Source organism: Odocoileus virginianus, chromosome 33 (assembly GCF_023699985.2).
Source record: "Odocoileus virginianus isolate 20LAN1187 ecotype Illinois chromosome 33, Ovbor_1.2, whole genome shotgun sequence".
NCBI lineage: Eukaryota > Metazoa > Chordata > Mammalia > Artiodactyla > Cervidae > Odocoileus > Odocoileus virginianus.
In genome coordinates, this window is record NC_069706.1 from 32,194,189 (window position 1) to 32,261,099 (window position 66,911).

Here is a 66,911-nt window from a genome sequence, read left to right on the forward strand (position 1 = left end):
GGATGACTTTGCCATTGCACATGGAGTCCCCACTTCTGGAATATCCTCCTCCGATGTAACTTCTTCACTGAGGTTACTGAGTCCTTTGAGCAGTCCTGACGGAGTCCCACTCCTTCTTCTTATCTCCATCCAAGCGTTACTTCTGCAGGGCCAGTCACGTTCTTCAGTTTGATGCGCTCCCTCTCCTTTGCATATTTACTGGGCGTGTGATCACACATCCGTTCATGTCTTCCCCACCAGACTGTCAGGTGTGTGAGTGGATCGGAGCTCTCTCCTGCATCTCCAGTGCCTGGAACAAAAGGCTCCAAAATGAAATGAAAGCTCCAAAATGCAGGCAGAGGAGGCTCGTGTGCTTTCTGCTGGCTGCTGTTTCTCAAGGGGAGTGTAGGGGAGTGTAGGCTGCTGGATTTCAAAACACACAGACTCCTCCACCCTCAAAAGAGGAGGCGTCCTCACTCCACCTACTTTAAGAATCTGTGTGTGTGATGAGGCTGTTATTGGGAGTACAGTGACTGTGCACGTGAGGTAGGAAAAATGTTGACAAGGGTTAGCAGGGCCTGTCTGGGGTTCTGGAGCAAGGAGCCAGTGGGTGAAAGCAGGAGACAGAGGAGCTGGGGGGCCAGCAGGAAGCTTAGAGGGGAGGAATTACAGGTCAGGCCTGGAGGTGGCAGAAAGTGTCCCCAGAGGTGTTCTGGACAGCAGGACTGATGATCACATGCAGTCTCTGTCCTCTACATGGGTCCCCAGGAGCCTCCCCGCCATCTGCTCCAAAGAAAAGAAATATTCAACAAGCCAGGCATGTGTCAGTTGCTCAGTCCTGTCCGACTCTGCAATCCCATAGACTATAGCCTGCCAGGCTCCTCTGTCCTGGGGATTTCCCAGGCAAGAATACTGGAGTTGCCATTTATGGCAGTAATGGGTTGCCATTTCCTTCTCCAGGGGATCTTCCCGACCCTGGAATCGAATCCGGGTGTCCTCCATTGCAGGCGGGTTCTTTATCACTGAGCCATCAGGGAAGCTCTCACTAACACACATCCACTGTGGTGTGGTTCATTAGTCTGTTGTTCAGTTCACTGGCTGTCTTCAGAAAGGTGTTATATGCTCAGTCGTGTCCAGCTCTTTGTGACCCCACGGACTCTAACCCACCAGGTTCCTCTGTCCATGGAGTTCTCCAGGCCAGAAAACTGGAGTGGGTTGCCATGCCCTTCTTCAGGGGATGTTCCCAACCCAAGGATCGAACCCGGTTCTCCTGCATTGCAGGCAGATCTTTTTTGACCGTCTGAGCCACTGGGGAAACACCCTCCCCTGTCTCTAGAACGGTGCCTGTGTCTATAAAGGTGTGAGGCTCCAGGAATACCTGTTGATGGTTGAATGAAGGCACGCAGGAGCAAATGTTCTCAAAGTGTTCCCTGAGTGTGTGTGTGGTGGGGCGGAGGCACAGGGGATTACTACTGCTCCTGTGTGGATTAAACAAGACAAAGTCTTGGCAGTTTAATACCCTGGGGCTCAAAATCTAGGAAGAGAGAAGCTGGGCTGAGGATGAGGAGTTGTGGGAACAGGCTGGACGGGTGTCGCAGGGTGAGTGGGGGCACCCACGGGGACAGACCCAAGGGAAACCTTATGGGGTCTTCCAGGAGCCTCAACGACCCCAGCCTGACTGACCGACACCCCTACCCTACCGGGCAGTTGGGGGCGGGCAGGAATTTGCCCTGGTGACCTCCCCAGGCGCACTTCTGTCACCATGGTGATCAATCGCAAAACAAGCAGCCTGATTGTCCCTGCTCAGCGGGGCAGGTGAAACCCCGGCCACGTGACCGATACTGGGCCAGGTGCGGTTAAGGGACACCCGCCGCCTCCCTGTCTTAACCCCTTCAACACCTCAGTGTCCCGGCCGCTGCAGGCCCCACCCCCTCGGCTCTCCCTCCCCAGCCAGATGGGTGGTGACGAAATACCCAGAGCACTGCTCTGGGAGTCACATGGCCCAGGAAGGACTTCGGGCTGGGCCGCACGGGGTGGGGGGGCGGTGCGTGACTGCAGCTGGGTCACTTCACCTCCCGAGTCTCCATTCTCTCAGCAGTAAAATGAGGATGCTAACACCACCCCCCTTCCCAGGGAGGTTGGACCACCGGGAACAGAGATGCGGAAGTGGAGACCCATTGCAGACAAACAGCATCTTCGTTCTGTACCCCGCTTCTTCCCTTACATCAACCTCAGTGTATCAGGGGCTTGCCACTTCCACAAGAGGGAGACCCTCACCACCCACCAGCGAGTCCACTGGCCCATTCCTGACATGCTGGGAGGGAGGGGTGGGCAGCCCTCAGGTGGACCCCTCCCCAACACCCCATCAGCAGAGTCCTTCCGAGGTAGCAAGAACCCTTCTCCTGGCCCCACAGCTTTTTCTGAAGTGTTCAAGTAAAACCTCAAGCCAACTGGTTTTTCTGCTTGCCAGCCAGCCAGGCCCTAACCAGCCACGTGACAGAGCTGGGGCCCAGGACTCAGAAACATCTCAAGACTGCTTCTGCCCCTAGACCCAGGGCTCCGGCCGAAGGCAGAAAGTCAAGGGCTGCGGGCCAGGCTCAGGTTACCCAGTTAGACAGCAGGCTGGAGTGGGGTGGGGACCCACTTGAAACCACCTTTGAAATGTTACACTTCTGAATCACCAACATGACGTCAACCCGCTTCCCATTTACCCACCAATTCTAGAAAAACATCCTGCCTATTCTCTTCCAAGGACCCCTCCCAGATCTTAGGCCAACCCCCTCTCCAGGGCTCAGGTGTTCTCCTCACTCCCCTAATGACTATGCCGGCAACAAATGATTACACCTCCTGGTGTGTTTAGAGTCCCCAGGGACCTCACAGCCCGCCCCAGATTAGACAAAACACCTGCCTGTCACCAGCTGGCTCAGATGGGGGCCACTTTATTAGGAAAGGCATTGATGAGGCCGTGTAATTAGGAGGCCCGTAACTGTACTGACTCCATCAGGCTTGTCCTAAGGAGGTAGGGGAGAAGCCACAGTAACCCTGGATGGCCCAGGTTCCATGTCCTGGAAGGGGCGCTGACCCAGTTACCAGCCGAACTGACACCTAAGCCTCAGCTAGTGCCTGACTCTCTCCATGATCATTCAGTAAAATTACTATTGCTCTTTGCACCAAATGAACAAAACATGACCCAGGGCTTCCAGGAACCCCCCAGCCTATGGTAGACATGTAGAAGGCCAGACTCTTGACAAATGCTTTGAGAACATGGGGTGGAAGAGATTAGCTTCAACTGGGGAAATCTGGAGAGGTTTGAGGAAGAGGTGGCAGTTATCCTGGACCTTAAAAGATGTGGAGGATGGCCAACTGGCTATTTGGACAGTGGCACAGTACAGAAAGCTGGAGAAGAAGGGGATGACAGAGAACGAGATGGTTGGATGGCATCACCGGCCCAAAGGACATGAATTTGAGCAAGTTCCGGGAGACGGTGAAGGATAGGGAAGCCTGGTGTGCTGCAGTCCACAGGGTCGCAAAGAGTCAGACACAACTGAGCGACTGAAAAACAACACAGCATCCCAGTGGGAAGTAGTAGGGGTAATGACCTGAAGGGAGGTGTGTAGTGTAGTCTTTGCGGGTGCCTGGTTGGTCCGCACCACATGCCTTATAAGATCTTAGTTCCCCAACAGAAATTGAATCAAGACCCTCAGCAGTGAGAATGCAGAGTCCTAACAACTGGACCACCAGGGAATTCCTCTTGATGTTTCTTTGTTTTTAAGCAGATAAGCTATTTTATTTATTTGGTTGTCTTTGGTCTTAGTTGTGGCATGCAGGATCTTTTATATATAATTAATATATAATTTCATTTGCTTGTTTTTGCCTGTGCTGGGTCTTCGTTGCTGCACAAGCTATTCTTTAGTTGCAGCGAGTGGGGGCTACACTCTGTTGCAGTGCAAGGGCTTCTCATTGTGGTGGCTTCTCTCGTTGCAGCTCCTGGGCTCTAGGACACAGGCTCAATAGTTATGGCGCAGGGGCCCAGTTACTCCGTAAAATGTGGGATCTTCCCAGACCAGGGATAAGACTGGCATCTCTCGCAATGCAGACAGAGATTCTCCACTACTGAGCCCCCAGGGAAGCCCATGCAGGATCTTTGTTGCAGCATGTGGGATCTAGTTCCCTGACCAGGTGTCAAACCCAGGCCCCTGCATTGGGAGCAGGGAGTCTTAGCCATTGGACCACCAGGGAAGTCCCTCTCCTGATGGTTTCTGATCAAAAGAATGCCTTAGAAAGAGCAGCTACTCTTGTAACTGCTGAAGGCGCGACTGCTGTGGAAGCCAGCTGAGACCTGAGTCGCCACTGCCACCATTAGTCCAGACAAGGAAGGGAACACGGCAGTCCGTCAGGGTTCCAAAAAGGGGGTGACATCCCTGCACGACGTGCTGAGCGGGTGGGACGATTATTAATATTTAATATTTCTCTGCTGATAAATGGGAGGTGTGGTGAGCACAGTTGAACCCAATACAGCTCAGTGCAGTAAGCAAATGCCCTCTCTAGTACAAATAACCGGCCTCCCACCTTGACTCGAAGACCAGAGATTCCGGTTCTACCGCTTGTAAAAGTTATTTGCCTCGGTTTCCCCATCTATAAAGGGCGGTGAGGCGGGCAGGTTGGAGATGACCTCTAGAGTCTCTCCGAGATCCTTCTAGAGTCGACTTCAAGATCAGTGAAAAGTGTTCTGCTCCTTCCGGCCTGCCTGGGCCCGCGGCAGTGGAGCACGGCGCCTCCAAGCTGGGGTCTCGGCGAAGGGAGCCACTCCGGCCGTCGCCCGCGGCACAGGAAATACCTCATCTACCCAAGGCGGCGCTAGAGGGCAGAGCAGCAGGCCGCAGCGGGGCCAGGCAGGGGCCAGTGTTCAAGCCCAAACCCCGTGACTACATCCCAAGAGGCCGAGACCAGACTCCGAAACGAAAGCTCGGATTCCCGGCAGAGGTTCTGTGCTCGGGAGCAGCCGGGCGGGAGCTTAGCGGGGCGGGGTCAGGGTATTGAGTGGCTCCGCCCGGGGCGTGGCCAAGGGCGGGGATATTGTGGGCGTGGCTCCCGCCAGGTTTACGTACGGGCGCAAGGGGCGGAGCCTAGAAAAGAGACAGGTTTCCGGGATTACGTAGGGAGACGTGAGCGAAGGCGGGGCGCTCCGCGCTAGGGGGCGGGTGAGAAGGCGGAGCTCTGGCCGGAATTGGGGCGGGGCCCTGAGCGAGGCGGAGCCAATGGGACAGCACGAGGTGCGCTCCAGGTAAAGATGGGCGGCTGGACGCGGGCTTGGACGCTCCGCTATAGGGGGCTCGGCCCCTCCAGTTCCATCTTCTCCAGACTGCCTATCGCATGCGGCAGCAGTCAAGGCGGCACAGAGCTGAGGTCAGTCAAGGGCGTCCGCTGGGAGGCCGCCCCTCGTTCCTCCCACCCGCGCCCGTTTGTCCCGGTTGGCTCCGCTTCCTCCGCTTGGGCCCTCCCTCTCCCAGGCCCCTCGTTCAACCGCTTCCCCTGCCGGCTCAGACTCTTCCCCCACCCTCGTTCCTCCCGCCAGACCGGTGCCGCTTTCCTACAAGCTTCTGGACGGCGAGGCAGCTAGCCCGCCCCTTGTCTTTCTGCATGGGCTCTTCGGCAGCAAAACCAACTTCAACTCCGTCGCCAAGGTCCTGGCTCAGCAGACAGGCCGGAGGGTGAGCTTCTGGAGTCGGCAGGGCCCTGAGGGAAATGGGGCCTGGGTGGGCGGGGCCCTAAAGGAGGCCAAGGTGTGGCCAGCTTCTCTGTCCCCAACGCTTGGAAGCGGCGGGTCTCTCTGATCAGAAATCAAAGAAGAGATTGACATTCTGAGGATGGAGGCCCCAGGGCAGACCCAGGCCCACGATGAACCCCATTCATTCCCTGGTGCTTTCACCCACCCAGTCCTTCACTCATATTGTAGATCTCCGTCTCTGTGCTCCACCCTGACTCAGGCTCTGCTCTCAGATACCTAGGCACCAACATCCTGCCTGCTAAGGGGGCCAGACCCGGCTTGTTCACCAGGGATGACAGGGCCTTTGCACCTCCTGCAGCCGCCCGCCCTGATGTGCTCCAGCTGTTGTCAATTCTTGGTGTCTGCTTTCTCTGTAGCTGCCAGCCAGCTAGGCCAAATGTCCGGAGACGTGGTCACACTCCTTGGGCCTTCTGGCCCAGTGGCTCCGGTTCTTCATCTGGGCCTCCAAGGTCTGAGAACGGGGGTCTTCTCACCATCCGGGCCCTTTTCCCCCTTCTGGATCTCCCCCATCCTGGGCTCTCCACCTCCTTCAGCCTGCAGATCTGCCAGGCTTTCAGCTCTGCCCTGATTGTGGATGCAAGTGCTGCTCCCCCCTCTCCCGCTTCCCCAGGTGCTGACAGTGGATGCTCGGAACCATGGTGAGAGCCCCCACAGCCCAGACATGAGCTACGAGGCCATGAGCCAGGATCTGCAAGACCTCCTGCCCCAGCTGGGCCTGGTGCCCTGCGTCCTCATTGGCCACAGCATGGGAGGCAGGACCGCCATGCTGCTGGCACTTCAGAGGGTAAGCCTTCTCTCTCCAGGGCTTCCTCCTATCCGCTGTCGACCCTGAGCACCCAGCAGGCAGCCTGGAACTCCAGTGAGCCTTGGATGACCTAGTTCCAGATCTAGGAACCTGCCCTAAGGTCCCCAGTCTGCTTCTCTCCCGCAGCCAGAGCTGGTGGAGCGCCTGATTGTCGTGGACATCAGCCCAGTGGAGACCTCGTCCAGCTCAAGCTTTCCAAACTACATCACAGCCATGAGGGCCGTGGACGTGGCAAATGAGGCGTCCCTTTCCAGCGCCCGAAAACTGGCCGATGAGAGGCTCCGCTCTGTTATCCAGGTAATGCACGCAAGCCCCTGCGTGGTGTTGTGGGCAGACAAAGAGGGGCAGCCCCAGGCCTCACACAGAGCCCCCCACCCCACAACTGTGGGACCCCCACAGAGCACGAACTTGCGGCAGTACCTGCTCACCAACCTGGTGGAGGTGGATGGGCGCTTCGTGTGGAGGGTGAACTTGGATGCCTTGGATAAGCACTTGGACAAGATCTTGGACTTCCCCGCACGACAGGAAACCTACTCTGGGCCAACCCTCTTCCTCCGGGGTGGAAACTCTCAATTCCTGCTGTAAGCCAGGCTGGGTGGTAGGGACGGGCATACCCGACTGACCCAGCCCCTCAGCCTGCCTTGGGGAGGGCTGGGGTATGGGTAAGGGGTGCCTGAAAACTGGAAACACCACTGGGCACATAGACTCATGTGGCTCTCTTTCTCCCCCCGCTTGGCCTCTTTGTCCCTCCTTCTCTCTCCACTTTCCTCCTGTCACCCTTTCTCGGCTGCCTTCTCTCTGGTGTTCAGTCCTAGCCACTACCCTGAGATTAGGCGGCTGTTCCCTCGGGCCCAGATGCAGACCGTGCCGAACGCTAGCCACTGGGTCCACAGCGACCACCCGCAGGACTTCATGGCTGCAGTCCGAGGCTTCCTGGCCTAAGGGTTGCTGGCCAGAGGGGACATGAAACCCCAAGTGTCAAGGCTCCATGTCCTGCTCCTTGTTTCTGTACAGAAGCATTCAGGTGGGCACTCCAAGGGCGCAAGGATGCAGAAGGGGTCAGACCTCAAACTTTAATGAATAAAGACACTCCTCCCAAGGTCTTGGGCTGAGCTCTCTCACCGCCAGCGTCCCCACTGACTCAGGGGGAATCGGATCCAGGGGGTCCTGGCAGTTTCAGGGTCCGTGGGAGCTCCCGGAGCGCTCTGGGACTCTCTCTGCAGCTGACTCTCGACCTGCTGCCTCACCAGCCGTTGCATGTCCTCCTGGGGGCCAGGAGAGTAGGGTCAGGGGCCAGGCCTGTGCTTGTCTGGTCCTGCCTCCCGGGCCCGGCCGGCACACCCACCCTACCTCCCACGCCTCCACCTCCTGCCTCAGTCTCAGCTTCTCCAGAACTTCCAGCAACTGGGCCTCCACAGCACGCAGGTTGGCTCTGCACGTTTCCAGCTCAGCCTCCACGGCCCGCTTCCTAAGTGGGGCAGAGAGCAGCCTGAGGCTCAGGCCCTGCAGATGTGGTTCTGGGCCTTGGGGGTGGACCAGTGTGGCCACAGCCCCCTGCCTTGAGACAGTATTCATACAGGTATCTATGCAGCTTTCCTCCCAGGAATGCCAGACTTCCCTGCTTCCCCTTCTGGCAGGACAGAGCCTCAATGGGGAGCCATCCACCGCCCTCCCAACCCCCACAAGCAGCTGCCTCTTACTTGGCGATAGCATCATCTCGCTCCCGGAGGACCTGGTCCAGCGAGGGCTCTGTCTGGGTGTCCCCCAGTGCTTCAGCTGCTTAGATTCTGGGCTCTGCAGTCGGGTGACAGAGGAGGGAGCAGGGGTTTCTGGGTCTTGCCTGGATGAGGTGCCCCACGTGGCCCTTCCGCCCTGACCTTGATCCTGATGCTGATATCAGGAGGGGAAGGGTCTGAGACACTGCCCTGCCCGCCAGTGCAGGTGTGGCCCCCTTCCCACCCAAGGGGGAGCAGAGGGGTGGGGTGTTTGGACCCCCAGGGAGGAAAGGCATTCTTACCCGATCCCTGGAAAAGGGACCAAGTGAATTCAGGACAACTTACCCCTCGAGGGCCCCAGACTGAGAGGGTGGCCTGGCGACTGGGACTCTTGTCAGCGGGGTGGGGCAGGCGGAGGACATGGCCCTTTGCCCTTCCTTCCTGTCCAGGCACTCCCTGTCAGGCCCCACCCCCGGCCGGCTGGCCGTGCCCTTGCCTCCCCTCCTGGAACCCTCTGCCCAGACCCAGTTCTCTCAGCCCCTTCCTTGCCCAGTCATTCGGGCCCTTCACCTCCAGGGGGCGCTGCACTCACGTCAGGAGATGGGGAAGGAGGGTGAGAGCCGGTGCTCAGTGGCTAAGCCCCGGCAGACTGTGACCCTCTGGACTGCAGCACACAGGCTTCTCTGCCCGTGGGATTCTCCAGGCAAGAATAATGGAGTGGGTTGCCATTTCCTCCTCCAGGGGATCTTCCTGACCCGGGGATCAAACCCATGTCTCATGCAGCTCCTGCATTGACAGGCAGATTCTTCACCACTGAGCCACCTGGGGAAGCCAGATGAGAAAGGAGTTACAGCCCAGTTGGCTCCAGTGCTGAGACTGGTGCCCCACCCCCCTGTCCTGAAGAGCTGGCATCTTGGAACCTTGAATGGCATCATCCATATAACCATAACCTTAGCAGAAAACAAGGGAAACAGGTTTAACCGTTCCTGGCAAATTTCTCCTAACATCGTACGAAAAACAGTTCCCATTTGGGGATTCCCAGGCAGTCTAGTGGTTAGGACTCCATGCTCTCACTCCAAGGGCTTAGGTTCAATCTCTGGTCAGAGAACTAAAATCCCACAAGTTGCACAGCCAAATAAAAAAATTCTCCTAACACTTTGAACATCCATCCTCCCTAGCATTATCCTCCAGTATTCCCACATTATTGCTCATTATCCCTCCAATAGTCCCCACATTCTGATCCTGGAGCGTGGATGGGGGTGGGGCGGTCTCGGAATCTCGGTATCCCACAGCTCCCTGGATGCAACCAGTGAGTGCCCAGGTGACATCAGAGATATAAAAAGGGCTTCCCCTTTGAGAGACCTCTAGCAGAGTTCCGTCTTGGGCATTAGACCATTAGACCCTCAGTCCTGCTCTAAACAGTATATCCTTCCAAGATCCCCTCCAGGAAGCTCCCTGCAGACATGACTCCTCCTGGTCCATGGGTCCTGCTCAGCTAGATGCAGCTCCAACAGCCAGACATCCAGTTTCTTTGAACCCCAGTGAAGAGGTAGAACTGAGCTGTACCCCTAAACACCCCTTTTGTGGAAATTTCCATTCAGCATGTTTCCAGAGGAGGCTACTCTGTCATGATCCAGACAACCCCTGCTCTCGGACCTCTGGGTATAATCAGAGAAGGGTGTCGGAGCACAGAGGGCCCTCATCCAGTCACGGGGGTTCCACAGGAGCTTGTCTAAAAATGAGTCCCGAAGGCCAGCAGGAATCAGCCAGAAGGGTTAACATTCATGCCGGGCTAACATTCATGACATTTATTTTAACTTTTTACTTTGAAATAATTTCAAACTGTAATGTCCAAAAAAAAAAAAAAAAAAAATCCTTTTAGGGTGAAAAAAAGTAATGTAATGTACAGCATTGCTCCCAGTTGTCACATCTCTCTGGCCTCCCTCAGTCTAGAACAACTTTGCAGCCTTTCTTTGAATTTTGACCTTGGCATGTTTGAAGATTACAGGGAAGTTATTTTGTAGACTCTCCTGTCCTTCGATATGGGTTTGCTCATTCCTCCCTCATGATTAAACAACTGTTACATATTTTGGGCAGAAATATCACACACAAAGATGCTGTGGGTTTTTTGTTTGTTTCTCTGCGTGGTGGAGCCTGTGGGATCTTAGTGCCCCGAACCGGGATTGAACCAAAGCCATGGCAGTCAAAGCACCAAAGTGCCAAGTCCTAACCACTGGACCACCAGGGAGTTCCCGATGCTATGTTATCACATCCAGTGGCATTTGGAACCATGACTGGTGGTGCTGGTAATGTTGATCACTTGATCATAGTAAGTACTGAGAAAATGAGGTATTTTATGACCATAGGTTTCAGCATCCATTGATGTGTCTTGTCTGAGTTCAAATGGTGATCTTCCAATTTTATCATTTCTTCTGCATTTATCAGTTGGCCTTCTATTATTAATATAAAGAACTTTTTCTTTACCCCTATTTATTAATTTTACTTATGTCAGGTGGACTTATGATATTCTGTTTTATTCAGTAGGTTATAACACATTCCTATCATTTATTTTGATGCTCAGATTGTCCCAGGACTGGTCAGTGGGTGGCCCTTACTGACCTCTTCATTTTCATGTGTCGCATCCTTCTTTGGAACCTTCCGTACTTTCTGGCTCAAGAAGATATTCCAGGTTCACCTTGTTTTTCCCTGTCCCCAGCCCTAGAATTATCGCTTTTGGCGAGAATACCTATTTCTTTTTGGTGGTGAAGTGTGTGTGTGTGTTTTTTTTTTTTACCCCTTCTTAATGTTTAATTAAAATATTTGCTCATAAAAAAAAAAGAGTATTTAGAAACCAAGATGTGGGTATTAGTTGTGCTCAATGCAGTTAAGGTAGTGTCTCCTGCCAGGCCCACTCAGTAGACACACATTTTATATACACACATAAACATACACATTTATACCTTTGCCTATTCCTTCATCTGTGTGAGAGTTAATTTTGTATGTCAACTTAGGCCTGAGTCACTGGATGCCCAGTTATCTGGTTAAACATTGTTTCCGGGTGTGTCTGTGAGGGCGTTTCCAGAAGAGATTAGCATTTGACTTGGTGGCCTGAATAAAATGGGTGGCCCTCCCCACGGTGGACAGGAATCATCCTATCCATTGAGGGCCTGAATAGAACAAAAAGCCAGAGGAAAGGCTGAATTCTCTCTTCCAGCCCGTTGAGCTGAGATCTTGGTCTTCTCCTGCCCTTGGACTGGTACTCACACCAGCAGGGCACTCCCTCTTCTCAGGCCTTTTTTCTCAGTCTGGAACTCCAGCACCCTGCTTTCCAAGTCTCCAGCTTGCAGACAGCAGACTGTGAGACTTCTCAGCCTCCATAATGGCGTGAGTCAATTCCTCATAATAAATCTCTTTCTCTATATTTATCCTATTGGTTTTGGTTCTCTGAAAACCCAAACGAATACAGCTTCCATCTATTGAAAGATAGTTGTCATTCAGACATTCCATTCCAGTCCAGTGGCACTGGGTTCATCCTAGCTTTCCCCCTTTCCAGACTTTTACTCCCTTTCCCACAGTTGTCTTCAGTATATTCTTGTAATTTGTTCAATGTATGTAGCTAATCCGGAGAAGGCAATGGCACCCCACTCCAGTACTCTTGCCTGGAAAATCCCATGGACGGAGGAGCCTGGTAGGCTGCAGTCCATGGGGTAGCGAAGAGTCGGACACAACTGAGCGACTTCACTTTCACTTTTCACTTTTATGCATTGGAGAAGGAAATGGCAACCCACTCCAGTGTTCTTGCCTAGAGAATCCCAGGGATGGGGTCGCACAGAGTCAGACACGACTGAAGTGATTTAGCATAGCATAGCATATGTAGCTAATCCTGTGTGTAGCTAATCCCCTGAGACAACAGGCTGCCCCTGACTTAAATGCCCTCCTTACAAGGGGTCGGGTCCAACAGGGCTGCCTTCCCACCCCACCCCAGTGCTAACTACATACATGGCCCTGGCTGCCACTGGGCTGAGACATCTCTAAGAGATTTTTTTCTGGGGTGGGGGGTGCTGCACTGTATGTGGGATCTTAGTTCCCTAAACAGGAATAAAACCCACACCCCTTGCATTGGAAGACAAGACCTAACCACTGGACCACCAGGGAAGTCCCTCTAAGAGTCTTATATTAATTCATTCCACAGGTATTTACTGAGCACCTAGTATTGCTTCAGGCATGTTTCCAGGTGATGGAAAGCAGGAAGACAGACAAAGTTCCCTGGCCTCCTGAGCTCACATTCTAGGGAAGGGAGACAGACAATAAACAAAAAGTACACCAGATGGTAAGAAATTCTGTGAAGAAAGAGGAGGAGAATAAGAAAAGACTAGGAGACAGCTAGTTTATGTAATTCTGTGCTACCCTAGGGAGACCGCAAATATTAACCTACCACTTAGATGAAAAACAGCCATTCTCATGACTTGGAATAATAATTTTTCCAGTAACAGCATCATTTATGGATTCAAAAGGTCTGTATTTCCAAACACAAGTGAAGATGACACATTCGAGAAAACTATGGGGGACATCAAACGAGGGGCTAGGTATGGCTCATGGCAAGTACAATGAGAAGCACAAATGCAAGTGAAGGGTTTGAATCAAGTTTCACAAACCATGAGCATGGAAAAGAATTGCCTTTAAAATAAAATTAGTCTTAAAAAATATGTGCTTTAAAATCTTTCCATTTGAAAAAAACACTTTCAATATGAAATATTTTCACTAAATATCATAACCAGAGAGTTGCGTGTTTCATCTGCATCCCTAAGTGTTTTAATTAGAATAGTGGGCCAAATTCCTTTTTAAAAAATATCTCGTTGGGAAAAGGAGGGCAATGTATTCAAGCATATTGTCAATTCCATCACCACCCTACCTCCAATATCACGTGCTAAGCAGTGAGACTCTCCCCAGCTGCCTCCTCCAGGCGTCTCCCTCCTCCACCGCACCCCCAGCATGGCTGAGCCCAAGCCACAAGGCTGAGCTGGAAGATGGTTACAGGTTGACGGTGGGCTGGGAGTCTGGAGCCTGGAAGGAGAAGGAGAGCTGCCTGCTGGGCAGGGCCGGGCTTGGTGGTCAAAACAGCTTGGGTTTGCAAGGGCTAGGCGGCTTAGAAACCATGTCACCTAACCCTCAATCCGTGCTGTGCGTTTACTTCTCATCTGAGCCTCATCATCTTATCTGTAAATTGAAATTAAGGCGGGCGTCCCTGATAGGGTCACAGTAAGGGTGAGGCTTACACAATGGCCAGCACTTTGTACAACAATGGGCCGGGGCCAGACTGCGCAGGAGAGGAGAAAGAGGGAGAAATCCTGCCTGAAAGCAGCAGAAAAGCCACAATGGGAGAACACTGACCACACACACACACACACACACTTCCCCCAGCCATGGAGCCTGGGTCAACTGCCCCTTCCTTCTCTGCAGCCCCCACAAGTCAGCCCAAGGACAGTTCTGTTCCCAAATCCTATATAAGCTGCCTTCCGTTCCTCCTCCTGACCCCAACAGCCCCTGGACTTCCCCATCATTGTCTTGTCATGGTCAGGGTGTTTCTCCCACCAGTCTGGAGGACAGGTGATGATTGTCATCATCCCAACCTGGGCACTCAGGTGCTCCAAGGCAAGGGCATGGCTGAGGCAACACCGGCTTTTCCCAGCAGGTGGCAGCAGTTGCCAATATCAGGGATCAGGTGGGCAAGCACCTCCACCTGCACCCTCCCAGCCTGTAAGACGGAAACCCCAAACAGTGCCTGGGCTTAGGGGGCTTCCAGATGCCCAACCTGCCCCTCAGTGCTCCTTTACAGGAACACAGCTCATCCACACGTGCCAATGTTTATCGCTTACTCCACAAACACCCTTTCTGTGCCATCCCTGGGGAATCAACAAGAGCATGACCCAGTTCCTTCCCTTGTGCTGCCGAGTTGCTCAGTCGTGTCCCACTCTTTGTGATCCCATGGACTGTAGCCCACCAGGCTCCTCTGTCCATGGGATTCTCCAGGCAAGAAGAATCCTGGAGTGGGTTGCCATACCCTCCTCCAGGGGATCTTTCCAACCCAGGGATCAAACCCGAGTCTCATGTCTCCTGCATTGCTAAGCAGGTTCTTTACCACTAGCTCCCCCTGAGAAACCCCTCTTTCCCTTTAGGTGTCCCCATCCAATGAGGGGACAGATACCTAACACACACTATATCCACACAGGACAATAAGTGCTGTAGTCAGGATAAATACTAAAATCCCACAAGCTTCATGGTGCAGACAAAAAAAAAAAAAAATTTATCCAGGGGAATTCCCTGGAGGTCCAGTGGTTAGGACTGAACCCTTTTACTACCATGGCCTAGTTTCAATTCTTAGTCAGGGATCTAAAGACCCACAAGCCACAACATGCAGCCAACAAGTAAAGTTAAAGAAACAAAAAGAAAATGTTTCCAGGATATGACCATTTCTCATCACCACCACTGCCATCACCTTTGTCCCAGCCACACGCACAATCGCAGTCACTTCCTAAATACATCCCTGCTTCCTCCTACGTCCTCTTCCGTCCATTCTCCACCCAGCAATCAGAGCAATCCTGCTGAAGTCCAAGATGGATCAGGTCCTCTGCTCAAAACCCTCTGGGGGCTCCCATCCCTCTCAGAGGCAAAGTCAAGGGACACAGTCCCTTCCAAGGCCCCTCCATCTACTCTGACTCCACCTCCTTGGAACTCTTCCTCACCTATCACGCTCCAGGCATCCTCACCTCCTTGCTGTCTCTCTCATATGCCAGGCATACTCCCTGCTCCTGGTCATTGCACCTGATGCTTCCTCTGCCAGAATGCTCTTCCCCCAGAGACCCATGTGGCTCACTCCCTCAAAGCCAGCACCCTAACCCTTCTGTCCTACTTTATCTTCTCCATAGCATATTATCACCATTATATATGTTGTTTGTTTATCATCTCTTTCCTCTCCCAGAACCCCATGAGCACAAGGACTTTTGTCTGTCACATGTCCAACATCTAGAATAACCAGCACATAGTGGATGCTCAGTGAAAGTGTCAGTCGCTCAGGGCTTCCCAGGTGGCGCTAGTGGTAAAGAATCTGTCAATGCAGGAGATGTTAAGAGATACAGGTTCAATCCTTGGGTAGAGAAGATCCCCTGGAGGAGGGCATGGCAACCCACTCCAGTATCCTTGCCTGGAGAATCCCATGGACAGAGGAGCCCGGCAGGCTTCAGTCCATAGGGCTGGAAAGAGTTGGACACGACTGAAGCAACTTAGCACAGCACAGTATATGCTCAATGAATACTTTTTGCTTAAGGGAGTGAAAGTTGGACCTTTGATTGCCTTCCAATCTTGTCTGCATGGTGAAGTTTAACATTCAAGGCCTCTCTCACCGGCCTTATCTCCCACCCATGCGTACCCCTGTGCCTGAGCATCACAGCAGGTTCCTGAGGTTCTCTGGTTGCTCCCCACTCCCACCCCCAGTGTCTGGGCACACTCCTTCTGTCCAGAGTGCCTGCACCACTGCCTGCTGCACGCCCCTCCTTCAACATCCAGCTCGAACATCACTGTCTCTGGGAAGCCACCCTGAATCCCTCACACATTGAAGTTGCGTCCCTCCCACCACCTAAGAGCACCTTAAGTGCAGAATAGTGGCCCCAGAACATGCATTCCCAGCTAATGTTTGATGAATGAATGAATGAGCTTAAGACCTGTATCTATCAGAAAGGTTGTTTAAGGTGAAGGGCACACATTCATTCTTTATTAATTTTTCACACTACCATGCATCTCAGTAAGGGATGCTTGGCATGATACCAGGACTCTCTGAGGGCAGGAGCTGTGTCTCCCTATCCTCTCCCCCACAGGGCCAGACAACAGGCTCTGGGGCTGCGCCCATGACTCACCCCATTGAGTCACCCTGCACATAGGAAAGTACTCTGGACCAGGAATCAACACCCTGCCTGCCACCTGCTTCTGTAACCCTGGACAAGCCCCCCTAGCAGATGAGTCCCGGTCTCGCATCTGTCAAATGGGATACCACCAGACCAGCGCTTGCTCTGTGGGTCACTCAAGATTGAGTTCTGGACAAGTGGAAGGGGTGTGGCTGTCTCTCAGGCCAGGCTACATCTGAGCTAGCCTTGGGCTGGACTTTCCAGGGAAAGAGGGATGGCTGGAATGGTGCCTCCAGCCCGTCTGCCAGCCAGCTAACCTGAGCCCACAGTCTGGGAGAAATGCCAGGCTCTGACACACTTCGCAGCAGGGGGCTGGCTCAACTCCAGAGCAACACCTCTGGCAGCCCCTGGGGAGGGGAAGGGGGAATGCTTGGCTCCAGGTCAAGAGCGTCTGGGCCAGGGCAGGGAGGGGGCAGCTGGGGGTGTGCGAGCGGCCGCTGCTTAACAAGAGGCTGGCAGGAACCTGGAAAGGAGCATCTGCTACTGACTAACCCCCAACCACCATCCCTCTCCAGCGCTGCGAAGATCTTCCCATTAGTCCAGGGGAGCTGGGCCCCTGCTTAGCTATCCTCAGCATCTAGGTAGGAAATAAGCTCTCGGGCTCGGGGCTGGGGATGCAGGGTTGGGAATACAGGGGAAGGAGAATGAGATGGGGCAAAAACCTAGATCTCCTCCCCCCCAAATGGATGAGTTCTTGCAATCTTGCTGAGAGTAGAAACAACGAGGTGGTCGCTCAGCATCAGACTGTGAACCGAGAAATCCTGGGGAAAGAGAGAGCCTGAGCCTGAGTCTGGATGAGATACTAGGGGGAAGGCTGGAGGGGTGGGAGGCACAAAGGCTGGAACTCTGGAGGTTTGGGGAGGGGGGTGATGCTGCAGACCCCAAGGCAATAAAATTAAGGAGGGAGGTGGGGTCTGGCCTCTAGCATAGATTTGAGGCGCTCTGCAGGTAAGATCCAGAAACATTGTCTCCGTCCAGAAGGAGGGATGCTGAGCGGTTGAGTCGAGGGAGGATTGGGATGGGACGGAGCAGGGGCTCTGGGGAGCGACCTCCGGGAGGGATCGAACGGACATCGGGAACGCAAGGGAACGAGGTCCCGGGGGCTGTGACCCTTCAGCCCCTTCGGAGGACCTTAAGAGGGATGCGGAGGGAGCCCCGGTGTCAAGAGCCCCAGAGCGGGGCTCTAGGCAGGAACCCGCCGGGGCGGGGCAGACGCGGGGCGGGGCCGGGCTGGGGGCTGGGCCGGGGTCCCGGGGGCCGGGGCGGGGCCGGGCTGGCGCTGCGCAGCCGCCGGGCGGCCGCCGCGCATGCGGGGCTCACCGGGCTGCAGCCGGCGCCGCTGCCACTCCCGGGAGCATGAAGGACCGAACCCAGGAGCTCCGCACGGTGAGTCCAGCCCCTGCGCGGCGCCGCTGGCCGCCGGCGCCCAGCGCCCGGGCCGCTCCCCGAGCGGCTCTGGCGGCCCCTGGGGCGGTCGCCCCTGCGCCCCCAGCCAGGGCGGGAGCGAGCGGTGCCGACCCGGGGACCCCGACCGCACTCCGGGTCCCGCCCCTCGGACCCCCTGGGGTCACGAGCTCGTGTGAGCTCGGCTCCGGTGGCCCGCGGGCTGGCGGCTGGAACCCGGGGTCCTAGATAAACTTTTCGGCGCCCCCCTTGTTTTCGGAGGGATATTCTGGAATATCGGTGGCGGGACCGAAGCTTGGCCTCTCCGTCGCCCGGCGTAGCAGGTCCCGACCCTTGTCTCCCCCCGTGCCTCCTCACTGACTCTCCTGCTCTCTGGTTTAGACCGACGGCGGGACCTGTGGGATAGGAAGGGGCCGGGGGCGGTCCCCCGTCCAGAGCCCGGCTGCAGGGCGCGCTGCGGAACCCGGCCGGTCGGGTGGGGCCGGGCTCCTCGGGCGGGCGCGGTCTCGCGGGACGGCCGCCGCCCCCATCACCTTCCGTCACCTGTAGCTCCCATCACCTGTGGCTCCCCAGCCGGTGGTGATCGGCAGCTGCTCCTCTCCCCGATCCGGGAGGGGTCAGACCCGCTCTCGTTCCCTCTTGGCTTCCGGGCGGCCGGGGCCGGCGTTTCCAGACCCTTCCTGGGTTCCCAGATGGGATTCCGGCCTGAACCTATTTTTTTCCACCTGTGTTTCGGAGGCCACTGGGGTGTGGCTTCTGGGGCGGGGTTCCGGTGGGGGGAGCAGAAGGATGCGCAGAGGTTTCGAGTCAGAGCCCGCCCTCTGCCCGCCCAGACAGAGACCCCTGCCGCCTGCTGCTTATTATCAAAGCCCCCCGCCTCCCCTGGCCTCTGCTGTTAACCGGGGTGTTCGAACCTCTGCCCTTAAAGATGTCAATCCTGGGAGGGGCTACGGGGCCCAGACCGTGCAGAGTAGGAAATGAAGCCTGCCTGTGGGGAACCGGGACGTCAGGGCTCTAGACCAGGTTGAGGCTCCTCTGAGGCCCTGGCTGACCACCCTGCTGATCCCTTGTGGGGGGTGGAGGTGAGCAGAGTCTCCCCAGAACCCTTCCCCTGCTACCCAGCTTAGAGCCGGAGACCTGGTCCGCTTATATGGAAAGTTCCAAGCATCCTCTGGGCTTGTGACTCCGTGGATGGTCCTCTCTGCCCGCAGCTTCCCTGCATTTGTGCCTGGCTCTCCCCCATGGTACCAGTCTTGTCTCCTGGGCAGCCTGGGGCTGGCATCTGTGCTCTCCTGACTCCATCGCCCCTTGCTCTGGCTGCCAGCCCCCACTCTCCCTTTAGACCTGTATTATTTCTGGCTGAGTGCCCAGCTCCCCCCGTCCAGGGTAAACCCCTGGAGGTTTCAAAAGAAGAAGATGGTCCCTCATGTCGAATATGGTGTCTATAAACACTCCCCCGCCAGCCTTGCGGTTGCCCTCAAGTTTCCTGTGTTGGTAGAATCAGAAGGAGCGTTGTTATCTTGGGGATGGAGGGCGTGTAGTGCATTTGCTGGTGTTTGGGTGCCTGGTGGGTCAGACCAGAGCATCTGTGGGAACCAGTGCTCAGGGGGAACGGAGCCCTTGACGTCTGACGTCTTCTGACTCATCACCTTCATCCCCTCCGCTGAAGGGAAAACAAAGGCACAAGAGAGAGAGAGATGTGGCTGGCATGGCAGATCAAGTGGGATGGGGGAAAGGGGCTTTACCTAGGCCTGAAAACAGTCAGACTTAGACATGGCTGACACCTAAGGCCTAAGAGACATTGGACTGTAGGCGCTTGAAGCCAGGTCTTTGCTCTGGTGTGTGTCTGTGAATCCCTCCCCCACCCCAGCACACACACACACACAGATACAAACGCACGCGCGCCAGCCCGGTCCTTAGGTGATGAGGCCTGGCTTCTCTGAGAGTAATCCGAGGCTTCCTCTCCAGACGTTCCCCCACTCCAGGCATTCAGTGCCCACGCAGGCTGCCCTGCTCGTGTGGGTGGCCCCGTCCCTTAGGAGCTGCTAGCATCCCTGAGGGTGAGCTGGCAGGAGCCCACATTGAGTGGGGTGCAGCTGTTAGTCTAAGGGGGTGGCCATTCCCACAAGTCTTCCTTTGGGCTGCACAGATTCCCATCTAGGAAGTAGGGATGGGAAAACTGAGAACCCAGCTTCTCAGGGCAAGAGGTCACAGGTCTCCTAACTCCGATTCCATATCTGGGGGAGATCTTGAACCCCAGGAACTAGAATCCCCAAGGAACTGAGAGGCCAGTACTGGCTGGACTGGACAGAGGGTGGTGCTTGGGACAGCTGCTTGCACCATCCCCACCCTGTCTCCCCCTCCCTCCCCCCTCCTCCTCCTTCCTCACCCCACGCCACCACATTTGGAAGAAGGAAAGCAAGCGAAGGGAGCTTATTTATAAAAGTCACACTTGGGAAAGGAGCTGGCATGCGTCCTCCGCTCTGCAGGCCAGGCCCAGCCCTCCAGCCTTCTCCAGCCTTCTCCAGCCCTTCTCATCTCTCACGGGGGGCCGATCCTCTCCTGCAGAGAGAGAAGGAAAGGGTCATCCGGGGCCGGTGTGGGGGCCTGAAAGCTCCCGACAGCCCTCGGAGATCAGAAGGGCAACCTGGAGCCTGAGGAGGGGTGCAGATGTGTGCGACCAGAGTGTATAAAACCAGGGGGACTGTGGGGACAGGTGTCCCCAGGCAGCCTCAACCTGGCCAGCCGCCACTTCTGTCCCCCAGTTCAGAGCCCTCCCCACTTTTCTTTCCGAGGACTGCTCGGAGATGACACCCCTCCGTGGGCCCAGAACAGTGTTTATGTATCTCCTGGGCCATGTGAGACACAGTGGGGCCTGAGGCAGGAGCCAGAAGCCAGAGAGAGGAGGGAGCATGGTGCAGTCAGAGCAGGCACCTTCCTGGAAGAAGACTAGGATCACCAGGGGAGGAGCTGGATTTGAACGAGAGGAGGGAGGTGGGCCAAAAGAAGGGCCAAAAGAGTGAGAAAAGGCAGAGGGGCTGGCCATGCCTGGGCCTGACACCCAGGGTCCCAGCTCGCTCACCGGGGCAGCACGCAGGCCTGAGTGGTGAAGCCTAGTGCTCCGTCTGCCGACTGAAGGGACTGTTCGGAGCAAGAACAGGCAGGTGGGTGCCTTAACCTCTCTGTGCTCATTTGTCTGCATAATGGAGCCTGGAGCCAGCCGCTTCACCCTGCAGAGCAGAAGAAATGGGGGTGTAAGAATAGACCCAGGCTAGGGGCCCTTCCTTCCTTCCCATCACCTCTTTGGGATTTCTTAAAAAAAAAATTAATAATAATAATGAATTCGGGCACATGTTCATCTGAGGTGCAGATGGCATCCAGGGACTATCTAGTGCAACTTCCTATTTTACAAAGTGGGAAACTGAGGTTCAGAAAGGGCCAGGAGTTTATCTCAGGTCACACAGCTCCTGGAGGGAGGCAGAGCACGGCCCCTCCCCACACCCTGAAGCTGCTTCCCTGAGTTGTGCTGGGGCCCTGCTAAGGTGTAGACTGGCAGAGGCGATCTGGTGGGGGGTGGGAGGGTGGTTTGCAGGTTGGGGAAAAGAGGAAGGGGTCAGAGAGAGAGTCCTTTCTTTCTGGACCTAGCTCAGTCTCTCGCACACCCCTGACTCAGCTCTGGGCCTCTCTGCTTTAGTGAGATAGGCTTTGATTAGTCATTAAAAAGAAGGGGAAAAAAAAAATAGCCCTCGAGACAGACAACAGCAACTCCTGCTCCAGCAGCAATGAATCAACCCTGCCTGCTGGCCGGCCGCCATCTCCCGGGATGGGCCTGGAGGCTGCCTGGCCTCCGCACCTCTTGGAGGAATCACACTCTTATTTCCAGGAAGGGATTGTGGAATCCTGGAGCCTCTGCCCAAAGAGACCACCAGGACTGCGCAACAGGGGCTTCTAGTGGGGTCTCCTCCCCGGTCTCAACAGGTCCCTGTAGTAGGGGCGGTGCTCACTCCCTCCCTGACTTCCTTTCCTGATTGCTCAGGCTGTGGTGATGAGACCGGAGCCAAGATAGCCAGCTGGCCAGAGACCAGGACAGTGGTTCCCAATCCTGGGGGGCTTTAAAAAAAAAACAAAAAACTTAACCTCACCAGCGCCATCCCCATAGATTCTCATTTGGTCTGGAAGCTGTTTGTTTAAAAAAAAAAAAAAAACCCTACCCCCAAGGGACTCTGTTGCTGGACCAAGGTTGAGAACTCCTGAAAGATAACTAAAAATGTGCATGCATGCTCAGTCATGTCTGACTCTTTGTGACCCCATGGACTGTAGCCCACCAGGCTCCTCTGTCCATGGGATCTTCCAGGCAAGAATGCTGGAGTGGGGTGCTGTTTCCTCCTCCAGGGGATCTTCCCGATCCAGGGATCAAACCCACACCTTCTGCACAGGCAGGCAGATTCTTTATCACTGAGCCACCTGGGAAGCCACGAATTAAAAACACCAGGATCAAAAAACAAACACCAGGACCAATTGGATGTCTGTCGGATATGAGAGGAGGAAGAGTGTGGATGCCCCCCAGTTTCTGACTTGGGAGACTCTTTAAGAACAGGGCTCTGAACAGGGGGGTTGGTTCAGAGAAAGGGGCTTAGGAGGAAGAAGTGGAACTTAGTTCTGGCCAGCTGGTTGGCAACGTGCCCATGTGATGTCTGGCGGCAGGGGTGGGGGGTTGTCCGGAAGACAGTTGTACCTCGGAGCTTGTAACTGCCTCACGACTCCAGCTGCCGCCTCCACACCACAGCTTCTCCAGTCCCCGACTCTAGTCCAGCCGTCTTTCCGGAGCTGTGACTGCCACTTTGAGAGGGTTGGCCGATTCCCAAGGGAGCTGGGGCTGTAATCAATCAGTGCCTTGGCATAGATGGGGATAAAGTAGGAGGGGGCAACAGAGGCATAAACCATCAGATTCTCACAGACTGGGACAAGGATCAGAACAAATGAAGATCCTTCATTTGAGCCCAAAAGCCAACCAAGTAAACAGGGAGGGAAGGACTTCTTCCTTGGCAGGAAGAACTGTGTGATGATTTCTGTGATCTCTGGCTGCATTAACAGAGGTCGACTTTATAGAAAGAGGGAGATGGTGGGTCAGCTCTTTGGCCCTGCTCAGACCACAGTCAGCAACAGATTCAGTTTCTATCTTGTACTGCTGGAGAAGACAGACTAAGTGGAACAAATCTGGGGCAGGGGTTTCAACTTAAAGCCTCTGGGAAGGATCTGAAGTGGAGGGAACTTGGTCAGCTTGAGAAGAAAAAACCAGGGAGGACGCAGATGCTACCCTCAGATCTCTGGCCCTCAGATTTCTGGCAAGGCCAGCCCAGGGAGGGGGGACCAACAGGTTCTTTATGGCTTAGGGCCAACTTGTAGGAAAGAGAAGGACTTTCTAACAGTTGGGGCTGCCCCAGATAGACAGAAAGGCCTGGGGGAGCTAGCGAGCTCTCCACCACTGGAGGGGTGAAAGCTGTGACTAGAAGCCGTGGCCGAGGTGACTTTTCAGGTCTCCCGGGGTTTGAGAGAGTGTCGCAGTGGCTCCAGTAGGGATGTGAATAGGGTGTGGGGAGTGAGAGGAGCGAGATCCCATCCCTGGGGAGATGAGGAATGCTTCCGAAAGAGATGGCATCTAATGAAGAAGGGAATGTCCGTTTCACAGAATCAGCACTGCAGACAGGGGGAGCCGCCTGGGGATCACAGGGAGGACAGTGGGAAGATTCTAGGGACGGGAGATGGTTATAGGTGGGGTGTGCTGGGATCAGATTTCAGACTGGAGCAATGAGATGAAGTGGGGGTGGGTGGAGGGGTGAGAGTGGAAAGAGCCCTGAGGAGGAAGAAGTAGCACTTGGAAGGGATGCCCTGGGAGCATCCACTCTCGGTTTTGCTCAGAGCCATGGTTGGTTTGACCCAGGCTGTGAGGTCAGGCCCTAATGTATTTGTGTGCCTGTGTGCATACTCAGTCATGTCTGCCTTTTTGTGACCCCATGGACTATAGCCTGTAGGTTCCTCTGTCTACGGGATTTTCCAGGCAAGAATACTGGCATGGGTTGCCATTTCCTCCTCCAGGGGATCTTCCCAACCCAAGAATCGAACCTTCGTTCTCCTGCGTCTCCTGCATTGGCAGGCAGGTTCTTTACCCCTAGTGCCACTTAATTGATGGAGAGCATGGAGGAGGCTGTGGCATCTCCCTGCCACCCTTCTGTTGGAGAAACTATCCGAGTCCAGCCTTTGTACACGGAGGCTGTGTAGGGAGCAGGTCAGAGCTGGCTGGATGCCTGGAGAAGACAAGTCCATTTTGCAGGTGGGCAAGCTGAGGCCCAGAGGGGGGCACCAGCCCTGGGGTCCCAGTCCCCAGCAGTGGCTCTCATCTCTGGTGACTCAGGCACCCTTGTCTTGGGCTCCAGCTGGCCATTGCTCCCGGAGGGAATGGGGCTGGAATATTCTCCTTCCACCTCCTCCCGTTCCCTGTCCTCTGGGTACCGGAATGACAGAGAGGCCAGGATGCTGAATGGCAGGACCTCCCGGGGACACCTCCCAAGCTGGCCGACTGCCGTGGAGAGGGCCCTGGGCACCTCCATCACACCCTGCCTCGGTTTCCCTGTGGAGTGCTCCTTCTCCAGCTCAGCTTCCAGATTCTCTGTGGCTACGGGTGGGCTTGGTGGGGGATGGGGACCACCTGGTGGCAGCCACCGGCACTTGTGGGAGCGGGGACTTATTTTAGCTGCTGGGGGAGGAGGTGTGATCTCTTGATGAGAGGGGCCGCCTCCATAAAGCTCCCAACCGGCCCCTTCTCTTGGTTGGCCCCACTTGGGTGGGGTGGTGGGACCCCGAGAGCCCCAGTCCTTTGCAGAACGTGCTGCGGTTCCCCATCCATCCTGGGCCCGCCTTCCCCCAGCAGAGCATCGCTGTCCCCATTTCACAGAGGAGCAGGCAGACCCTGAGCGAAGTCCCTGAGCCCATCGGTGTCTGTCTGGACACGGGACCCGGCCCCTTGGGAGCCGGCGGGGGCCCAGCGCCCCGTCCCCTCCCCCTCTGCCTGCCCGCATCCTCACGAGAGAGCATCAAGGTGAGGGCCACTGCCTCCTCCCCGTGGGGCACTGAGGATGAGGGGGCAGGACCCAGCCCTAGCACCCCAGGTGCCCGTCCTACCCTGAGTAGCCTGGCCTTGGCTGTGAGAGACGTTGGCCTTGCCTGCAGAGTGGGCCGACCCTGACTGACTCCAGGTGTGAGACAGACAGTAATGAGCGTGGCTGGCGTGCTGGGAAGTCAGAGATGTAATTACCTCCAACCCTGTGATGGGCTGGCGTTTGTGCGGCGGCTCCTGGGGCTGAGGGGCAGAGCCGACACCTGCGGCTGAGACCCAAGGCAGGCCCCGAGCCAAGTGACAACATGACCGGCCTCTGGTGCCTGTCAGACCCAACTCTGCACCTGGAAGGAAAGAGGATCAAGGTCAATGCCAAGACTAACAGGGAGAGGGACTTCCCTGATAGTCCAGTGGCTAAGACTTCATGCTGCCAATGCAGGAAACCTGGGTTCCATCCCTGCTCAGGGTTCTAGATCCCACATGCCACAACTAAGACCCAGCACAACCAAATAGATAAATAAATATTTAAAAAAAAGAAGAAAGACTAACAATAGAGGTCTCCAAGCAGTCTGAGGGAACAGGCCTGGAGGCTCCCTGAGCCCTCCATGGGCAGTAGCTGTCAGGCCAGCCTGGGTGCTGTGGGCGTGACCCATATCTGAGCCGTCCTACTTTTTGGCAGAGAGGTGTTGGTGGTGCCTAGGCCTAGGGGCTTCTCTGGTGGCTCAGTCGGTAAAAGAATCTGCTTGCAATGCGGGAGACCCAGGTTTCATCCCTGGGTGAGGAAGATCCTTTGCAGAAGGGAATGGCAACCCACTCCAGTATTCTTGCCTGGAGAATTCCATGGACAGAGGAGCCTGGTGGGCTGCAGTCCATGGAGTCATAAAGAGTCGGACATGACTGAACAACCCCAGGGATGTTCCCGGTCTCACTGGGGCTGGGAGCTGAGGGTGCAGCCAGGCCTTGTCCCTGCCAAGGGGATGGACAAGGATGGCCGGGCCTCAGCGCTCCAACCGAAGAGCCTGCACTATGGGGATCCTGGGCAGCTTGGGCTCCCAGGTCCCATGGGACCCAGTGGTCCTACCACAGGGGCGCTCATGTGTGTCCACCCCGTGCAGGCCAAGGACAGCGACGATGATGACGACGTCACTGTCACAGTGGACCGAGACCGCTTCATGGATGAGTTCTTCGAGCAGGTGGGAGCAGCACCCCCGCCTCTCCCCAAACACCGGCAGTCCTGGGGCGGCCACGTCTCACCTCTCAGCCGGGCCCAGGGCTCTTACATACCTGCGCCTGGGCTCAGCAGCCCACGGGCACTGAGTAGTGAGCCCATTTTGAGGGTAACTAGACTGAGGTTCAGTGGGAAGCAAAATTGGGGATTGCCCACTCCTTCCCACTCCCCCAGTCTAGAAGAATCCTTGGATCAGCACTGCCCACCCCCCTCACCACACACACACCCCTGAACCTTGCCCAGCCTGGCCCTGACCTCCAGCCCTACTCTGGGCCCCAGAAGGCCCCTCCCTGGATTTCCGCCCCCAGAGCACCTGGCCTTGGCCCACAGGTAGAGGAGATCCGAAGCTTCATTGACAAGATCTCGGAGAACGTGGAGGAGGTGAAGCGCAAACACAGCGCCATCCTGGCCTCCCCCAACCCTGACGAGAGTGAGTGTGTGGGTGTGCGGGGTCGGCGGGGGGGGCGCCCAGGCCTTCAGGAAGTCGCTACAGCCAGGGAAGGGACACCCTGCCTTGCTGGCCAGGTTGGGGAGGGTCAGGAAACAGGCTCTCAGGCCTGGGTCGGGGGCGGTTCAGTGCTCTTAATCACCTGTGGGGTGCCTGGTGGGAGGGGCGGGGTCAGGTGGCTGGCCCCGCCCTCCCCGGGTAAAACTTGGCTGCTTTCTAAGACAGCCCTGGATTCTGGGAGGGAGGGAAGGAGGGAGGAGCTGCCTGTGATCAATAGGAGGCGTCCCAGCCCAGCCCTTCCCTTTCTATCGCCTCCCCGGGGAGCAGATGGCTGCTCTGAGGCATCAGCGCTGTGGGAGGGCAAGCCGGCCAAGCAGGCAGAGTTTCCGGAAAAAGCTGGCGGCCCTGGCACTCGGCCACTGGTGCCTCAGAGCTGGGCATTCTCAGGGCTCCAGGAAGTCACCTCTCTCTCCCTCTGCACAGGGAACATGTGTGTGTCTGTTTCACTCTGTCCCCAGGCGGGTCCCCCTGACCTGTGGAGGCATTGATTACTACTACACTAATAATGGGCCAAGCTGACAGCATGCTGGCCTGGGACCCCTCTCCCCTAGAGGGGGTTCACCTTCAGCCCAGGGAGGCAGTGATGGGCCAGGGCTCAGGCCAGCCACCTGGACTCATCAGATTGGGCATGTGTGCCGCCTGCCTGTTCTCGCAGGTTGCTCACCTCCCCTCTCCCTTCTCCAGCTCCTTTGGAAGGCCCCAGCCCTTGGGGCCCCAGGACAGAGCATGGAGCAGGGTCCAGCTGCTGCCCAGGTGTTCAGGAGGAAGGGCCTAGGGCCCATAGCCCCCCACCCAGGCACCCAAGGCTTGATTCCGTTCTCAGTTCCAGCACTGCCTCTCTATCCGTGGCCTCTCAACCCCAGGCCCACAGGCATCCTCAAGCACCCAGAATAAATCTCTCCACGGCCCCAAAGTGTGTTTGGACCTGATCCCAGTGCCACACCAACCAAGCCCAGTGCCAGGCCCTTGAAAGGCAGAACAAATCAGCTGGGAGCCAGGGAGACTGAACCAGGAAGGGTTGGAGAGGAGACCCCCCGGAGCAGGGCATAACCTCCGGTGTGGTCCTCAGGTCGTCCTGGCTCCCCTCCTGCCCCACCTAGAGGTGTGTCAGGGATGGCGTCATGTGACATGGTTTGTCTGCATGCCCACATGTATCTGGGTCAGCGCGTGTCCCTGGTGGGTCACTCCTGGTGAGGCTCAGGAGGGGGGCTGACTGTGGGGTGAGACTGTAAAGAGCTGGATTTGGCCTCTCATCTGCCAGAAGATGGAGCAGGCGGAGGGTGGGGTGGGGAGACGGAGTTGCCCTGCTTCCAACCTTAACTGTGTTGTGTCAACTTCATCAGATATCAGCAATGACCAGTTCAGAATTTGCTACCTGTGAGCTGAGCAGTCAGGACCTGGCACTTTCCAAGGAGGGAGGGGCTCCCCATGAAGGGTTCTGGGCAGAGGCGGAGCAGGGTTGGTGAGGCATCACAAGGAAAGTTGGCAGGAATTGGGGGGCTTTCCCGGGCCAAGGCTTGCTCTGCCTTCTCTAGGGACTGCCATCCGGGCTGGGCTATTTTGGGTCTGAGCAAAAGAGGCTGAGACATCACAGCAGCTGGTAACCGAGCTTTCCTTTGTTCCTACGAATAAGGCGCATGCACCCCCGCTCCTGGAAGCTCCCACTCCCCCTCACTCACTCAATTGGCCACTGTCAATGCCCCTCCTGAGGCCCCCCAGGGGAGAAACCCCAGCCCCAGAAGCAAGCACTGGATGGATGTGAATGGTTGAATCCAGAAGTTCAGTCCTGGTTTCTCCAGGGGGTGCAGTCTTGTGGGGGTGTGCCCTGAGGTGGAGCTCCACCCAGTGCTCCAGAGGGAAGCAGCCTTCTTGCCCCACTTTGCCAGTGAACCCCTCCCAGGGAACAGGGCAAGCTGGGCACTCCCTTAGCTTCTGCCAGCTTTAGGGAGATGGTTCCAGTTGGAACAAGGGCCAGAAACTATGCCACCGCCCTCCCCCAGCTCCACCCTCTCTCATAGGCCCGGCCACATGCTACCTCCAGAGCCAACCGTACCCCAGGAGTCCCCTCTTCAGCTCTTCTCTCAGCTCCCACCCAGGCCAGGTGCCACTCACCTACCGGGCCCTCAGTAGTTAGCCTTCGCTGAGCTCAGACCTGGGGAGCAGGGCTTTGTGAGTAGAACAGGGGCTGCCCTGCCTAGGGTGCTCGATGGGGCTGGCTTCTGCCTCCTTGGCCCTTGGCCCCGTCAGCTCTTCAGCTGGGTGCTTTGCGCCCTGAGCCACCAGGTAGCGCTAGGTGAGCCTGCTCCCCCCACCCTCGACTCCGGCAAGTATCAACTAAATGTTCCCCAGTGCCAACTCCAGCATCGCCAGCTGCTCCACAATTATTTCTGCCTTATATTTAGACCCATCTGTTATCTACAAGGGGTGGGGGGAGCCAGCTCCTTGGAAGGGAGCTCCTTGGAAGACAACACGGAAGGGGTGAGGCTGCACCTGGTGTGGGCCAGCCCGGGATTGGAGGGGCAGGCAGGGCCTTAGCCAGGGGACAAGGGAGACCCAGGGTCTGCCCAGAGCCCCTCCTCAGGCCTCCACAGGGGAGCCCAGGGTGTCTACCCCCACCCCTTCTACCTCCCTAGAGACAAAGGAGGAGCTGGAGGAACTCATGTCCGACATAAAGAAGACAGCAAACAAAGTCCGTTCCAAGTTAAAGAGTGAGTCTGGGGTGTGAGGGGCACTCTGGGCCTGCTTCCCCCACACTGCCCAGGGGGTTTCACTGACTCAGAGGGTTACACTGGGTCTTCCTTGTGAGGGTGCCACCACGTGCCATTCACTCGGCAGCTACCCGGAGAGGCCTGTTTGTGCCAGGCTCTGGGCCGGGCCTCAGGACCGGTGTTGGGGCTTCCTCTAGGGAGTGTTCCACTCTGGACAGTGTCCCCCACTTAGGCTAAAGAGGGTTAGAGGAGTGGCTGGTACTGCCTGGTCCCACGCAGGGGGCCCCATGCACTCCTGGGAGCACAGGCATGCCTGCCCTGGAATGCAGGGGTCACGTCCAGCGCCCTGTGGTTGTGGCCACCTGCCCCGCCCCCATGGCATGCTCCGCCCCTTGTTCCATACACAACCTTCGTAATCAGGACGGGGTGGGCTTGCCCTACGAGGCTTAGCACATAGTAGGTGCTCACACTCACACACTTACAGATACACAGCTTAGTGTGTGCCTGGGGCCTCACAGCTGAGTGTACATGCACACACCCACACATCTTGCCTGGAATAGCCTTTGCCGGCCCCTCCTGCATCGGTGCGTGGCGCGGCCCCTTCCTCTGCTTCCTGTGTGACCCCACTCAACAGACAACACGAGTCCCTCCAGGGGAGGTTTCGAGCCCGATCCCGGGTGTGTGGGCGGCGAGGCAGCGGCGAACGGGGCAGTTTATCAGCAGCCGGCTGTTCCCCAGGCATCGAGCAGAGCATCGAGCAGGAGGAAGGCCTGAACCGCTCCTCCGCAGACCTGAGGATCCGAAAGACACAGGTGTGGGCGGGGTCTCCGGGGCGAGTAGCCGGGCGCCTGAGGCTCTGGGGCCCGGGTGGGGCTGGGGCTGACACCTGCACTCCCGTCTCGGGCCCCCAGCACTCCACACTGTCCCGGAAGTTCGTGGAGGTGATGTCCGAGTACAACGCCACGCAGTCTGACTACCGCGAGCGCTGCAAGGGCCGCATCCAGAGGCAGCTGGAGATCAGTAAGCTGGAGGGGCGGGGCCGGGCGGAGGGGCGGGGCCAGACTGCCGCTGACAACTCTGGGGAAGGGCCTAGCTCAGTTTGACCCCTGCTCGCAGCCGGCCGGACCACGACCAGCGAGGAGCTGGAGGACATGCTGGAGAGTGGGAACCCCGCCATCTTTGCCTCCGGGGTGAGTGTAGACCCCTCCCACCGGGGTCCCGGGTGTGTGTGCAAAGTGCTGGATCTGGGCGGTGTTTGGACTCTGTCACCGGTGAAGCAGGTTTTAGAAAAGAGAAGGCTGAGTCCCGGAGAGGGCAAGGGACAGGCAGAGGTCCCACGTTAGTGGCAAAGGTGGAAGTAAGACTCGTCTCCTGGTTCCTCCCAGTCGGGTCGGCTTCTTGCACCCCGTGCTCACTTGCCACCAGCTAGGGGCTCCTTCCACCATCCTGAGGACCCTTCCCCCCGCGAGGGCACGGTACCCTCGGCCTCTTTACATTCAAGTGAAGCTCTATGTGCTGCCATGCAGGGGAGCTTCCTGAAGGAGGTGGCACACAGGTAGAGAAGGCAGCCTGAACATGTGCTTCTAGGAGGAGGGATCAGCTACATTGAGTGTGGAAGGAAGAACAGGAGGAGAGGTTTCAGGACAAAGGCCATTCAAGGCCTGGGTCCTTGGCGCAGTCATCTTGGGCTCCTACAGCACCGGTGGTGAGAACTACCACTCAGCTGTTAACGGTGTGCAGACACAGGTGGGGACTGTTATTAGCCCCATGTTACAGGTAGGAATCTGCTGGTAGGAAATCAGGTCTCAGAGAAATTCGGTAACAGCTACTAAGAGCCTGGACTTCGCCAGTGGCTCAGTGATAAACAATCTGCCTGCCAGTGCAGGAGACTTGGGTTCGATCTCTGGGTCGAGAAGATGCCCCTGGAGGAGGAAATGGCAACCCACTCCAATATTCTTGCCTGGGAGATCCCATGGACAGAGGAACCTGGCAGGCTACAGTCCATGGGGCCGCTAAAGGTTCAGACACTACTTAGTGACTAAACAACAATGGTGGGAGCCTAACAGAAAGTGGGGGTGGGGGGGGGGGCTGTGGCTAAGGACAAAGCCTCAGGCAGGCCCTGCTTCCAGAACATTCTGCTCAGGCCACTGCCCATCCCAGCGGCCTCTGCTCTTGGCCTCTTGCTGTCCTGGCCCCCACCCTTCCGCCTTCGATGGGCCCCCTGGTCCCAGCCTACGGTTTGCACCCCCTAGATCATCATGGACTCCAGCATCTCGAAGCAGGCCCTGAGTGAGATTGAGACCCGCCACAGCGAGATCATCAAGCTGGAGAACAGCATCCGGGAGCTGCACGACATGTTCATGGACATGGCCATGCTCGTGGAGAGCCAGGTGGGTGCCGGGGCCCCCGCCACCCCGCCCCCAGCAGCACGCAGGGCTGCACTAACCCTCCCCTTTCTGCCCGCCACGCTGCCCCGCCTGGGAGGGACCCAGTCTGCAGGTAACTCCCTGTGTGCGGATGAAACTACCCACCTGAAGGATCCTCTCTGCATGGCTCTGCTTGGCTCTCCAGGACCCCAGGCCCTGCATGGCCCTGCCCACCTTCACTCGGCCTTGTCCTGTCTCATTCACCAGCTTTTTGTCACGTGGGCACATGGAGGGGCATTTTTCTAGGAGCCAGAGGAATAGCAACAAGCAAGACCAATGAGGGCCTGCTTCCTGGAGCAGATGTCTGTTGGACAATAGGGCAGCATCAGTGAACGATGAATGGCATGGTCTCCACCCATGCCAGGTGTTAGAGGGAGGCAACCTGACAGAGCAGTGGTTCTCAACCTTGAAAGTGATCAAGAGCCACACTCAGAGGCCTTGTTCCACATTTCCCTATGCTGGCCCCCACTCCCAGAGATTTGCAGGTAGCGGTTTGCTGTTCAGTTGCTCAGTTGTGTCCAACTCTTTGTGACTACATGGACTGCAGCACACCATGCTCCCCTGTCCTTCACCATCTCCCAGAGTTTGCTCAAATTCACATCCATTGAGTTAGTGATGCCATCCAGCTATCTCATCCTTTGTCACACCCTTCTCCTCCTGCCTTCAATTTTTCCCAGCATCAGGGTCTTCTCCAGTGAGTCAGCTCTTCGCATCAGGTGGCCAGATGCTGAGCTTCAGCTTTAGCATCAGTCCTTCCAATGAATATTCAGGGTTGATTTCCTTTAGAATTGATTTGGGGGTAGGGGTTCATATATTTGTACGTCTTTCAAGTTCAAGAGTGATCCCGATGCTCCTCATCCCTGGGCCATGCTTGGAGTGATAGTCACTGCAGTGACCACTTTGGATGGGGTGGTCAGGGAAGGCCCTCTCTGAGGAGGTGGCATTTGAACTTCAAAGACTTCCCAGGGGAAGAGCAAAGAGCTGGCCCTGGTAGAGGGACCAGAAACACCACAGTCCTGATCAGGACCAGCAAAAGCCTGACTTCCCTGAAAAGCAGAAAGGCATTCTGGGTGGTTAGAGCCCAGGGAGAGTTGGAGATGATGGAGACGGTGAGGGGTGTTGGCAGGCGGTGCTGGGCCCTGGAGTCCTTTCTAGTTGGAGGATCTTAGCGTGGGAGGGACGTGGCCAGTGTCGGGAAGCAGGGAGACCTTAGGAAGCTGCTGCTTGCATTGGGGTGAGAGGTGCTGTGGCCACCAGTGGGAGCCATGGAGGTGGAGAGAGCGGTCAGCTGTCATGGTCGAGTGGCCTCTGAGTGCTACTACCAGGTCCACGAGGGCTGTGGGACTGGGTGGGGAGGCGTCAAAAGCTGTCAGGACTGGACAGAACCATCATGCCTGGGGAGGATGGACTGGGAAGGGCTCACCATGGCTAGACTCCCGCCCACCACCACTCACGCCCCTGCCTTGCTCTGCCTGGCGCTGTCCTCTGTTCGGCCCTGGGGTCAGAGCCCCAGGCGACCATCCTCTGCATGGTCCCCACCCCCTTGGCTGAGGCTGCATGGCCAGTTCCCACCCCTGGGTGGCTGCATTTTGGGGAGCTGCTCGGGGTGCCTGGACCCCCTCCTCCTCACCTCCCCCTTTTCTCTAACCCCAGGCGCTGCTTTCCCAAAATCTTGCCTCGGGCCCCCTCACCACCCAGAGGGGGGCCCTCTGGAGCTGGGGTGCCCCTGGCCCTGCAGGGGGAGATGATTGACAGGATTGAGTACAACGTGGAACATTCGGTGGACTACGTGGAGAGGGCAGTGTCTGACACCAAGAAGGCCGTCAAGTACCAGAGCAAGGCGCGCCGGGTGAGTAGCCCCAGTCCCACCGGAGCCCACATCCTCACATACCCGTAGAACCCCCTGCCCCCAAGCATCACAAGTCCCTCCCCGTTTTGCCTTCCCTCGCTCCTCAGCTCCGACCAGAGCCTCCGCCTGGCTCTCCCAGGCCTTCATTATTGTCGTTGTCTGGTTGCTAAGTCATGTCCAACTCTGTGACCCTGTGGACTTGGAGCTCACCAGGCTCCTCTGTCCATGGGATTTCCCAGGCAAAAATACCTGAGTCCCAGACCTTCAGCGCCCCGTTAGAACCCCACCCAGACATGTTCCAGGCCATCACTTTCTCTCTCATCCAGTCCTCCAGACTCTCCAACTCTCAGCCCTGACCAGAGCCTGCTCCCCAGCAGCCCCCCACCCCTCAAAGCTCTGCCCGGAGGAGGCTCAGCCTCCCTCCCGGCCCCCCGCTTCCGCGCTCTCTGAGGCCTCTCTGTGCCTCCCTGTGCAGAAGAAGATCATGATCGTCATCTGCTGTGTGGTCCTGGGCATTGTGATCGCCTCTACCTTTGGGGGCATCTTCGGATAGAACCCACCCCGCCTGTCACTCCGCTCTGGATGGTCCACCCCCAGGAGACCCCTGGCTGCTGTCCCGCCTCTGGCTCGGAGCTCCCCCCGCCACCCCAGACTGCTCCTTTCTCTGCCACAGGGCCCCCAACTCCCACCCCGCCCTGAGCCGTCGTGTGCATGATCTTTGTGACAGTGTGCGTCTGTACCGAAGAGGCAGAGGGGAGCCAGGCTGGGAGGGAGCCAGCCGGGTGGGGACGGGCCAACAAGGGACAGACTCAGGCCCAGGCCCCTCCCCTTCGAGGAGGGCTGCCCCGGGGTAGTTAGCCATGCTTCTGTCCCCCAACCTTCAGTAATTCCACTCCTTCCTGGGGTCTGCCCTCTCCTGGATCAAGGCTCTCTGGACCCCAAACTTGCCTCCTCTGACCAGCCCTCCTGCCCCATCCTGTGTCCTCTCCAGCTGTCCCCCTGAATGGGCACCCCCCTCTGAGGCCTGGGGGCCAGCTGGCCACATGGTGCTGCTTTTTGGTTTAGGGGAGGGGTGGCCCTAAGAGACAGCCCAGCTCTAAGCCTCTAACAGCCAATCACTGCCAGGGGCCGTGGCCAGGTGGCTTCTGGCCGTGTCAAGACCCGGCTTCCTCCCCTGCCTGGGGGCAGAGTCCCAACACGTCTTCGGCTGCCTCAGCCTCCCTCCTTCCCTAGTTCCTCCAGCCCCTGGAGCAACCCCTTAGGGCTATACCTGACCCCAGGGAACATTCTGGAAGAGGCTGACCAGGGGCCTGGTCTCCTGCCCTTGGAGCTAGGGCAGCAGGGCAGGCCCTAGTCAGGCCTCTGCACTGGTGAGGCCCATGCCCGGGCCATCAGCTCTCCCCGGGTTGGGTCCTCAAGCCATTGTGTGTTGCATGTGTGGGACAGTGGTCCCGGCTCTCCTGTGCTCGAGCAGTCAGTGTCACTTCAGGCCTGCAATCTTGTCCCACCCTTGCTGCCCGCCCCCCATCCCCACCACGTGGGTGTTGGATGTCTCGGATGCAGTATTCAGCCAGGGAGGGGGCACCTCCCTCCTCCGCACCGGCTTGGGACTTCTCAAGTCTGAACCGTGCTCCCCACCCAGAAGCCCTCTTCCTTGTCGACAGGCAAGGAGTGTGCATGCGTGCGCATGCAGCGAGGGACGGGGCCAGGCCTGTGCCCCCACCCGCCCTCCGCTTCGCTCCTGCCCAGTGACTGACCACTGTCCGTGTTGCCTTCTTGAACAGCGACTCCCCGCCCCACCCCCACCCCTTCACCAAAGGTCTTGGTACAACCAGCTGCCCATTTTGTGAAATTTTTATGTAGAATAAACATTTGTATCTGTACCATGCCTCAGGTCCAGATCTCTTAGCGTCACGGCCTTGGGGGTGAACGTGAGTGACACCACAGGGCTCATGAGGCCAAGGATCCCAGCCGCCTCCTTCCGCCTGCAACTTCCAGGTCTTCTCGCCGGCTCCCCCAATGCAGCTTGAACCTCTCAGCTCCAGCCTGATGCCTGTTCTGTACCATGGGCCCAGACTGACCCCCTCTTCACACTTTCCCAGAAATCACAAACCACCACTGCTTCCCCTCATCAGCCCACTAGACAGTCCCCACCCAACCCCACAGCAGAACCTGTCCTTCTGACCACCAGTGACTGGAGAGCAGACAGACCCGCAAGAGAGCCCAGCACCGGCCAGTCAACACCCGAGGCAGCAGCCAGGGTCAAAGGTCAGCCCAGGCCACTGGGCTGGATGATGCCTTCAGACCACAGGGAAACCAGAGACTGGGCAGTGGCCTCAGGCCCCTGGGTACCATGGATACATGTCACCCTGCCTTTGCTTCCCAACTTTGCCTGTTGATGAAAAACAAAATACAGTCTTACCAAAGTTAACATGAACACTCCAAAGTTAAAGGAATCTACCCTCATTCCTTGTAGGTTAGAAGAAAGCTTTCAAAAGTTCTTTAAACCTAACTCACACCTGGGAATAAAGCCCCATCCCCAACAGAGGAACTTCTGAAATTTGTCAGGGAGGGAAAAATGCCAGAGCCAAGGCTCCACAGAAAGTGGTTTATTGCTTTCAGAACAAAGTAAGCTCTTAAAATTTTTTTTTTTTTTTTAGTGAAGAAAATTTTTTAGAACACTGAAGCTTTTTCGAACTTTTTCTAAAACTTTTTCTAAGAAAAACACTTTTTGTCAGCGGCTGAAGTAGGCACTTCAATATAGAGAACTCTGCAGAGGCAAGCGCCTGGGCTGGATTGCACAGCTTCTGCCTGTGTGGTCCCCGGGCGGTCCCAGTGGACGCAGTCACCTGCTCAGAAGCGGGGCTTGCGCTTGCGGCCAGTGTACTGGGTGTCAGGGCGGACCTCCCTGTGCCAAGAAGTAACAGGGGCGGGAAGAACAGAACGGGCTCAGGAAAATGAACTATGAACCCCTGGGACCCTGGAGGCAGGAGAGCCCCAGGCGCTGGGTGGCCAAGCCCCGCCTCCAGCCCACAATCCGCACCCCCAGCACTCACTTGCCCTGCCGCCGGCGGCGTGCCTTCTTCTCCAGGACCCATTCTCGGCTCTTCCTCACCACCCCCCGTCTTGCTATCCTGTACGGGACCCTGTGGGGGAACACAGCTGTCAACAAGGGGACGGGGCAGCCTAGCCGGCACCTGGGTGAAGCCGGGCAGAGAAACGTGGCTAGTCTCCCCCCAGGCAGGTGGCCTCTGCGGTCCCCATTCTGGACGGCGCCTTCCTGGTGACACCTGCTGGGGCCAGAGCAGCTGCTCAGCAGGAGGCGAGGGTCCCCCTCATTCACGGATATCCTCCAGACTGGGAACCATGTGTTAGGCCTACATCCAAGTGCCTGGGGGCAGCAGGGGCCAAGTTACTTTGGGGCCAGGATCAGCTCACAAGAGCCTATCCAAGGAGGGACTCTCTTGGCGGGCCAGAGGTTAAGAATCCTCACTTCCACTGCAGGGGACATGGGTTCGATCCCCACGGTCAGGGAACCAAGATTCCACATGTTGTGCAGTATGGCCAAAAATAAAAGTAATTTTGAAAAAAAGACCCCAGGGCTTCCATGGTGATTCAGTTGTTAAAAATCAGCCTGGCCATGCACACAAGTTCAATCCCTGGTCTAGGAAGATCCCACATGCCATGGTGCCACAACTATGAGCCCGCACTCTCGAACCAATACTACACAACAAGAGGAACTACCACAAGGAGAGGCCTTCGCACCACTACTAGAGAGTAGCCTCCTGCTCGCTGCAACAAGAGAAAGCCCGTGCAGCAAGGAGACCCAGCAGGACTCAGTGCAGCCAAAAATCAAAAAATTTTAAAAACACAGCCTATCCGAGGAGAACCGGAGGCTCTTGGTGCAGAGCAAGCTAGGGCTTCCAGCAACTACAAATGTCTGAGGTAGGAAAACACAGCTGCCCAGCTCACGGCAGCCCCGAAAACAACCCTCAAGAGTTCATCTTGGGCTCTAGTCCTGGCTGAGGAGAACTTTTCTCTTCAGCTCTATGGGAGAGAAGCCCTGAGAAAGGGCAGAGTCTGGGTCCTCAGAGCACATTCCCCACCTGGCAGCCGGAATCAAGCTGTTTTCGGCAATGACACACCACAGAGGCTGCCTGCCTGAGGTACCTGGGTGGGCCCAGCCTGTGGATGTTCCACAGTGGCTATGAACCAGCTCTGCCCGTGAAGAATCCAGGGCCGGGCTGGGGCAGCGAACACTCGCACCTGGCCAAGCGCACAGAGGCCAGGAGCAGCTGATGAAGTGAGGGGGGAAACGAGAACGCCACTGAGGTAAGCTGGTATTAGTATGTCTTCATGCAGAAGGTGGGGCAGAGTCCAGACAGGAAGCGAGACGTGAAAGCGAAGCTCTGGGAAGGGACTCAAGGGAAAGGTTAGGGAGTAGAAGAGTCTCGGTGTCTGGAGTCATGGGTGTTAAGAAGGGGAGGGTCCAAGGGAGAATCTGATTGTCTGCTGAGGATCGAGTCATCCTTGAAGTGTCCTCCAAGTCAGACTGCGTGACACATCCTTCCTGCTGCTACGTCTCATCTGTTCTAACCCAGTAATAAAAGTCAGATAAAAAAAAAAAAACACACAACTCCGATTCCCACTTGGCTAGACCAGTTCATGGAGCTGTGAACACCAGCAAGGAGCGTGCCCTCTCCAGGAAGCAGTGAGGCCTTTGCCCAAAGGATGACACATATTCTAGACTTCAGGGTGTAGCGAGATAGCAGTTCACAGAAAGAAGTTAACAGGCTCACAATGAGGGGGGCAGGAGTCCAATGTACCAGATGCAGAGCAGGAAGCAGCTAAAGACGCAGGACTAAACCCCAGGAGCCCGTAAGGACGGACAAGCTCTGGGGTAGCACAGTGAACGGGGGCAAGATGTGAGCTGCAGGAGGGGTGATGACAAAGAGTCATCAGGAGAGCCGCAGGAGCAGCGAGGACAGCACAAGGTGTAGACTGCAGGAAGAGGTGAGAGGTGTCCACAGCGCAGAGGGAAGGACGGCACCTACGGAGTGTGCAGGTGACGAGCGGCAGGGCGGAGGCCGGGTGGTGAGAGGTGAGGAATACATCAGTCAAGCAAAGTTGATGGGGTGGGGGGAGGAAATTAGAGAGGAGTTTGATAAAGGGTTAAAAAACTTTTTCTTAATTTATCTATTTATTGGATTGGCCAAAATGTTCACTTCTGCAAGATGTTATGGAAAAACCTCAATGAATATTTTGGCCCAAACAATGTTCGTAAGAGGCTCGAACGTGATCAGACCCAAGTGACACCACCAGGAGAAGCGCCATCAGCCCACAACTTCCTCCCCACCCTCCCCAAATTGGAGGATTTCAAGAGGAAGAGTCTGTAGGAAGACAGGGTCCGAGCCAGGCACTGCTCTGAGTCCTGCACAGACATGCCCTGACTCAACACACTGCCTGAGCGGGGGGCACAGTCCCCCTTGCCAGATTTTTAAATGAGATGAGAAACGGCTGCTGAGGTCCCACAACTTACCTAAGTTTATAGTTAGGACATGTCGTCTGTAGACACCGCTGTGAGGACAAGAGGGAGCCTAAGGTGGATGGAGGGAGTTAAACCACTTGAATTTCCCTGTGAAGCAGGAGATGGGATCGCTTGCTGGGAGCAAGTGATGGGCACCTTGGTGCTGGGAGCTAGTGATGGGCACCTTGGAGGAGAAACAGCGAGGAGAGTGCCCCCCAAGTCCCCATGGGGAATGGGCGGAGGAAGCTCAGGGAGATGACCCAAGGGTCAGGGGGCATCAATGCATGGTAGACACGAGGACTGGACTCATGATTTTTCACCATCCCTGGGCCTTCCTAACTCATCCCTTCTTCGCTCATTTTTCCTCTTCAATGTCTTCGAGTCTGAAGACCTTTCACTCTAATCGGAATAAAGAACTAACCTCCTTTACTCTCTTATAATCATTTGCTCCTTCAACAAATACTGAACACCTTTTGCTAACAAGACATTCTTCTGGTATCATGTATACAAGTCCCCACCAAGTTTTCATTGTAGTTGGGGGTAGAAATAATGCCACATAAACAAGTATTTCTGATTCAGAGCTGTGAACAGCGTTAGAGAAAGTAAAAGTAAGGAGAACTCAACTGAAGTTACTGAAGAGGAAAATCGCAAGATACGATGTACATTTTTAAAGAGCAAGAGAGAAGGATCTGACTGGCTGCACAGCCAGGGAACTCAGATGCAAACTCCAAAGCAGGGAGACCAGCGAAACAGCTTTCAGAAACCCGGGCAGTGGGGATGAAGACCACATAGGTGTGAGAAAAAGGAGTGGACTGACTGGATGTGAGATATAAGGGAGACAGGAAGGGTAGACAACAAGAAGGATGGAGGAAGGAAGTTTGGGGGTGAAACCAAGGGCTCTGTTTTGCTCTGAAGACCTGTGGGAAGTCCAGGTCTGGACACTCAGGAGGGGAGGTGGTTTGGAAACCAGAGGTGGCATTGAGACCAGTGCTATACACCTGGATGTTCTCAACCTGGAGCTGGTGTTTCAGGCAGCAGCACGGAGAGAAAAGGAGTCCAGGTGGAGCTGCAGAGTGAACGGAGAAGGACCAGCCAGGGAGGGAAGCAGGAAGCCAAGTGAAGAAAGCGTTAAGGGAGCCATCGGCTGCCTTAGCTCCTACTCACCAAGCAAGTTACAATGAAGATGGAGAAAGAAAAAAGGCTCATGGGTTTGTTAAGACAGGCTGGTGGCGGCAAGAGCAATTTGTGATGAGACAAGCCAGAGCCAGAGGAGAGGACGGAGAAAGGCAGGGGAGCCAGTGTGAGGAGTTCTGCCACAACCAGAAGCCAATAAGCAGGGGTGGATAAACAGAGTGGCAGTCAGGAGCTGTTACAGGGATAAGGGAGGATCTTTTTTAAAGTCAGGATAAACTACGCAGCACTGCTGCGTGCTGAGAGCCATGACTCGAGAGGGTAAACATGAGGATGCAGGGGAACAGGGAGCCGCAGGGGCCACAGGGGGCGGGTCTGGGATCCAGGGGACAGAAGCAGCCTGGTGAGGAGGGGGCCAGCTGCTGGGGGCAGCAAGAGGACAGGCAGAGGGAGGGGGCTGCCCACGGATGTCCAGCAGGGCTCCACTCTCACAGCCAGAGGCAGGGGCACACACCATCCCAGAGGGTTCCCCAGTCTCCTCTCCGCCTTGCTGTCACTGCCACATCAGACCCTGAGAGACTTGGTGGAAGCAGAGACACGGAAGAGTCTTGCCGCCTGAACCTGGGGACGGCAACCATCTGCCCAAGTCAGTGCTGACTGACAGTGTCTCACCTCTCAGCTGTGAACGTGGACTTGGCGGGCTTCTCTTCCTCGGTATCTTCGCTCAGGCCCTGCAGAAACCAAAGTGCTTTCTGGTCACCTGGAGCTCTCTCAAACCCGCCCCCCGCCCCCCCCAGAAGGCCTGGTACCCAGGCCTGTGAGTTCTTCCAGCAGGCCCATGGCCCAGCCCCACAGGAAGGGAACCCAAGAAAGATGGGCCTACAAACTCAAGGGCCCTCACCTCTGGTATAGAGGTCGAAGGTCCAGAAAACAAACACAGGTAGAACCTGAAATGAGAAAACAAAGAGTGAGGGCTGGGCTCAGAAAGCCTTAAGGGACAAGTGAAATCCTCACCCTACCCCGCCACCAACAGATGCAAACACACCTGAGCCCCAGTGACCCATCCCAGCACTGCTCTGATCACTGGTCTGTGAGGGCCACCCCACACCCTGTCTCCTGCTGCACGGGCGGGCCCTGACCCCCAGTACTCACTTCTTGGCTTTGGCGCTGTTGGGGTAGTCCACCACCACACCGCCAGTGAAGCCGGCCCTGGTGGCCTGGGTGGTGATCAGCTCCAACTGGGGAGAGAACGGCAGGGAGTCAGGCAGGGCAGTGGGCTAACAGCGGCTTCCTGCCCATCCTCTGGGCCCTCATCTGGTCCCAGGACAGACCTCACCTGGGAGAACTGAAGGTCTTCTTTATTGACTATTTCCAACTCCAAGTTCCCGAAAACCACGCAGGAAAAGTGCAGGCTGGAGCTAGCTACGGCAAACACCTCCCCCGGGGATCACAGAACCACCGACTCCCCCCATCATTCTTTCCAGCCCAGGGACCCACCTCCCCACGTGAATCTTGGAAAATGAATGGCCACCAACTGAGAGCCAGACTCATTCATATTACTGGTCAGGGACAGCCCTATACTTGTCCATCGGAGTTGGTACCTCCGATCCCCTCTCTGCTCATGCATTACCCTCCACAGCAGACAACTGTTAACATCCTCTCCCCCACCCCCCTTTATTTCTTCAGTTATGGAAATCAGTAATACCAAAGGGTTTGTCTGTCAAGAGAAGACAAACACCCTATCCCTCACCTGCCTCAGGTACCCCTTCCTCCTTAGGACTTAGGCCATAAAATGCACCAGCCAGGAGGACCACTCTCAGCTCCTCCCTTCCCACCAAGCAGCCTAAGGTGGCTTGTCCTGTCACTCCCCGATAGGAGGACAGGAGAGTGAGAAGCAGAACAGTTTACCTGTTCTGGGCTCCCCCACCTCCATGCACCCCACTAGCCAAGGGGCTTACCTGCTCTGAGTTCTCGGGGTACAACTGGAGGACAGCTCGGCCTCCACGAACCTGCAACAGAAACGTGGCTGTCTCTCAAATAACCCACGGGGCCCAGACCCAGACGCTTCCCCTTTTCTTCTTCATGAAATATTTGTTGAGTTCCCACTGTGTGCAGGGTATACCATTATTGGGGGTGGGAAAGTGCCATGAACAAGAGACAGTGACCAATGTCTGCAGCTGACATTTTAGTGGGCAAGGCAGCTAATTTACAGCAAATTAAGTGTCAAAAAGAAAAATAACTTAGAACAAGGGATAATAAGTGACAGAAACTATCCAGTTTACTTTTGGTTTTCAAGGAAGGCCTCTCTCTAAGGGGTGCTGGAGTAGAGACCTGACTGTAGTATGGAGTTGGCTATTGAAATACCTGAAGGGAGAGCATTTCAGCAGAGGGAAAAGCAAACACCAAGGTCCTCAGAACTTCAGGATTAACCCCAGAGTCTGAGCAGAGGAAAAACTACATAATGCACAAGACTAGTAAGCTATCTGCCAGAACCCACTCTAAAAAAGTCAGGGGCGAGGGGAGGTAACTTAAGGGCACCAAGAAACACCTGGATCTGGAACCTCCCCAGTGGTCTAGTGACTAAGACTCTGTGCTCCCAATGCAGGGGGCGCAGATTCCATCCCTGGTCAGGAAACTATTAATAGATCCCACATGCTGCAACTAAGATCGAAGATCCTGGGTGCTGCAACTGAGACCCAGCACAGCCAAATTTTTGATAAAAGAAAAACACTTGGATCCAAAAAAAAAAACAAAACAGATTTTTAGGACTTAGAATCTCACTCTCATCTAGTCCTAGTGAACAATGGAAATCAATGCCATCATTTCTAAAGATAAGATAAAGCTAATAAAGGCTGTCTCACTAGTAAATAACCACCCTGCTCTCCTCTCTGAGCACTGGTGGTAGGGGACGGAAGGTGGGAGATGGGAGGATGTGAGCTCTGCAAGGTGTGGCCTCGATATGCCATCCCTGTCCTCGATCTGGGGAGTCCAGGCCCCCAAGCCAATGTGGGATTAAAATTCAGCAGCATAGACACAGCAGTTGTGATCAGTCTCAGATTCTGTCATCAGTGTCTCTGCATTTCACCGGTGTGTCGGCACCCCACCCCCTTCTTCTTTTAAGGCTGCCCACTTGGACAGAAGTAGCCGCAATAAGGTCCCGCCATCCTCAGTGCCTCCGCCTCATCACACCACCTGCAGGACGGCGGAGGGCCGGGCAGGAGACCTCGTGACTCACCAGAACAGAGTAGAGGGACGAGAAGAAGCAGTACAGGCGCTTAGCAGGAACGTCAGACTTCTTGTTAGCATTACAGAGCCACTGCACTGCAGAAATGCTGCAAAAGCAAGAGACCGCGTCGGGAAAGGGAGCGACACGCACGGCCCACCCCTGCCTCTTCGCGGCCAATGCCACACTCCTCCATCTCTACATGAAACCCTCCTGGCTCACAACTCTGTTGGCACGTGCAGGTTCACCTCGGGTTGCTATCTCACAACACTGGACCAAACAGGGTCTCCAGAAGGTGAGCGTGAAAGGTTTCCTTGCACCAGTCCAAAGAAACACATCCTCAACCTTGTTTCACACGCATCTCAAGTTTGGCTCAGATCACTCGGCAGGTCAAGGCTCTCCCTGCCACCTATCCCTTCATACCCGTCCTCCATTCAACAGAAATATGCTTCCGGCTTCCACAGAGCCATTCACTCTCCTCCTAAATCATTTCCTTCAACTGTACCTGCTAGGGGTCTCCACAATCCCCATATTTAAAACCTCAAGCAGGGACTTCCCTGGAGGTCCAGTGGTTAAGAATCTGCCTGCCAGTGCAAGGGAACTGGGTTCAATCCCTGTTCCAGGAACTAAGATTCCATACGCCACGTGGCAACTAAGCCTGTGAGTCATAGGTAAATATCCTGCATGCTGCAACTAAGACCCAACACAGCAATAAATATTTATTTTTGTTGTTTTTTTTTTTGCAAATAAATATTTTAAAAAGTAAAACCTCAAGCAACTAATATGCCCTCTTTTCCAGTATTCCCCTCCTCACTGCTGAGCACACACATAAAAAGAACCCCAAGCCCAGTTGGTGTGCCCAACTGCCTCTCCCAGCTTTTACTTCCTTCACCACTCTCCTGGGTCAGCATTTGTTATCACTTCGATTGCTTCAACAACCTAACTTCTCTTGCATCTTCTCTCTTAATATTCCTGCAACACAGACCAAGTCTCATCACTCACCAGCGCCCCATCAACAACTACTGAATAAAAACCCAACTTCTTAGGGTGGAGTAAAAAGCTTTCTAGGAACCAAACCCACACGATCTCAGTTTCCAGGGAATTTCTCATTCATCACTACATCAATGAGATGCCTTTTTCCCACCCACCTCTATGTCTGTGCTTACACTGCTCCTTTACTCTGAAACCGTCTCCTTTGGCTCTCCAAATCCCTTCCAGCTTTCAAGGCCCAGCCCCAGCTCCTCCTGCTCAAAGTTTTCCTGTGCTCTTATTTCTCTTCATAACTGTGGTGGGTCCCCTGACTCCCTAGTGCACACCTCACCCTGAGGCTCATGTTTAGTAACTTGGTTCACATCTTTTATTTTTTGGCCACACCGCACATCATGTGGGATCTTAGTTCCCCGACCATGGAGCAAACCTACAACCCCTGCAGTGGAAATGCACAGTCTAAACCACCGGACTACCAGGGAAATCCCCCAGGGTCCACATCTTATAGCACCAAAAAAACCATGGAGAGTCTTAACAGTGACTTTTATTTCCATGAACTCTAAAGCACATCGGACAATTTCTTACATGTAACAAATGAGACAAAAATGCTGGGCAAACCACCTTCTCCTTTTTAAAAACAAACTAAAAACGACTGCTTACTACCGAAACACACAAGACCATATTGCTGGTCTTTGACTCTCTGCAGCTTAGAACATCTCACCTGATCATTACTAAAACACAGCTGCTATCTTTAAAACGTTTTTTTCTCCTTCAATCTTGTTTCCACATATATGTTCATCACTTACCCTAAAAAAACACTTAAATGCAGATTTGTACTCCTCATCCAGATTCTTACTGTGTATCCCTACAGCTCAATCTATTATCATAGGAGGCCTTTGCCCTCCCAGATAATGATTCAACTTTGACATCCTCTCCCAACCCTTACTTCCACCCCAGCAATAAAACACCAAACCTAATACTCAACAGAGCTTACCACAGAAGACCAAAAACTTCGTATTTCTAACAGTAATTAGAACAAGGCCCCTAAATACCTCTTTTTTGTATGCAAAACTACTCTTATGGTTAATTTGTCCTGCCAGCTTCAGGCACCAGGGTATACAAATTTCGCTGTTTTTTGTGTGTGGCAGGGTGGGGGCTGTTGAGCCTCTGGGTGCTATCTTGTGGGTCCCAGCAGCCATCTTGTGGGTCCAATGTTCTAAAATATGTTATCGAAGTACTATGTACACATTCAAAGCCTGACCCTGACTCCTCAGAGAAGACTCCTAAGCCACTGAAAAAATTGGAGCCGTGAGGGCCACTCTCCACTATAAAACTCCTTGAAAAGAAGTCAACAAAATGGCTGCTGGGGCCCACAAGATGGCTGCTGAGACCAACAAGATGGCTCCCAGAGGTTTAGAAGCCCCCACCTTGTCACACATACAAAGCAGAGAAAAGTAGACACCATGGTACCCAAACCTGGCAGGACAAGTTAAGCATAGGAGTAGTTTTGTAACACAAAAAAGACGTATTTGGGGGGCCTTGCTCCGATCTAACAGACCTAAAAATCCTGGGGAATGTGTATATTTATGTATTCTGTACAACTCTGCTTTGGGAAGCACTGACCTGAAGGACTAAAAGCAGGAAATGGAGGCCCTTACCTGATACAAGCATCAAAGGTGCCTGGTTTGAAGGGTATGCCCTGACCCATGTCCCCCAGAATCACATCTCCCTGCGTGTCTCGGTCCAAAGCCTCATCTACATTGGAAAAGAGTGGGTGAGGAATCAGGACAATCTGCATCACCACTCCAAACTCATGGAGGGGCGTCCACCCCAGTGCTGAACAGGGCATACTTACCCAGCATGGCAGGGCTGATGTCAATGCCCACCCAGTAGTGCCCCTCGTCTGAGAGGTAATCACCACTCAGCCCAGTGCCGCAGCTGGAAGACAATCAAAGAGACTCAACAGTGTGAGGAGCAGAGACATCCCCTCACCTAGACTGTCTGAACTGGGCCCCAGGAACTCACCCAATATCCAACACATAACAGGGCTTATCCTCAGGCACACAAAGGAGCTCCACCGCCCGCTCAGCCATCTTGGTTTGGACATCAATCATCCTCGAGCTAAAAAGCCAGAAACACAAGAAAGTGGTAAAGGGGTTCTGGGCTAAAACCTCACCCAGACCAAGAAAAGTCAAAGGAAACAATCATCCTGAGGTACTCTTTTCCAGCCAAGAAACTGGACTATGACTATTTAAAAGTGACCACCAAAGACCATGTAATACATGTTACTCTGCTGTGACACAGATTAAACTGTACCAGCTGCAGAGCTACTATGAAGGGAACAAATCATTTACCTCATAACCCATCATTGGGTATTTTCAACTCTACCAAACTCTGACATTCTCTCACTTACAAACATGTTTTCTAGAAGAATTAACCGCTGTAGCTACTCTCATGTAGAATGGTCAACAATGCACAATAAAAATTGTAACAGTGCTCTCCATGAGAAATATAACACAAGCCACTCGGGACATTCTTGAGGACCCATTTAAAAAGAAACTAAATACATAAAGTTAACTGTAGTAATCCTTAACCTAACCCAATATACTCAATATTATACTTTATTTAACCCAGTATGCTCAAAACATCATTTTTGCTGACCCTAGTACTCTAATCAGAACAAAAAAGACAAAACAGACTATTAGTATCCGCAGAACTTTTTTTACAGAATACTGTTTAGGGAAAGAATAGGTTTGGAAGTACTTGCCCTGGCTCTCACCTGTTAACTAGCTTCATTAATTACACATACAACTACCCTCTCTTAAATTCAGATACTCTACCAACAGCAGTCCCGAGACTTACTGAGATACTGTAAACTGGGACATACAGTAAACATTCTACGGATATTATTTCTCGTCGCCCCCCCCCCCCAAACAGCACTGATGGTTTACACACAACCACTGCGTCCTATCTAATTCTTCGCATGTTTAAGATAAGCTGTCACCTTAAATCAAGGAGGTATAATCACTCCCATTCTGATACTAAGATTACCGAGACCCAGAGATCTGGAGCTTTACTCAAGAGTTCACTTTGACGGTGTCAACAATGGATTAACTCAAGTCTCTTCCTTCCGCCACCCCCAAATTCTGCGTGCGTTCCAAGCAACCTCCGCGTTCAGGGCAACTTGCCGGTTCCCGATCCCCGACACCCTGCAACAAACATCCAGGCTTCCCTTACTTGCGCACGTATTTCCGGGCTTCATTCTTGTCGTAATACTGCAAGAACGAGAACAAAAATGGGGGAAGTGTGGTAAGATATCAAGACGCGGACGCCCTAATAGAAAACAGAAAGGGGTGGTCACGGCCCTCACCACCTCCGGAGGCCCGCGGAGCTCAGGTCTCCGACCGCGAAAAGCCATCACCACGCCTCAGCAGCAGAACTCGTGCGAGTGACTCCGGAGCCCGGTTTTTATGTCATCAGCCGGGCGCCCGCCCCGTAATACGCATGCTCCACCCCCTCTCCCCGCCTTCTCTTTTACTCGATTGGCTACAGGGCCGACCGGCTGCGAAAAACGCACGTCTCCCATTGGCCAGTTCATCTTGCACCGCCCGCCAGATTCACTCAAGATGGCAGCCCGGCGCGACCTAAGGTGGTCGCGACTGTTACTGTGGAGATTGTGGCAGCCCCGGGGGGTTCCACAAAACCCGAGATCGGGCCTGGGCCCAGAAGTGAGGACTTACACCCGGAGCGACGGCCCGTACTCGCGCACGGCGCTCTATGATCTGCTCGGCGTTTCTCCCACGGCCACGCAGGCGCAAATCAAGGCGGCTTACTACCGGCAGAGCTTCCTCTACCATCCGGACCGCAATTCGGGGAGCGCTGAGGCTGCCGAGCGCTTCACGCGCATCTCCCAGGCTTACGTGGTGCTGGGCAGTACCACCTTGCGTCGCAAGTATGACCGCGGCCTGCTGAGCGACGAGGACCTGCGCGGTCCGGGCGTCCGGCCTTCCAAGACGCCCGCTGCCGACCCCGAGAAGCCCCGTACCCCTCCGCCCGGCCCTCGGGCCCACGGCCGCGGTCCGGCCTCGCCGGGAGCCAAGCGCACCATGTTCGACTTTGACGCCTTCTACCAGGCGCACTACGGTGAGCAGCTGGAGCGCGAACGGCGCCTGAGGGCGCGCCGGGAGGCCTTCCGCAAGATGCAGGAGGACCGGGCCAAGAAGGGCTTACGCTGGGACGAGACCCGAGACTTGGCTTTCGTTCTCGTTCTGCTCACCGTTTTCCTCATCGTGAGCTCTCGTATTTAATCACAGAGTGGAGGGCAGGGGAGCAGCCCCCAGCCAACACCCTCCCGCCCCCCTCCCCCAGGAAAATGGCCTTGCGTGTCATCTTGAACCCCTTGCCTCCCATTGTCTACCTCTGCTGGGGCCCGAAGGAACTGCTCTTCCCCTTCTGTTCCACACGTGGCCAGCTTAGGCATTGACCTGCGCATCCCTAGCCCCACCCCGCTCCAGAAAAGGAGGTTTTTTTGATGCTCAGGAAAACAGGTCCCTCATGAAGAGTCCTGAAAGCCCTAGAGTGAGGGGTTTTCTGGAGGCCCTGGGGTGCCTGCTTCCAGATGTTAACTTCCGGAACACTTGCTCTGGGTTTCTTGTAAAGCTCCAGGCGAGACTCGTCTGCCCCTGCCCCATGTGTGTAGCGTGGGGCTCCTGTGTAACCTTGAAACGTGCAATGTGACCAGTTGTGACTGCCAAAACAAACAAATCTGGGGTCTTAGGAAACTTGCCTTTTTGTGAGTTCCCCAAGCCACAGGTGAGACCCGATGTAGGGTAAAGATGTGATCCGTGGGAACTTGGCCATTCTTGGGTAGTCAGATCCTACTCCGCCTTCTGTTGGTGGCCTCTGGGAGAGGGAAAGAAAGCCAGGTCGTGAGCCTTCCTGTGCCCGTACTTATCGAATATATATGATCTTGTAGAAATTCATCTGTGGGCATGATGGCAGGGGAGCAAATTGTTTGCTCTTTTGAGATCTGTCATACTTGATTATCCATGTTCTAGTAGGCTCAGTGATTAAAATATTGATGTCGGTAGAGCCAGATTTATCCTTGGGACAGTGTGCCTGGCGTCTGGTCATCCCTTGACCAGCCAGCCTCATTGCTAACTGTGCAGCTCCTCCCTAGAAAGAGAGCAACAAAAGCAGAGGTAAGAGTCGCCTGAGAGTGGCCCAGCCTCCCATTCTGCTGGTAATGCTTATCGCAGGCCCCACAAGCCAAGTCCTTGAAACGTGGCTACTTGAGGCTGAGGGAACTGGGGGAGTTTGAGTAAACAAGATTATTGAGGGAGAGGAGGGACATGTAGAAATGCACTTCCTTATTCAGAGCTGACTGACTGAGGCCTTTTTTTCTTTTTGGCTGCACAGCTCAGGCATGCGGGATCTTAGTTCCCCAACCAGGGATCGAACCTATGCCCCCATCTCAGCCACTGGATCCCCAGAGAAGTCCCTCCCCCCACCTTTTTTTCCCCTCCTCTGTTCCTAGCTGGTGCTAAACAAATGGGTGATCACTTGCTAGAGCTGTTGTAATCCTGCCCTCTTAACCCTGAATCTCTGCACACAGGGTGTGGATTAGCTGTGAAATGGTAGGAACTCAAGTGTGTATGCACTGTTGAGTGGAAAGCTATGGGATAGGAAAATCTGTGCAGGAGACCTACTACAAGAGTCAGAACCTAAGTCTAGCTTCTAAACAAGGCCAGAGGTGCTTTGCTATATATTAACACTAATTCCTGCACTCAGTCTTTTGTTCGCAATTCTTGTATAAGTTGGGGATAAACCCATAGCTGGTTCAACTTGGTCTTTTCTCTAGCTTTGGAGTTTGGGGACAAGTTCTTTGGCATGGCTTTGCAGTGACCCATGTAATTCAGTGGTAAGGCTTTATGCTCTTTCTGGTTCAGACCTGCTGGGCTCAGCAAGCCTTGGTTTGAAGGGAGGGGCATGTGTACTTTTTAAAAGAACATTTAATGTTATTATGTTTCATATTTGGAAAACAAGGTAGGGAAAGTCTGTTCTTCTCAAAGCACAAACAACAGGAAGTGAAGCTTAGTGAAAGGTACAGAGACTGGCAATTCTCAACCAGAGTTGGGACAGAACAGTCTGTGAGGCAAGATTTCATCCAAATTTTGATCAAATGGGGTTGGGGTTCTTTGGGGTTTTGTTGTAAAAGCATTAATGGTCTGTGATGTCCAAGGCCTTTCTCATTGACTCTGACATATACCTCTCAAGTTTGTTTTCTGTGGGTGAAGATCACAGACGAAAATATTCCCTAGGGGCCCCAGAACATGTAGATGGATAGAAAATTCCAGAAGGTTTGGGGTGATGGGTCCAGACTCTGTGAAACCTCTGGAACATTCCATGCAACTCCAAACAGGGCAGTCAATAAAATTTATTAACCATCCAACTCTGAGCCTCTTCTTAGGCCTAGAACTAGCCCCCCCCCCCCCCCCCATTCTCTCTAGTGCCAGCTTGCCTGTTGGGGTTTTTTAGGCCAGAGCTGAACTCAGACACCACTCCCTACTATCCCTGAAACGGTCTGGGCTCATCATGGGCGAGGAGGTGTGTGGGAGGGTTTCTGAAGGACCCTCCCGGTGCTTGTTCCTTTACACCATTTCTCTTCCCCCGCCCCCACCCTGCGTCTGTCCATTCTCAGCTTCTTATCTGCCCTCGGGAGGAGAGGCTGAACCAGGCCGTGGACATTAGCCCCTGTCTTTCAGGGGCTGCTCCTGTGTTCCTGAGACATGGTCAACTTTAGTCCCTTTTCTCCTTTTGGTCACAAACTAAAAAGTAGAAGTTTGAACTGAGGAAGAGAGACTGGGACAAGAGGGGTCCAGCTTGCTTCAGGCTGCGCTCATTGGGGTGGGCAAGGGGTGTCGTTCAGTACCAGGCCCAGTGAGATGCACGCAGAGATCCTAAATGGAGAGACTGAACGAGAAGACCAGAATCAAAGGTGTGCGTGTCTAGGCAATTGTGATATTGCCTTTGGGCTTAATCAGGACTTTATTCCTCCTGAGCCAAACTTTTCCCCTCCGTTGTCCTGTGAAAAGATCCTTTACACATCCCAGTGCTAAAGGAGTAAGATTTCTTGCTTCCCTCTGAAGTTCTGGCATTTCTTTCTCTGGGGGCACCTTGCCTTCTGTAATGGTCCCAGCATGAGCCAAGATGAAGAATAGCCTACCTTAGGCCAGCGAGTTGTCCGTTGGTCATCACTGACCCTGTATATATCTCCATCCCTTATAGCCACAGCCCGAAGCTGAGACACCAAGGGTGGAGCCCAAGTGAGTGGCCACCACACCCACTTTGGGGAAAATGGCGAGGAGGAGGGGTCTTGTCTCGGGCCTTTGGGCGTCCTGGAAAGTCATCAGATCCCGTGAAGAGAGGCTGAGAGAAGGGAAGCCGGTAAGTGGCAGGGTTACTTCAGTCCCCTCTTGGAGTCCAATGTTCTCTTGTAGCCTTTGCCCCGTCGGCTCCTCCGCCCTGTGATGGATGTGGTCACCTTATCACCTGCCTCTGAGCGGGACTGTGGAATGCCCGCCTCATCTGCCTTCAGTGGCCTGGCTCTCAGCCAGCCTTGGAGCCTTGGCGGCCATGGGGTTTGTGCAAAGCAGCTGAGGGTCCCTTTGTTAGTTTTAGGATGATAGCAATACCTGAGTCTGGATGTCATGCACTTGTGTATGCCGGGGGTGCTCAGCGTGCTTATCCCCCAGAAGCACCCCTTCACCATCGGTCGTAAGATTATAGTATCACGATGGATCCAGCCATCTCACCAGTGTCTCTTAAGGCTGTCTCAACTTGGGGCCCGGTCGCTAGTCTTGAGAGAGGTCAGCCCTCCCATTGTGCCTTTGTCCCTTCAGCGTTCACACTCTTGGTCCTGGGAGGGGCTGCCACTAGACCAAAGAAGGCCTGTTTCAGGAGAACCAAGAACTGACCCAGATTTGTGTTTCACAGGCCACAGCCAACCTGCACATAGCGTTTGGTTGTGGCTGGCACGGTGTCTTAACTTTAGCCAACTTTAAGAACTTGGGAGACTTTGCATAAAAACCTAGATTTCTAACTTCGCTCCAAAAAATGAGAAAATGCCACCATTAAGCTTCCTCCCATACCTGCATGACGGCCTGGGAAAAGCTGTCATGTCTGCCTTGTAGATAAGTCCTTCCTCCCCAGGCTGCTGCACTCTGACCAGCAAAGGGGATGTGTCAGAAGCCATAATGCACACACTTGCACCATTTCGCTCCTAGTAAAGAAATCTCTCTGTATTCCATGTCTATAAAGAGGGAAAACAGACAGAAGGGGGTCTCGTATTTCCAGGAAAATAGTGGAGGTGTACTTTGTGGAAATGGAGCTGTTTGGCACTGTGACCTTCCTGGCCCCTCCAGGCGTTTGAGGTCGCAGATCCCTAGATAACCTCCTGTGTTCTAAGATCTCACACTTTGACTGGGAGGCAGAGTGTAAATCTTATTTTCTGTGGAACAAGAAGAATCTCTTGAGAGGCCTATCACAGGGTCAAGGTCCCAGACAAAGCCAGAGGTCCCTTGGTACAATAATGCCATTCCCGCACTTGATCTTTCATGTAAAATCCTTGTATAAATTGGGATAAACCCTCAGCTAGTCCAACTTGGTCTCTCTGAAACCACTGGATTCTCTCTAGCCTTGGAGGTCAGGGCAGTTTCTTAGCCATGGCTTTGCAGTGACCACACAATTCAGGGGTAAAGATTTGAGCTCACTGTGGGTCAGGCCTGATTAGCTCAGTGAGCCTTGATTCACACACGCACAGACGTGAAGTTACATGCAGTGTTTCATACTTGGAAGACAAAGTAGGAGGCTTAAGAAAGGACACAGAAGCTAGTGATTTCCAAGCAAGGAGATGCACATAACAGACTTCTGAGGGACAGGAACATATTGTTTATAAAAAAGGGGTGGGAGTTTTGTTACTGGGGCGATTTGGGGGTTTTGGTTTGTAAATGCACCGGTGGTCTGTAATAGAGCTTTTGTCATGGGCCTCTTGATGTAGCCCTTCAAGTTTATTCTCTCTCACAGAGGATTACAGCCAAGAACATTCCCTGGTACCCCAGAACCTAGAAAGTTCTGGAAGTGATCTGGCAGGAGAGCCCAGACTGGAACTTTCCAGAACATTCCATTTTCCTTCAAGCAGAGAGGCTAATAAAGCTTATTAACCATCCAACTCTAAGCTTTTCCCGTGGCCCAGAACTAGGTCCACTCCACTCTGGCAGCATCTGTACCCACCTCCCTCAGGTCTTTGGTCTTTTTCTTGCTGGGGCTGAATCCTGAGGGGCGTCACTCCCTGTGCTCTCTGAAACTGAGCTCTTTGGGGAAGGGGAGGGGTGTGGAAGGCCTTTTGAAGGCCCCCCACCTGGTTCCCATGGTAACACTCTTCTCCCTTTCTAGTCCCACCCTTGCCAGGTCATTCCTCTTACCTGCCCTGGGGAGGGGAGGCTGAACCCGACTGTGGACTTGAGCCTCTGCCCAGCTCACAATAGTGGAGGGAGGCTCAGGCATCCCCATCCTTAGCTCTTCTTCCTGTGGTTACAAACCTGGAAAAACCACCCTGGAAGCACTGGCCAGGATCGGGAGGGCAGGGTGAGAGGGGTTCAGCCTGCCCCAGGCCGTGCTGAGAATGCAGACGTTCTTCCAAGGCTGCTCGGTCTTCTGTCTGTTGTCTGAGGGAGGAACTAGGTGTCCTCTTGGCACCCCTCACCGCCAGCAGCTCAAGTACTAGCAGGGAGGAGCAGGAGAACCGAGGCCACCATGGGACGGAGCATCTCCAGTGGGCACTGGCAGGGCTTTGCCCTGCTGGGAGGGATCTGACTGGACTTGAGGGGCTGTCAGAAGCTCAATGGGCCAGTCCGTCTAACTATTGCCTACATTTCTAAAGATCCCATCAGAGGAATTCCCTGGCAGTCCAGTGGTTAGGACTGTACACTTCCATTGCTGGGCACCTGGTTTCAATCCATGGTCATGGACTGAGATTCCCCGAGCTGCACCGTGTAACCAAAAAAAAAATAAACCCCAAAACAAAGTTATTAAAACACAAGATCCCATCAGGCAGTCAGTCAGGTGCTCCTCAGACAGCTTGAGGAATGGGGACCACTGCCTCTAGTAGCAGCCGTGATTCTAGAGCCTCATTCTAGCCTCGAAATCTGACTCCCTGTGGTTTCCACCCACTGGTCCTGACTCTGACCTCTGGCTCTATGTGAAGCAGCCCTTCAGTCTCAAAGGCTAGCCATCACCTCCCTGTATGTCAGATGGATCCCTCCGCTGTTCTGCAGGGGACTCGGTCCCAGTCCTTTTTTCTCGTTATCGTTACTCCAAAGGTGGGCTTCCCTCGTGGCTCCGACAGTAAAGAATCTGTCTGTGCGGCAGGAGACCTGGGTTCAGTCCCTAGGTTGGGAAGGTTCCCTGAGGGACGGCATGGCAACCCACTGCAGTATTCTTGCCTGGAGAATGCCATGGACAGAGATACCTCTTGGGCTGCAGTCCACGGGATTGCAAAGACCAGACACAGCTGGGCGACTGACACCCTCCCTTTATCAGAGGTGCCGCTGCTGTGGGATTCCCTTAGAGTTTAAAACTTCAGCAAGAAGCAGAGCCAACCCAGCACTTGCCTCGGTCCGGACGGCTACTTCCCTACTAACATGGACCAAGGTCACAGTAGCTTCCACAGCACTCGGACTTCTCTCACTGCGAGGACCTTCCTGCCAGACTTAATCTCATCAAACTCGACCTCAGCTGATCCAAGACATGTTCCTGCTCTCCCATCTGCTTGTCCCACCACAGCCAAGCTGGAGACAGGTAGCTTCAGCCTTATAGAAGCCTCTCCATCACTCGGTGGGGGTGGGCATTTGACAGCCCAGGTGCCATCCTGATTGGGCCTACAGGGCACCCAGGAAAAGAGAGACCGGTAAGGCCCTTAGAGAACTGTGACGGGGCAGAGTGTGCTTCTGTCCAGAAGAGCTGGGAAGTGAAGAGTTAGAAAAGACTCTCTGGGGTTGGTAACCAGAGAAGGTTTCATGAAAGAGGCAGAAGCAGTGCTGGACCCAAAGGACAGCTGGGCTTTGGATGGGCAGAGAGGAAGGGAGGGCCTCTCACGAGTAGGCAGCTCAGGAGCTGAGATGAGGCTGCAGCAGCTGAGAGGCCGGGTGAGGGGTGAGAGAGGAGTCGGGCAGCATTGTCATCCTCATCATCACATTTATTGACGGCCCCTGGGAGGCGGGGCTGGGGACAGAACATACAAAGACAAGGACCTGCCCTCAAAAAGCTTCCATTCTAAGGAGACGGGACAGAAAAATACAGAATGGTCTTTCCAGGGGATGGCCCACTCTCACCCCTGCAGGTCAGAAGCCCCTGGCCTACCTCGCCCCAGGGTCTGGAGCCTGAGCGGGGCAGGTAGTAGCAGCCCCATGGCCATGGTGTCCCTGCCCCCACCTCTGGGGCCTGACCCCCCGGCTCCTAGGTGGTGGACCCCAGCACTGGGGGAAAGGTAGGCTGAGGACATGATGGAAAACACTCCTGTCAGCCGTGGCATTGTGCGAGCCCAGTGGAGGGGCAGGGGCGGTAGGGCCCCCTAGGCAGGGCCCCTTGAGGGAAGCGGGCAACTTCCCAGGCCCCCATGAGTCAAGTTCTTGCACTGGGGCTGGCCCATCACCCGGGAGGCCCCAGCCGGGGAGAAAAAAAAAGGCAGAGATTCCTCAGCGCCAGAGGCATCAGACCCTGCCCACCCCACCCCCAGCCCTCTCTCTGGGCATCTCCCAGTGGACCCTCCTCCCCAGCTCAGCCTCCAGGGCCAGGGCCTGCCTAGGGCCAGGGGGAGGGGCCTGCCCCTCCCCCCACCCAGGCAGTGGGGGAGGAGGAGGAGCCACGCATCAAGTTTGTCTGGGCCCCCCATGGGGGGGCCATACCCTGGATCCTACCGGTGGGGGGGCTCTGGCTGCGAGGGCCGAGGGCTCAGCAGAGGGGCTGGGCCCAGGGGGCACCCGGGGGAGCCCTTCAGTGGGGGCACTGGGCGGGAGTCCAAGGGGGGCAAGCTCCGGGGCACTGCCGGCGGCCCCCGGGCAGCCCCAGTGGGCAGGACTGCAGCAGCGGGGAAGGACTTGGGGGGCTCTGTGGCAGCCGTGGGGGCCGGCTGCCCCGACCGCTCCCGGCGCCGCAGCAGCTCCTGCAGCTTCTCCGCCTGGGTCCGCCTCAGGTGGGCCAGGGCCCGGCCTCGCTGGAAGGCGGGCAGGAAGGCCTCCAGGCTCTGCTCCCCCAGCAGCAGCTGCTCCATCTGCTCCTGGGACAGGGCGGAAGGGACAGTTTAGGAGGACCACGACCGAAGGCTCAGGGCTGGTCCTCTCAGCCCCATCCTGAATGCCTCTCGATCACCACCCCCGCCCCAGTCGGGGATGGGGCACTGAGTTCTAGCCTCGCCTGCCCCTCGCTGAGTGACTGTGGACCAAGTCCTCTCAAGCCTTGATTTCCTCACGATCACCAGACCTGCTGGGGCAGGGATGAGGGGGTCCAGAGATGAGGACACACCTGAAGTGCACAGGTGTCCATCTCCTCCAGGCCAGGGCCCTCTGCCTCCACCCCTCCACACGCTGAGCACAGTGCTCCCACCCACCATGCTGGGACGACTGCCCCAGCTCCTCTGTGGCCCCAGCCTAAGCTGCCTGGAGACAGTCACAGGAAGCCGGGGGAAAGTCACAGGTGGGGACGGTGGGCCTGTGTCCAGTGCGGACAGCAATTCAGCGGGCCCTCCTGGGGCCCAGGCACTCAGGGCAGGCTTCCTGGAAGAGGGGCCCTAACGCCTGCAATGTAAGAATCAAGGGGAGGGGACGATGATAGGTTGAGCTCCCCCTCGGAGTCCCCAGGCCCAGCCACCCCCTCCTCTCACCTCAGCCTCCTGCTCAGCTTCTTCCAGCTCAGCCTGCAGCCAGCCCAGCGCGCAGTGGGGGCTCCAGCGGTGCATGCTCTCCTCTGAGGGCCGCAGAGGGACGCAGTGAATAGCCCCTGCCCTCAGGGCCTGTCACCCTGGACAGACAGGCCGGAGCCCCGGGGCCCGCTGCTGACTCTCTCCCTGACCGTCTGTATGACTCTACGCTTTCCCTCCCCTCTCTGGAGCCTCAGTTTCCTCACCTGCACAACACCCCGTGGCATCAGTTTGTGTGCCCACACCCTCCCATCCTAGTGCAAAAGGGGAAGCAGGGGCTCTGTCTCCCAGAGCACCCCAGGCCCTTGGGCAACGGGTCCCCTCTTCTCCCAGGGCCCCATTCTGGCCTCTCCAACCCAGCTCTACTCACCAACTGCTCACTTTCCCAACTTGGGAATTGCCCAGGAGTAGCACCCCTGCAAACTTGCCCGAAGAAGAGATGCGCCCAAGTTCCCCAGCCTTCAGAGCCAGGCACTGAAGCCCCCCCCCCCCCCGCTCCCCGGGCAGTTCTCCTGGCCGTCCCTCACCCAGGCGCTGCAGCTTGTCTGCACAGCTCTCGGCCACCTCCCGGAGCTCCTGGTACTTGATGGCCAGGGCAGTGCGGCCCATCTCCAGGCGGGGACGCAGCGCCAGATTCTCCTTGGCTAGCGCGTAGTTAGAAGCCAGGCATGCCTCGCGCTCCAGCTGCAGGCCTTGGAACTGCCGGCGGGGAAGAGCCCAGAGGCCCATTCAGGGACTCTCCCCACGGCCGCCGGCCGCCACCCCCACCCAGGCGGCAGTGCCCCCGGGCCAAGCCGAAGGCGTCCAAACCTCAGGATGGCGAGCCAACAGGTGGAGGAGCTGGGAGAGCCCAGACCCCACTTTGCCTCGGTTTCCTAGTCCACAAAGTGAGCTAAAAACGGCTCCCTTATAGGGTTGTTGGGAGACTGAAGTGAGGAAAACTATGAAGGTCTCTACAAATGTTAGTTAATTTTTAATTTTTCAATTAATATGTCTGCTCAGGTCCCCAAGGAGCCCCCCTCCCTCCTCTGTCCCATTTTCCATGCATGGGCAGCTTCCCCCTCATCCCAGGCCTTTGTCTGCTTCCTCTTCAGGTGTTTGTGCTGAAAACACTCCCCATCCCCTGCTCCGACTCTCCAGAGTGAGGTGTTCACCCTGTCCCTGTCTGGCACCCCCCCTCACACACACACACACCCCTCGCACCCCTCCTCTGCCCTCCAGTGGAATCCCCACACCCCAAGGAATACACACCCCCTTTTCCTCCCCGATCCCCTAGCACCTGCTCCCAGCTCTCCTTCTCTTGCGGATAGCAGACCCCTTTCTTTCCTGGCCCTGGAGAAGGCTTTTTCCTTCTGTTACTAGGCGGGCCAAGCCTCCCCTCCCTGCCCCTGGAGAACGCACTACCCTCCATCTGTCCCCTATAGGATGCACATGGCCCTCCCGCCTGCCTCCCTCCAATGTACACTTTCCCTTTCCGCCCCCCACAGACAACCAGCCCGGGCCTATCTCCTGTGAAATATACAACTTTCTCTCATGGTGGCCTATGGAACACACACCTCAGCTTTCAGTACCCCTCCCCAACGGAAAACACAAAGCCCCCTCTTGCACCCCCAGCATACGGACACCCTCCCAACGGTCCCCCCAGGTGTCAAACAGGCCCCTAGTTCTCCCTGTGGAAGGCGCCTCCCCTTTCTGGCCCTACAGAACGTGGGTGTGCGAGCCAGGGCCCCCCACAACACAGCCGCCCCCCGGAACACACCTCCCTGGAGCATCCGCCGTAGGACACGCCTCGCGGCCATCCCGGGGGTGCACGGGCGCCTCCCTGGGTCTCCGGCGCGCCCCACCCGCCCCAGGCCACCTCCGGGCGCCCCCTCCCCCGGGGGCGGCTCCACCGGGCCCACTCGTACGTGCCAGGCTCCGCCGGCCCCGCGACCCGGCCAGCGCGGCCCTTCGGTCGGTCGGCAGGTCCGACAGGCCGCGGCCCGTCCCCCGCGCCCCCCGCCCGCGCCCCCCATGCTACCTTCCTGCTGAGCCGCACGATCCGGTCCAGCTTGGGCTCATCCTGAAGCAGGTCCCGGAGCTGCCCGGTGCTGAGGATCCCAAAGCGCCCCGGGCTGCCGGGCTCCGGCCCCGCCCGCGCCGCCCGGGCCCGGTACATGCCGCCCGCCCGCGCCCCCAGCTCGGCTGCTGGCTCGGCCCGCTCGGCCCGCTCCGCCCCGGCTCCGCTCCGGCTCCGGCTCCGGGATCCGGCTCGGGCTCGGTCTCCGGCGGCGCGCGGCGCTCCGCCGCCAGAGGGCGCCCCGCCCGCTCTTAAAGGGGCCGCGGCGTGGAGGCTGGGGGTGGGGCGCGGAGGGGGCGGGCCGCACCCCTTCCCACCCCGGTGGCGCCGCGCCTCCCACACCCGCGGATCGCCTGGCAACCCATCATCCTTCCGCCGTCTGGATCTCTAGGGCCGCCTCTCTCCGCTCCCCTTCTCTCGGCCTTCAGTCACCACGCCCCCAGGCACGGACTCTCCCATCCCAGGCGTTTACAGGTTGCAAGGCTGTTTCACATTTACCCCTTGAATTCGCACAATTTTCTGAATTTGTCCAGGCTCCAGGAGCCCCTGTGCTCCTGATAACTTGGCTAAGTCATTCACCACCCCCAGCCTCAGTTTTCCCTTCTACAAAATGGGGTAATGATACACTAAGTGAGGATAAGAGGCAGTGAATGTTGAGTCCCTTGTTGTTTTAGTCGCTAAGTCCTGTCGGACTTTTTGGCGAAGCCATAGACTGTAACCCGCCAGGCTCTTCAGTCCATGGGATTTCTCAGGCAAGAATACTGGAGTGGGTTGCCATTTCCTTCTCCAAGGGATCTTCCCAAGCCAGGGATCAAACCCTCGCCTCCTGCTTTGGCAGGTGGATTCCTTACCACTGAGCCACCAGGAAAGCCCGTAGAGTCTCTTACCTGTAGTTAAATGACTACCTGATATGAATTATTGTTATTTCAGAGATGAGGATACAGATTCTCAGAGATCGTGTCACCTGCCCAAAATCACGTTCCAGGTAAAGGACAGACAATCTCAGTTCTTCCTGTATAGGCAGGTCTTCAATCCAGCCGGAGGACAGATGGCATGCTGGAGATGTCTGAGAAAGAGACAGAACTGATGGAATGGGGCGGGACAAGCTTGCTGATGCACTGTGAAGGCAACGCTTTGTCCACATTTTTCAAAACATTTATTTTTATTTATTTATTTGACTGTGTTGGGTCTTACTTGCCACATGTGGGATCTTTTTTTGTTGTGGCATGTGGAAGCTAGTTCCTTAACCAGGGATTGAGCCTGGACCACCTGCATTGGGAGTGCAGTCTTAGCCACTGGACCACCAGGGGAGTCCCCTTCTCCCACATTTTTATGATAACTGAAATTTGGTTTTCCTTTTTCAGACTTAGTTGGAACATCGCCTCCTCCAGGAAACCCTCTTTACCTCCCCAGGCCACGTTGTGTGCCTGCTGTCCCTCCATCAGGGTCCTGGGTATTATCAAGAGCCCTTCCACATTTCCCAGCTTCCTGGTTATGAGCTCCTTGGTTCTGCTGTGCATCCTCCAGACCCACTATTTCCACCGTTCTTCCAGGGGTCTCCTAGACATTCCCTCCTGTCTGGCCCACCTTTGGCCCCTCCTCCAGGCTTTTTTCACCTTGGTGAGATCTGATGGGAGCTCTTCCCCCAGCTTGTCCCTCTTCGTCACCAACCCCTGTTTGTTGTATACCCGCCCCAATACCCTTCCTTCCCCCTCATCTCAGGAAGAGAAACCTCCCCTCATTCCAAAGCCAATTAAGTACCCTTGCTATGGGTCTCACCTTCACCTGCCTCCTCTGAGAGGCTTCCCCCACTGTGGTTAGTTATGTCTCTCTCTTTTAAAAAAAAAATATTTATTTACTTATTTAGTTGGCTGCATCAGGTCTTAGTTGGAATGGGTGGAATCTTTGTTGCTACAGCACAGTCTTTCATTGCAGTGCACAGACTCTAGTTGTTGCATGAAGGCTCAGTACTTGGGGCACGCTGAGTTGCTCCAAGGTATGTGGAATCTTAGCTCCTGGACCTGGGATCCGACCTGTGTCCCCTGCATAGCAAGACGGATTCTTTTTTTAATTAATATGTTTACAAAATATTTATTAAGCTCTGCTGGTCTTAGATGTGGCATACACGATATACAATCTTTCAGTTGCGGTATTTGAACTCTTAGTTGTGGCATGCGGGACCTAGTTCCCTGACCAGGGATTGAACCCCGGGCCCCCTGCATTGGGAGTGTGAAGTCTAAGCCACTGGATCACCAGGAAGTTCATATGTCTCTTTCTTCTTCTGTCTCTTTCATGTTTAATTTCTGCCTTTAGACTGATACCTCCCTTTCACCCCCACCCAATATTTTGAAAGTACCTGGTTATGAACTGAGTGTGTGTGCTCAGTCGTGTCCAACTCTGTGCGACCCCATGGACTGTAGCCTGCCAGGCTCCTCTGTCCATGGGATTTCCCAGGCAAGAATACTGGAGTGGGTTGCCATTTCCTTCTCTCTATGAACTGAGTACCCCTCCCCCACCCCCAGTTGATATTTTGAAATCCTAGCCTCCAATGTGATATTTGGAGGTGGGGTTTTGGGAGGTAAGTTTAGATGAGGTCATAAGAGTGGGTTCCCATGATGGGATTAGTGTCCTTCTAAGAAGAGGAAAAGAGACCAAAGTTTTTTCTCTCTCCACCATATGAGGTCACAGTTAGAAGGCCACCGTCCGCAAATCAGGAAAAGAACCCTTACCAGAAGCCAAATCTGCCGGCACCTTGATGTTGGGCTTCCCAGCCCCCAGAATTATGAGAGATAGGTATCTTTTGTTTCAGCCACATGGCGTGTGGTATTTTGTTGTGACAGTCCAAGCCGACTAACATACCGTCGACACCCTGCACTCCGTGCATCCGTTTCCTCATCAGCATGCGTGTGTGCTCAGTTGTGTCCACCCCTTTGCAACCCCATGGATTGTATCCCGCCAGGTTCCTCTGTCCGTGGACTTCTCCAGGCAAGAAAACTGGAGTGGGTTGCTATTTCCTGCTCCAGGGGATCTTCCCCATCTAGGGACTGATGCCATGCCTCCTGCATCAGCAGGTGGATTCTTTACCACTGAGCCAGCTGAGCAGCCCACATTTCCTCATACCTCCCCTTATTCCTTGACTCAGTCTGACTTCACCCCACCACCACTTCAAGGGCACAGACTGCTTCTGACTTCCAGAGCCCTTCTTTCTCACATTCAACACCATCGACCACCATCTCTTTCTTGACCACATAGCAGTCAGAGTCCAGACATTTCCCAAGTGTTAAGTTGGCAAAAATTAAAAAGTCAGGTAATATCAAGTGTTGGTGAGGTTGGGAAGTGACAGGAATGCTTACATACTGCTAGTGGGAGAGAGAATCAATTCACTGGAGAGCAATTTGACAAACTCATAAAGAACATTCAATGTGCAGTGGACAGAGTAATAGACCCCAAAGTTAGCCACGTCCTCGTCCCTGGGACCTGTGGATATGTCACCTTCCATGGTGAAAAGAACTTTGCAGCTGTGATTAAATCAATGATCTTGTGATGCAGAGAGTATGCTGGATCACCCAGGTGGGCTCAGAGTAATCAGAGTGGTTCTTAGAAGGGGGTAGGCAGGAAGGTCAGAATCAGAGAAGATACAATAAAATTGGAGTGTCGGAGTCACTGAGAAACTTGAAGACAGTATGTTGCTGGCTTTGAAGACGGAGGAAGAAGCTACAAGCAGGCAGCCTCTGGAAACTGGAAAAGGCAAGGAAGTGGGTTCTCCCTGAGAGATGCTAGAGGGGGTGCACCCCTGCCAATATCTTGACTTCAGTCCAGGGAAACCCATTACAGACTCCTGACATCCGGACTGTAAGAGAATACGTCTGTGTTGTTGGGACTACCCTGATGGTTCAGTGGCTGGGACTCTCTGCTCCCACTGCAGGGGGCCCAGGTTTAATCCCTGGTCAGGGAACTAGATCCCACATGCCACAACTAAGAGTTCACATGCTGCAACTTACTTCCTGCATGCCAAAACGAAGATTCAAGATCGCACATTCTGCAACTAAGACCCAGGACAGCCAAATAAATAATGAATAAAGAAATAATGTGTGTAGTTTTAAGGCACAAATTTGGCAATTTGTTATAGTAGCAATAAGCAGCTAATACAGACTTCTCGGAACGTTCCCTGCCTTGGACCAGAAGACAAGAACAGGAATGTTTGCGGTGACTCTATTTGTAATAACAAGAAACTAGAAAAAGCCCAAATGTCCAGGGCAATGGAACACTTCATACTACACACCGAAATGGGCAGATTGCAGCTACATATGTCAATTTGGTTGGATCTTACAAACAATACGGAGAATAAAGGCAGCAGTCTCAGAAGAGTACATTCAGTATAATAATGTTTATGTAAAGTTTAGAAACATGCAGAGCCATACTTCATATTGTTTGGAGATATATACAAAGTACAGGAACAATAAATAGCAAATTCAGCAGTGTGGCGGTCTGGCAGAAGAGGGGTGGAATCGAGGAGGCAACAGAAACAACTTCAATGGCTTTAAGAGGTAGTTCAGGGGTTTCCCTGGCAGTCCAGTGGTTAAGACTCCATGCTGCCAATCCAGGCGCTGTGGGTTCAATCCATGGTAGGGCACTAAGATCCCCAAAGTTTTTTTTTAAATTAGAATTAAAGAGATAGTTCAGTTTCTTAGGCTGAGTGTGGGTACACACTGGTGCATACTTTGGGGTAAGCCTGAAATTTGTTGTATAAAATTGGAGGTTCAGAGGTAAAGAATTCACGTGCCAATCCAGGAGATGCAGGAGACACAGGTTTGATCCCTGGGTCAGGAAGATCCCCTGGAGAGAGAATGGCAACCCACTCCAGTATTCTTGCCTGGAAAATCCCATGAACAGTGGAGCCTGGTGGGCCATAGTCCATGGGGTTGCAGAGTCAGATGTGCTTGAGCGACTGAGCACACACACTCACCCAATAATTTTAAGGGTATATTTTTAGACCTTAGCTTTGAAGTCAGACAGACCTGGGTCCCCTTCTGAGCTCTGCCACTTCCTATGTGACCAAGAGCAAATTCCTCAATTCCCAGAGTCTCAATGATTCCATCTGTGAGATGGGTGGTTGAAGAATTCAGTGACTTGATATGTGTCCAGCACAATGACTGCCACTTCATCGTGCTCCAGAAACAGCAGCTGCAGTGGGTTCCTCTGTCTCGAAACGACCCCTTGGATTTAATTTATGGAGCACCTCCTCTCCACCAGGGACTCCCAGGGGCTGCCCAAAGAAAGGGGACACTTCATCCTCAGGGTTCTGCTCCCTGGTGCAGTCTTTAAATTCATTATTCTCAAAGGATTCAATCATCACCCCCTTTAAAAAAAAAAAAAAAAGCTTCATTGAGATATATGCCATACAAGTCAACAATTTAAATTGTACAAATTCAGTGGGTTCTGGTATATTCACAGAATTGTGAATCCATTGGCACAATTTTAGAACATTTTCATCACCCCGAAAAGAAACTGTACCTGGAATCCCCTGGTCCAGAGGTTATGACTCCATGCTTCCACTGCAGGGGCCATGGGTTCCATCTCTGGGCAGAGAACTCAGATCCCACAAGGCAAAACAACAAAAACAAACCAAAAACTCCGCAGTCATTAACAGTGACTCCCCAGTGCCTCCAAACCCCCACTCCCACCACCAGCCCCCGGCAACCAACCTACTTAACCGTTCTGGACATTTCACACTAATGGAATTCTTTAATATGTGGTCTTTCATGACCAGCTTCTTTCATTTAAGATAATGTTTTTAAGATTCAGTCTTGTGAAAAAGTGAAAGTGAAAGTCGCGCAGTCGTGTCCAACTCTGTGACCCCATGGACTATACAGTCCTGGAATTCTCCAGGCCAGAATACTGGAGTGGGTAGCCTTTCCCTTCTCCAGGGGATCTTCCCCACCCAGGAATCAAACTGGAGTCTCCTGCATTGCAGTTGGATTCTTTACCAGCTGAGCTTAATTCCTTTTGATTTTTTGGTGGTACATACATGATATAAAATTTACCATTTTACTCATTTTAAAGAAGGTTCCAGTTCCTTCACCAGCGCTTGTTATTGTCTCTCTTTTTTTAATTATAATTCTCCTAGTGGGTATGAAGTATCTCATGATTTTGATTTGCATTTCTCTGATGACTCATGATATTCACCATCTTTTCTTATGCAATTTGTCCTTTTCAATATCTGCTTTATAGAAATCTCTACTCTGATCCTTTGCCCATATTTGTCTCTTTATTGTTGAGTTTGTAAGAGTTCTTTATATATTCTGGACACTAGTCCTTTATCAGGGATATGGTTTATAATTTTCTCCCATTCTGTAGGTTGTCTTTTCACTTTCTTGATGGGGCCCTTTGATGCACACAAGTTTTTATGAAAAGTTTGATGAAGTCCTGTTTATCTATTTTCTTCTTCTGTTGCTTGTGCTTTGGCATCATATCTAAGAAATCATTTTATAACTCAAGATCATAAAGATTTACCTTTATGTTTTCTTCTAAGGTTTTATGGTTTTTAGCTCTTCTATTTAGGTCATTGGTCCATTTTGAACTAATCTTTGTATATGGTATGAGTTAAGAGTCTGCATGTGGACATCCAGTTATTCTAGAACACACACATACACATCCTCTTTTACAATCCAGACCTCAGGTACACAGAAATATATTAATAGTAATTCTTATTTTTCAATACACTCTCTTCTTTGGTGTCTACTTAACCTGCATTTATTTCATTTATTTGTGGATTTATTCATTTATAATGAGCATCAGTGAATCTACCACCCAATTCCAGAACTGGAACCTCACCAAAACCATACATCTAGATGTTCCTGCCTTGCTTGCTCACACCCCTGAATTTAGGGATTATCACTCCTCTGTCACTTTTTCCCCCCGTGTGGCATGTGGGATCTTAGTTCCTCAACCAGGGATTGAACCCAGTCCCCACATTGCGAGGTGGATTCTTAACCACTGGACCACCAGGTAAGTCCCTTCTTTAGCCAGTTCTCCTGACATTTACAAGTGTATTATTTTGTTAACAAAGATTCTGTTCTGGGGCTGAATCTAGAGTTGAATGAGACCCAAGATCTTTGATCAAGTGACAGTCAGTCCCTTCTGCTGGGTAAGTCCTCCACCCACTTCCCCAAGATGGTTGTGTGGCCCTGGCCCAGCTCAGGCGGACTGACCACTCTTGGGCTGAGCACCCCCGCCCCCTGCTGGCCCTCCACGGCCTCCCTCTTGTTCTAGCAAAGCTGATCAGTCTTGCCTTGGATGGAAACTTGCAGCTACCTATCCTCTCCCCAGTGGAAACTACCTTACTTTGTCTAATGCTTGTGTTCCTCTATGCTTTTCTTCCTTTTTCCTTTTGCCCATCTCATACTCAACATATAGACCCTCTTCCAGTCATGCCAGACTCTTGACCATTCCCCAGTCTCACGCTGCATCTCTCCTGCTTTTGCCCAAGATGTCCCTCCACCCAGAATGCACTTCCTCCCGATGCCTTA

General features: G+C 54.6%; 5 protein-coding genes, 2 long non-coding RNA genes and 1 other non-coding gene across 13 annotated transcripts; 3 read left to right on the plus strand and 5 right to left on the minus strand.

The window, feature by feature from the left end:
• The first annotated feature begins 5,204 nt into the window (after positions 1–5,204).
• On the plus strand, positions 5,205–7,671 carry ABHD11 (abhydrolase domain containing 11). The gene is made up of 6 exons (XM_020896850.2): positions 5,205–5,385; positions 5,555–5,690; positions 6,378–6,551; positions 6,699–6,869; positions 6,972–7,153; positions 7,382–7,671. Exons 1-6 carry the CDS (start codon positions 5,270–5,272, stop codon positions 7,512–7,514), a joined length of 912 nt encoding a protein of 303 aa, XP_020752509.2. The 5' UTR covers positions 5,205–5,269; the 3' UTR covers positions 7,515–7,671.
• On the minus strand, positions 7,632–18,452 carry LOC110139216 (uncharacterized). Of its 3 annotated transcripts, none has more exons than XR_002314440.2 (5): positions 18,209–18,452; positions 8,880–9,109; positions 8,273–8,366; positions 7,923–8,040; positions 7,632–7,837 (listed from the first exon to the last, which is right to left on the minus strand). It is a non-coding gene; the product is annotated as an uncharacterized lncRNA (long non-coding RNA). The 3 variants fall into 3 exon arrangements; XR_011485273.1 differs by having other exon boundaries at positions 7,945–8,040; positions 18,193–18,452; XR_011485272.1 differs by having other exon boundaries at positions 7,945–8,040; positions 18,209–18,449.
• Positions 17,525–35,365, plus strand: STX1A (syntaxin 1A). 2 transcript variants are annotated; one of them, XM_070460224.1, is made up of 10 exons: positions 17,525–17,631; positions 25,879–25,956; positions 26,322–26,421; positions 29,133–29,207; positions 29,946–30,019; positions 30,119–30,227; positions 30,324–30,397; positions 31,460–31,597; positions 33,372–33,482; positions 33,958–35,365. In XM_070460224.1, the coding sequence occupies exons 1-10, from the start codon at positions 17,602–17,604 to the stop codon at positions 34,033–34,035; spliced, it is 867 nt and encodes a 288-aa protein (XP_070316325.1). In that variant the 5' UTR covers positions 17,525–17,601; the 3' UTR covers positions 34,036–35,365. The 2 variants fall into 2 exon arrangements, with proteins under 2 accessions (XP_070316325.1, XP_070316326.1); XM_070460225.1 differs by having other exon boundaries at positions 17,544–17,631; positions 26,300–26,421.
• Positions 20,068–25,296, minus strand: LOC110139214 (uncharacterized). 2 transcript variants are annotated; one of them, XR_011485274.1, is made up of 4 exons: positions 24,962–25,098; positions 22,385–22,542; positions 20,732–20,879; positions 20,068–20,211 (listed from the first exon to the last, which is right to left on the minus strand). It is a non-coding gene; the product is annotated as an uncharacterized lncRNA (long non-coding RNA). The 2 variants fall into 2 exon arrangements; XR_002314439.2 differs by having other exon boundaries at positions 22,385–25,296.
• A 711-nt stretch (positions 35,366–36,076) lies between the features above and the next one.
• On the minus strand, positions 36,077–47,827 carry BUD23 (BUD23 rRNA methyltransferase and ribosome maturation factor). Of its 2 annotated transcripts, XM_020896847.2 has the most exons (12): positions 47,721–47,827; positions 47,588–47,625; positions 46,376–46,471; positions 46,206–46,288; positions 46,009–46,105; positions 43,376–43,472; positions 42,099–42,149; positions 41,293–41,378; positions 41,042–41,087; positions 40,813–40,871; positions 36,539–36,628; positions 36,077–36,390 (listed from the first exon to the last, which is right to left on the minus strand). In XM_020896847.2, the coding sequence occupies exons 1-12, from the start codon at positions 47,766–47,768 to the stop codon at positions 36,336–36,338; spliced, it is 846 nt and encodes a 281-aa protein (XP_020752506.2). In that variant the 5' UTR covers positions 47,769–47,827; the 3' UTR covers positions 36,077–36,335. The 2 variants fall into 2 exon arrangements, with proteins under 2 accessions (XP_020752506.2, XP_020752507.2); XM_020896848.2 differs by lacking the exons at positions 47,588–47,625; positions 47,721–47,827 and adding an exon at positions 47,402–47,552.
• Positions 37,417–37,545, minus strand: LOC139032892 (small Cajal body-specific RNA 20). The gene has a single exon (XR_011485534.1). It is a non-coding gene; the product is annotated as a small Cajal body-specific RNA 20 (non-coding RNA).
• Positions 47,828–47,954: 127 nt separating the features above from the next.
• Positions 47,955–50,801, plus strand: DNAJC30 (DnaJ heat shock protein family (Hsp40) member C30). The gene has a single exon (XM_020896846.2). The coding sequence runs from the start codon at positions 47,977–47,979 to the stop codon at positions 48,655–48,657; it is 681 nt and encodes a 226-aa protein (XP_020752505.1). The 5' UTR covers positions 47,955–47,976; the 3' UTR covers positions 48,658–50,801.
• A 4,782-nt stretch (positions 50,802–55,583) lies between these two features.
• Positions 55,584–59,615, minus strand: VPS37D (VPS37D subunit of ESCRT-I). Its single transcript, XM_070460227.1, has 4 exons — positions 59,344–59,615; positions 57,851–58,022; positions 57,288–57,370; positions 55,584–56,684 (listed from the first exon to the last, which is right to left on the minus strand). The coding sequence occupies exons 1-4, from the start codon at positions 59,479–59,481 to the stop codon at positions 56,322–56,324; spliced, it is 756 nt and encodes a 251-aa protein (XP_070316328.1). The 5' UTR covers positions 59,482–59,615; the 3' UTR covers positions 55,584–56,321.
• Between the last annotated feature and the right edge of the window lie 7,296 nt (positions 59,616–66,911).

Bases quoted from the DNA above. Each gene is read 5' to 3' on its own strand.
- ABHD11 (XM_020896850.2), top strand. From the start codon at position 5,270: ATGGGCGGCTGGACGCGGGCTTGGACGCTCCGCTATAGGGGGCTCGGC. The intron at 5,386-5,554 runs GTCAGTCAAGGG...TCCTCCCGCCAG, and splicing joins CAAGGCGGCACAGAGCTGAG to ACCGGTGCCGCTTTCCTACA. The intron at 5,691-6,377 runs GTGAGCTTCTGG...CCGCTTCCCCAG, and splicing joins CTCAGCAGACAGGCCGGAGG to GTGCTGACAGTGGATGCTCG.
- STX1A (XM_070460224.1), top strand. From the start codon at position 17,602: ATGAAGGACCGAACCCAGGAGCTCCGCACG. The intron at 31,598-33,371 runs GTGGGTGCCGGG...CTGGCCCTGCAG, and splicing joins CCATGCTCGTGGAGAGCCAG to GGGGAGATGATTGACAGGAT. The intron at 33,483-33,957 runs GTGAGTAGCCCC...CTCCCTGTGCAG, and splicing joins ACCAGAGCAAGGCGCGCCGG to AAGAAGATCATGATCGTCAT.
- BUD23 (XM_020896847.2), bottom strand. From the start codon at position 47,768: ATGGCTTTTCGCGGTCGGAGACCTGAGCTCCGCGGGCCTCCGGAGGTG. The intron at 41,379-42,098 runs GTAAGCCCCTTG...TTCTCTCCCCAG, and splicing joins ACCCCGAGAACTCAGAGCAG to TTGGAGCTGATCACCACCCA. The intron at 40,872-41,041 runs GTGAGGGCCCTT...TGGTTTCTGCAG, and splicing joins CTTCGACCTCTATACCAGAG to GGCCTGAGCGAAGATACCGA.
- DNAJC30 (XM_020896846.2), top strand. From the start codon at position 47,977: ATGGCAGCCCGGCGCGACCTAAGGTGGTCGCGACTGTTACTGTGGAGA.
- VPS37D (XM_070460227.1), bottom strand. From the start codon at position 59,481: ATGTACCGGGCCCGGGCGGCGCGGGCGGGGCCGGAGCCCGGCAGCCCG. The intron at 58,023-59,343 runs GTAGCATGGGGG...CCCCGCCGGCAG, and splicing joins TCGTGCGGCTCAGCAGGAAG to TTCCAAGGCCTGCAGCTGGA. The intron at 56,685-57,287 runs GTGAGAGGAGGG...GCCCTGTCCCAG, and splicing joins AAGCTGAGCAGGAGGCTGAG to GAGCAGATGGAGCAGCTGCT.